Source organism: Meriones unguiculatus, chromosome X (genome assembly GCF_030254825.1).
Source record: "Meriones unguiculatus strain TT.TT164.6M chromosome X, Bangor_MerUng_6.1, whole genome shotgun sequence".
Classification (NCBI taxonomy): domain Eukaryota; kingdom Metazoa; phylum Chordata; class Mammalia; order Rodentia; family Muridae; genus Meriones; species Meriones unguiculatus.
Window position 1 is genome coordinate 12,316,089 of NC_083369.1, and position 72,089 is coordinate 12,388,177.

Sequence of the window (72,089 nt, forward strand, 5' to 3'; positions counted from 1 at the left end):
GTCTTAGATCCACTTGGACTTTAGTTTTGTGCAGGGTGATAAATATGGATCTATTTTCATTTTTCTACATGTAGACATCCAGTTAGCTCAGGGCCATTTGTTGAAGATGCTATCTTTTCTCCATTGTATGTTTTTGGCATCTTTGGCAAAGATCAGGTGTCCATAAGTGTGTGAGTTTATTTCAGCCTTTTTGTCTTTGGTATATAGGAGGGCTTCTGATTTTTTTGAGTTGATTTTGTATCCTGCCACTTTGTTGAAGGTGTTTATCAGCTGAAGGAGTTCTCTGGTTGAATTTTTGGGGTCGCTCATGTATACTATCATATCATCTGCAAATAGTGACACTTTGACCTTTTCCTTTCCGATTTCTATCCCCTTGATCTCCTTTAGTTGTCTTATTGCTCTGGTTAGGACTTCAAGTACTATGTTGAAGAGATATGGGGACAATGGGCAGCCTTGTCTTGTCCCTGATTTCAGTGGGATTGATTTAAGTTTCTCTCCATTGAGTTTGATGTTAGCTATAGGCTTGCTGTATATTGCCTTTACTATCTTTAGGTATGTGCCTTGTATCCCTGATCTCTCCAAGACTTTAAACATGAATGGGTGTTGGACTTTGTCAAATGCTTTTTCGGCATCTAAGGAGATGATCATGTGGTTTTTCTCCTTCAGTTTGTTTACGTAGTGGATTACATTGATGGATTTCTGAATGTTGAACCTACCTTGCATGCCTGGGATGAAGCTTACTTGGTCATGGTGGATGATATCTTTGATATGTTCTTGTATTCAGTTTGCAAGTATTTTATTGAGTATTTTTGCATCAATGTTCATAAGAGAGATAGGTCTGAAGTTCTCTTTTTTTGTTGGGTCTTTGTGTGGTTTAGGTATCAGGGTGTCTGTGGCTTCATGGAATGAGTTTGGTAATGTTCCTTCTGTTTCTGTTTTGTGGAATAGTTTGAGGAGAATTGGTGTTAGCACTTCTTTGAAGGTCTGGTAGAATTCCGCACTGCAGCCACCTGGCCCAGGGCTTTTTTTGGAGGGGAGACTGTTAATGACTGCTTCAATTTCCTTGGGGGATATAGGGCTATTCAGTCTTTCTACCTGATCTTGACTTAATGTTGGAAGATGGAATCTATCAAGAAAATTGTCCATTTCATTTAGGTTTTCAAATTTTGTGGCATATAGGCTTTTGTAGTATGACCTAATGATTGTTTGAATTTCCTCAGTGTCTGTAGTTATGTCACCCTTTTCTTTTCTGATTTTGCTGATTTTGATAGATTCTCTCTGCTTTTTAGTTAGTTTGGCTAAGGGTTTGTCTATCTTGTTGATTTTCTCAAAGAACCAGCTTTTTGTTACATTGATTCTTTGAATAGTTTCATTTGTTTCTAATTGATTGATTTCAGCACTGAGTTTGATTATTTCCAGCCTTCTGCTCCTCTTGGGTGTATCTGCTTCTTTTTTTTTCTAGGGTTTTCAGTTGGGCCATTAAGTTGTTTGTATGTGATGTTACAAATTTCTTCTTGAATGCACTTAGTGCTATAAATTTTCCTCTGAGCACTGCTTTTAATGTGTCCCATAAATTTGGGTATGTTGTGCCTTCATTTTCATTGAATTCTAGGAAGTCTTTAATTTCTTTCTTTATTTCTTCTTTAACCCAGCTGTCATTGAGTAACAAGTTGTTCAGTTTCCATGTGCGTGTAGGCTTTTTGTTATTTCTGTTGTTGTTGAGGTCCAGCTTTAGTCCATGGTGGTCAGATAGAATACAAGGGATTATTTCTATCGTTTTGTATCTGTTGAGGCTTGCTTTATGACCAACTATATGGTCTATTTTGGAGAAGATTCCATGCGATGCTGAAAAGAAGTTATACTCTTTTGAGTTTGGATGAAAAGATCTGTAGACGTCTATTAGATGCATTTGATTTAGGGACTCTGTAAGTGTTTTTATTTCCCTATTTGTTTTCTGTCTAGTTGATCTGTCCCTTGGTGAGAGTGGAGTGTTGAAGTCTCCCTCTATTAAGGTATTAGGATCAATGTGTGATTTAAGCTTTAATATTGTTTCATTTACGAATGTAGGTGCTCTTGTATTTGGGGCATAGATACTCAAGATTGTGATGTCCTCTTGGTGGATTTTTCCTTTGATGAGAATATATTGGCCCTCCTTATCTTTTTTTTTTATTAACTTGAGTTGAAAGTCTATTTTATTAGATATTAGGATGGCTACTCCAGCTTATTTTCTGGAACCATTTGCTTGAAAAACATTTTTCCAGCTCTTTACTCTGAGGTAGTGTTTATCTTTGTTGCATAGGTGTGTTTCTTGGATGCAACCGGATGTTGGATCCTGTTTCCTCAACCATTCTGTTAGTCTGTGTCTTTTTATTGGGGAGTTGAGTCAGTTAATGTTGATAGATACTAGTGACCAACAGTTGTTACTTACTGTTGATGTGGGGTTGGTGGTGTCACTGAGTTTCATTGCTTGTATTCTTTTGGTTTTTGTGTTGTGTAGTTATCTATTTCCTCTGTTTCCTTAGATGTAGTTGTTTTCTTTGGTTTGGAGTTTCCCTTCTAGTAACTTCTGTAGAGCTGGGTTACTATGTAGATATTGTTTAAATTTGGTTTTGTCATGGAATATTTTGAATTTTCCGTCTATGTTGATTGAAAATTTTGCTGGGTATAGTAGTCTGGGTTGGAATCTGTGGTCCCTTACGGACTGCATAATTTCTGTCCAGGCACTTCTGGCTTTCATAGTTTCTGTTGAGAAATCTGGTGTGATTCTGATAGGTCTACCTTCATATGTTACTTGGCCTTTTTCCCTTGCTGCTTTTAGAATTTTTTCTTTTTTCTGTAGGTTCAGTGTTTTGACTATGATGTGACGTGAAGAATTTCTTTTCTGGTCTAGTCTACTTGGTGTTCTGTAGGCCTCTTGTATGTTTACGGCCATCTCTTTCTTTAAGTTGGGAAAGTTTTCCTCTATAATTTTCTTGAAAATATTTTCTGGACCTTTGAGCCTGATGTCTTCTTTTTCTTCTTCTCCTATTATTCTTAGATTTTGTCTTTTCATGGTGTTCTTGATTTCTTGGATGTTTTGTGTTTGGAACTCTTCTGATTTTATTTTTTCTTTGAGAGATGTGTCAATTTCTGCAAGTGTATCTTCGACTCCTGAAATTCTTCTTGTATTATGTTGGTGATGCTTACCTTTGTAGTTCCTGATCTTTTCTCTATGTTCTCCAGCTCCAGGTTTTTCTCTCTTTCTCTTTTCTTTATTGATTCTAATTCTGTTTTCATGTCTTGCACCATTTCTTTCATCTGTTTGAATGTGGAGTCCTGCTTTTCAATGATGGCTTCTGTTTTTTTTTTTTTTTTTTTTTTGTCTGTTTCCTCTCTATATAACACTATTTGTGCCTCTACTTCTTTGGCTGTATTTGCCTGTATTTCTATGAGAGCTTTGTTTATTTCTTCTTTATTTGCCTTTATTTGTGTGGACATTTCTTTGAGGGCTTTGTTCATTTCCTCTTTGTTTGCCTCAATTTTCGTGGTCATTTCTCTGAGAGCTTTATTTATTTCCACTTTGTTTGTCTCGATTTCTTTGGCTATTTCTCTGAGGGTTTTGTTCATTTCATCTTTATGGGCCTCTAATGCTGGAGATTCATAGTTTTGAGGTCATTTTCTTGTATATCTAGTGAATTGAAGTGTCCATTGGTTTGTGGGATTGCTGGTGAGGTCATTATGTCCTGATTTTTGTTGGGAGTGTTCTTACGTCTGCCTCTGGCCATTTGGTCATTTATAACCCTCACTGTTTGTTCTTCGAGTTTGTAGTTCAGGTTATGATCGTCTCTTTCTGTTTTCTGGACTGTTTTTTTTTTTTTTTTTTTTTTTTTTTCAGGAAGGTGAGAGAGGTTCACTGGTTTGGGGGTGTGCGTGGTTTCAATTTTGCCTAAGTAAGGAATGTGAAGCTGGCGCTATTCGCATGCACTTTTAGAGGGCGCAGTGTGCAAGCGCGGATTCTCTGACTATTGCAGTGGCCTTCAGGCCAAACTAGTATGCAGTTCTGAAAGGGATCCAGGGATTGTTTGCCTGGATTACACTGGTGGACCCATAGGGCAGAGGCTTCAGCGTTGGGGTTGCTATCCCAAGAATCCCTATGATGCCCACACTAGGGGTGTGGGTGGCAGGGATCTCGTCTGGTTGCTTCTGTGGAGAGGCCCTGGGTCTGGGGCAAACTCTCTCTAGAAGGCTCACTTACTCCCTTGCAGGACCAGTTGGAATGCACAGGGGTTCCCCTTATTCTCTACTCTCCGATTTGGTCCTGCTGTGGCAAATACATGGGTAGGCTAACAGTCAGCTCTGTGGCACTGTGGCAGCAGGACTCGGTGTCCACCTGTCCTGTGTGCCGCCTCTCTGTCCTTTCCCTCTGCCAGGAGGGGCTATGTTGGCTGGTCCCGGGGTAGCGTAGGAAAGAGTTGGGTTGAGTATTCCCAATCCCAGATCCCGGGCCCAGATCTCTCTGCCAGAAGCAGCCTGGTGCTAGAACCTATGTTTGCTAATTCCAGGAGAGTACCAGTTAGGGTTGAGTGTCCTCAGATCCAGAACTCAGGTTTCTCTGCCAGGGGCCGCTGGATGAGCTGGAAAGGAGGTGCTAGTGTCCTGTGGCAGGCTGCCTCTCTGTCCTTCCCCTCTGACCTTCCCCTCCCGCTAGGGCAAGCTTATGTTGGCACTCTTAGGGGAGTGCCAGGAGGGGTTGGGACTTCTCAGTCCCAATCCTGAGCCAGGGTTTCTCTGCCAGGAGCCGGGGGCAGGACTTGGCACTAGACCTTATTGTGCTGGACCTGGGAGAGTCGCAGGACATGTTGAATGACCACCGTCCCAGATCCCAAGCTGAAGTTTGTTTGCTAGGAGCAGCCAGCAGCACTGGGGTCCAGGCACTGTGAAGCCGCTGTGCGCCTCTCTATCCTTCTGCTTGGCTGGGGCAGGGTTATGGTGGCGTTCTCGTTCTCAGGGGAGTGCCCAAAAGGATTGGGTTTTATCAGCCCCAATCTCGTTTTTTTTTGTTTTTTGTTTTTTTTTTTTTTGTTGTTGTTGTTTTGTTTTGTTTTTGGTGGGAGCTGCAGCTCTCGCTGGGGCTGGGTTACAGACAGTGTGGTCTGTGGCAGATTCTGCTGGACGCCTCCTGCCTCCTCCGAAGAGGGAGTAGGGTGTTGGGTGCAGGGAAGTGCTTGGGGATCACCTCTCGGGGTGTCTCTTCCCGGAGGATTCTGCCGTGACCTGATTCTAGATGGACTCAGATCATGGTTAGTCTCTTTCTTCTTGAAAGTCTAGATTACTCTGTTCTGGGTTGATCAGCCCCTTCACTCACCAATTTCCATGTTGCAGGTCCTCTCCCCTTCAGCTAAGCTGCATACTAGACACCACCATCTCCTGATCCCCAATTATTTTTATTTTTATTACTTACAGTTTATTCACTTTTTATCCCCCCTATACCTCCCTCCCTCCTCCCCTCTATTCCCTCCCTCCTCCTTCTCCCCACCCATGTCCCTCCCCCAGTCCACTGATAAGGGAGGTCCTCTTCCACTTCCCTCTGATCCTAGTCTATCAGGTCTCATCAGGAGTGGCTGCATTGTCTTCCTCTGTGGCCTGTTAAGGATGCTCCACTTTCAGGAGTTGGTGATCAAAGAGCCAGCCACTGAGTTAATATCAGAGACAGTCCTTGTTTCTAATACTATGAACCCATGTGGACACTGAACTTCCATGAGCTACCTCTGTGCTGGGGTTCCAGGCCATCTCCATGAGCGGTCCTTGGCTGGAGTATCAGTCTCAGAAAAGATCCCTGTGCCCAGACTTTTTGGATCTGTTGCTGTCCTTTTGGAGCTACTGTCCTCTCCAGGTCTTACTATCTCCCACTTCTTTCATAAGATTCCCTGCACTCTGCCCCAAAGTTTGGCTATGAGTCTCGGCATCTGCCTTGATACCGTGCTGGGTAGAGCCTTTTAGAGGCCACTATGTAGACTCCTGTCTTGTTCCCTGTTTTCTCCCTCCTCCTATGTCCATTCTCTTTGCCTTTCTGAATAAGGATTGAACATCTTAGCCAGAGTACTCCTCCTTGATTGGCTTCTTTAGGTGTACAGATTTTAGTATGATTATCCTATATTATATGTCTAATATCCACTTATGAGTGAGTATATAACCTGTGTGTCTTTTTGCTTCTGGGATACCTCCCTCAGAATGATCATTTCCAGTTCCCACCATGTACCTGCAAATTTCATGATTTACTTGTTTTTTGTTCTTCATTTTTTTATATTAATCACAGGTTATTTACTTTGTATCCCAGCCGTAGCCCACTCCCTCATTCCCTCCCAATCCTACCCTCCCTCCCTCATTTCCTCCCTGCCCTCTTCCAAGTCCACTGATAATCCATCTGACCCTAGCTTTTCAGGTATCTTCAGGACTGGCTGCAATGTCCTCCTCTGTGGCCTAGCAAGGCTGCTCCTCCCTAGAGGCAGGGGGAAGTCAAAGAGGCAGCCATTGAGTTCATGTCAGAAACAGTCCCTGTTCCTCTTACTAGGGTACCCACTTGGGTACTGAGCTGCCATGGGCTACATCAGAGCAGGAGTTCTAGGTTTTATCCATGCATGGTCCTTGGTGGGAGAAACAGTCTTATAGAAGACCCCTGTGCCCAGATATATTTGGTCTTTGTGGAGCTCCTGTCCTCTCCAGGTCATACTAACTCCCCCTTCTTTCATATGATTCCCTGCACTCTGCCAAAGGTTTGGTTATGAGTCATAGCATATACATTATGGTTGTGAATGCTGGTGCTTTCATGGGACTCTTAGCAGTGGGAGTTGGGGGTCTCTGACTTGTTCACCTGCCATTAGGACCCTTTTCCTTCCACTGGGTGGCCTCACTTAGTCCTAATATGAGGGTTTGTGCCTATTCTTATTGTAACTTGTCCACCATGTTCAGTTGATATCCCTGGGAGGTCTGCTTTTTAATGATGGGAAACAAAGAAAGAGTGGATTTGCAGGAGAGAGGAGGCTAGAGGAAACTGGGAGGAGAGAAGAGAGGAGATACTATGGTCAGAATGTATTGTTTGAAAGAATAAATAAATTAATAAACAAATAAATAATAGAACTATTATTTCAGCTTCTATTTTGAGACAAAGTTGTATAGTGCTCAGGCTTGCCATGAATTACTTGTCTTCTTGCCTCCACTGCCCAAATACTGGGATTATGGATTGCAGGCATTTAGGACAATATCTGCCTCTTTTTTAAAAAAATATACACAACCAAAATTTCCAAGAAATATAGAATATGTTCAAGAGACAAAACCTAAAATCCAAAATTTAGGATGAGGTAAGATAAAGTCTACAAGCACAAGTAATCTGTTCAATGAAATTATAGCAGATATTTTCTCAGCTTTAGAGAAAGAAATGGACATACAGACATAAGAAAAGTTTAGAACCCCAAGTATGTCTAACTAGAGAAGAACCTCTTCAGAATACAACATAACTAAGGGATCAAAGTACAAAGCATAAAAACTAAGTTAAAATGTGTAAGGAAAAATACCAGCTACCATAAAAGAAAAAATTATTAGAATGCCCGACTGTGAGAAACAAAATGTGTGACATGGTTATTATCAGTAAATATGTGAACTAGTTACTAACAGTAATTTTTATAACTCTGGAGGGCATAGGGAATTGTCCTGGTGACCTTTGTGTTGTGGCCTTGGAACATACGAATGCTTGTCTGATTATATTTTATATTTAGGTGTCTGTGAGGCAGGAGACTCTTAGAGTTTGACCTTAAAGTGTGTACTTTTAAATTCCTAGGTCAATAGATTATATTACAGGTATAGATGGAAGCACTTGTTGACCCAGTTACCTTGGGCTAAGAGGCTTGAATACAGTGTCTTCCATAGTCTCATTGTTCATTATAAACGTTCTGGCTGAGTGATGGAAGTAGAAATATTCCATCAAATACCATCACATATTATAGTTGGAATTACCCACTTCTTACTCTGTGAACTTCTTTTATTGTTCCTGTCATTAATCCCATGAATTTTTCTGGTAGTTCCTGTATCAGAGGAAAGAGCACATCATCCACTGCCATAGCACTTGGCAAGGTACTGAAGGCAGGAAGGGTGATCCTGTCATGTAGTTGAAATATATCAGCAGACCTTGGTTCAGTTCCATTGTTGTAAGGATACCTCAATAGCAATCTCAAAATACTTGGGTGCTTTTCTGTGGCCCAAAGCATAATGGCCAGCTGCATATGGAGTGTTATGTACTCAAGGTCTGTGTGAACCTTTCTTGCTGAGAGGGCTTCATAAGCAGCCAGTCAATTTTTGAATGTTGTATGTCATGAGATCAAGAGGGGTGATTTCTTTTATAGGGAGATTTAAATCAAATAATGACCATTATGTATGGTTGAAAAACTTTTGAATACAAGAAGATTACCAATGGCATTACTGTTGAGTTTTACCTGATAGCATGATTCAAACTGATTAATGATCCCTTTACAAAACCTAAGTAAACAGTGTAAAGAAATACACTGCCTTCAGAACTCAGAAGTTTCTGAAATGTCTTAGATTCGAATGTCTATGATGAGTGTGTCAGATGAATTTCCTCAGGAGATGTATTAGTGTAATGTGCAACCTGTGTTCTTTTAGAAAAGTAGATTTTCTTCAAAACTTAGGCACCTACATTTTGTGGTTGCAATACTGCCCCTGTACCTCAAGGAGGGACTGAAAAGCTATGAGGGGTACCTTTGCAGGCTGTGGTGATGTGACTCCAAAAGACTGTTGAAATGAACACTGAACAGATCAGGTTAGCAAAACAAATTAGAACAAATTGTTTGCTGCTTGTTAGTTGAAGAGAACAAGTAACTTTAGGAACGTTGGTCCTGTGTAGTGAGGCTTCAGCATACAAATAAAGCTGCTACAAACATGGTTGAGCAAATGTCCTTTTTGTGTACTTGAGCCTCTTTTGGATATATGCCCAGTAGTGGTATGGCTGGATCTTGAGGAAGCGCTATTCCTAGTTGTCTGAGAAAGCACCAGATTGATTTCCAGAGTGGTTGTACCAGTTTACATTCTCACCAGCAGTGGAGAAGTGTTCCCCTTTCTCCACAACCTCTCCAGCATGTGTTGCCACTTGAATTTTTGATCTTGGCCATTCTGATGGGTGTAAGGTGAAATCTCAGGGTTGTTTTGATTTGCATTTCCCTAATGGCTAATGAGGTTGAGCATTTCTTTAAATGCTTCTCTGCCAGTCGATATTCCTCTACAGAGAGTTCTCTGTTTAGCTCTGTTCCCCATTTTTTAAGTGGATTACTTGGTTTGCTGCTTTTCAGCTTCTTTAGTTCTTTATATATACTGGATATGAGTCCTCTGTCAGATAAAGGTTTGGTGATGATTCTTTCCCAATCTGTAGGCAGTCGCTTTGTTTTGATGACAGTATCCTTTGCTTTACAGAAGCTTTTCAGTTTCAGGAGGTCCCATTTATTGATTGTGGCTCTCAGAGCCTGTGCTATTAGTGTTCTGTTCAGGAAGTTCTCTCCTGTACCAATGAGTTCTAGGATATTCCCCCCTTTTTTTTCTAGCCGATTTAATGTGTCTGGTTTTATGTTGAGGTCTTTGATCCACTTGGACTTTAGTTTTGTGCAGGGTGATAAGTATGGATCTATTTGCATTTTTCTACATGTAGACATCCAGGTAGCTCAGTGCCATTTGTTGAAGATGCTATCTTTTTTCTATTGTATGGTTTTCGCATCTTTGTCAAAGATCAGGTTTCCATAAGTGTGTGAGTTTATTTCTGTGTCTTCTGTTCGGTTCCATTGATCCACCATTCTGTTTCTATGCCAGTACCATGCAGTTTTTATTGCTGCTCTTTAGTAAAGCTTAAGATCAGGGATGGAGATACCTCCAGAAGATCTTTTATTGTAGAGGATTTTTTTTTCAATGCTGGGTTTCTTTTTTCTTTTCTTTTCCATAATTTTATTTTTCTCATTAGTTACATTTTGTAATTCTGTATCCCAGCTGTATCCCTCATTCCCTTCCCAATCCCACCCTCCCTCCCTCATCTCCTCCCTGCCCCTTTCCAAGTCCACTAGTAGGGGAGGACCTCCTCCCCTTTTATATGACTCCCTTTTGTCAGGTATTTTCAAGCCTGGCTGCAAAGTCCTCCTCTGTGGCCTAACAGTACTGCTCCTCCCTTGGGAGGTGGGGAGGTCAAAGAGCCAGTCATTGAGTTCCTGTTAGTAATAGTCCTTGTTCCCCTTACTGTGGGAAACCAATTGATTACTGAGCTATCACGGGTAACATCTGAGCAGAGGTTCTAGTTTTTATCCTCTCATGGACTTTGGTTGAGTGTCCATCTCAGAAAAGACCCTGTGCCCAGATACGTTTGGTCCTTGTGGAGCTCCTATCCTTTCCACATCAAACTCCCCTTCTTTCATATGATTCCCTGCACTCTGCCGAAGGTTTGGTTGTGAGTGTTAGTATCTATTTTGGAGCACTGCTAGGTAGAGCCTTTCAGATGCTTTCTGTGGTAGACTCCTGTCATACGTTCAATGCATATCCCATTTGTCTTTCTAAATGAGGATAGATCATCATACCCCATGTCTGCTTTCTTGATTATCTTCTTTAGGTATGTAGATTTCATTATGTTCATCCTATCTTTTAGGTCTATATAAGTGAGTATATTCCATGTTTGTCTTTCTCCTTCTGGGATACTTCACTCAGAATGATCTTTTCTAGATCCCACCATTTGCCTGCAAATTTCATGATTTCCTCCTTTTTGATTGCTGAGTAGTATTCCATTGTGTAAAAATACCACAGTTTCTGTATCCATTCCTCCGTTGATGGACATCTGGGTTGTTTCCAGATTCTGGCTATTACAAATAAAGCTGCTACAAACATGGTTGAGCAAATGTCCTTATTGTGTACTTGAGCAAATTTTGGGTATATGTCTAGCAGTGGTATAGCTGGGTCTTGAGGAAGCGCTATTCCTAATTGTCTGAGAAAGCGCCAGATTGACTTCCAAAGTGGTTGTACCAGTTTACATTCCCACCAGCAATGGAGGAGGGTTCCCCTTTCTCCACAACCTCTCCAACATGTGTTGTCATTTGTGTTTTTCATCTTGGCCATTCTGATGCGTGTAAGGTGAAATCTTAGGGTCGTTTTGATTTGCATTTCCCTAATGGCTAATGACGTTAAGCATTTCTTTAAGTGTTTCTCTGCCATTCTGGGTTTCTTGTTATTCCATATCAAGTTGAGAATTTTTCTTTCAAGGTCTGTAAAGAATTGTGTTGGTAATATGATGGGAATTGCATTGAATCTGTAGATTGCTTTTGGTAAGATGGCCATTTTTACTATGTTAATCCTGCCAAGCCATGAGCATGGGACATCTTTCCATCTTCAGCAATCTTCTTCTAATTCTTGCTTCAGAGACTTGAAATTTATTTCATAATAGTCTTTGACTTGCTTGGTTAGGTTACACCAAGGTACGTCATGTCTTTTGTGGCTATTGTGAAGAGTGCTGTTTCCCTAATTTCTTTCTCAGCCCTTTTGTCTTTTGTATACAGGAGGGCTACTGATTTTTTAGAATTAATTTTGTATCCTTCCACATTGCTGAAGGTGTTTATCAGCTGTCGGAGTTCCCTGGTGGACTTTTTGGCGTCACTCACGTTATACTATCACATCATCTGCAAATAGTGATAATTTGACTTCTTCCTTTCCAATTTGTGTCCCCTTGATCTCCTTCAATTTTATTATTGCTCTACCAAGGACTTCCAGAGCTATGTTGAAGAGATATGGAGAGCGTGGGCAGCCTTGCCTTGTCCCTGATTTCAGTGGTATTGCTTTAAGTTTCTTTCCATTGAGTTTGATGTTGGCTATAGGCTTGCTGTATATTGCCTTTACTATGTTTAGATATGTGCCTTGTATCCCTGATCTCTCCAATAATTTAAACGTGAAGGGATGTTGGATTTTGTCAAATGCTTTTTCAGCATCTAGGGAGATTATCATGTGTTTTTTTTTCTTTCAGTTTGTTAATATGGTGGATCACATTGATGGATTTCCATATATTGTACCACCCCTTCATACCTAGGATGAAGCCTACTTGGTCATAATGGATGATATCTTTGATGTATTCTTTTATTCAATTTGTAAGTATTTTGTTGAGTATTTTTGCATTAATGTTCATAAGGGAGATTGGCTTGAAATTATCTTTCCTTGTCAGGTCTTTGTGATGTTTAGGTACCAAGGAGACTGTGGCTTCATAGAATGAGTTTGGTAGTGTTCCTTCCGTTTCTATTTTGTGGAATATTTTGAAGAGGATTGGATTTAGCTCTTTTTTGAAAGTCTGGTAGAATTCTGCGCTGATATCATTTAGTCCTGGGCTTTTTTTGGATGGGAGACTTTTGATGACCGCTTCTATTTCCTTAGGGGATAGAGGACTATTTAATTGATTTACCTGGTCTTGATTCAGCTTTGTTAGGTGGAATCGATCCAGAAAATTGTCCATTTCATTTAGATTTTCAAATTTTGTGGTATATAGACTTTTGAAGTAAGTCTTAATGATTGTTTGGATTTACTCAGTGCCTGTTTTTATGTCCCCCTTTTCATTTCTGATTTTGTTGATTTGGATAGTGTCTCTTTATTGTTTAGTTAGTTTGACTAAGGGTTTGTCCATCTTGTTGATTCTCCCAAAGAATCAGCTCTTGGTTTCATTGATTCTTTGAACTGTTTTATTTGTTTATAATTTATTGAGTTCAGCCCTGAGTTTCATTATTTCCAGCTCTCTTCTCCTCTTGGGTGTGTCTGCCTCTTTTTTTTTTCTAGGTCTTTTAGGTGAGCCATTAGGTTGCTGGCATTAGATGTTTCAAGTTTCTTTTTGTAGGCACTTAGTGCTATGAACTTTCTTCTTAGCACTGCTTTCATTGTGTCCCATAAGTTTGGGTATGTTGTGCCTTCATTTTCATTGAGTTCTAGGAATACTTTGATTTCTTTCTTTGTTTTTTCCCTGACCCAATTGTCATTGAGTAGCAAGTTGTTCAGTTTCCATGTGTGTGTAGGCTTTTTGTTATTTCTGTTGTTGTTGAGATCCAGCATTAGTCCATGGTGGTCAGATAGGATACATGAGATTATTTCAATCTTTTTGTGTCTATTGAGACTTGTTTTTTGACCAATTATATGGTCTATTTTGGAGAAGGTTCCATGAGGTGCTGAGATGAAAGTAAATTCATTTGTGTTTGGGTGAAAGGTTCTGCAGATGTCTGATAGGTCCCTTTGATTCATGACCTCTGTTAGAGTCATTTTTCCTTTTTGTAATTTCTGTTTTGTTGACCTGTCCTTTGTTGAGAGTGGGGTGTTGAAGTCTCCCACTATTAATGTGTGGGGATCTTTGTGTGGTTTAAATTTTATTAATGTTTCTTTTAAAAATTTGGGTGCTCTTGTGTTTGGCTCATAGATGTTCAGGATTGTGGTGTCTTCTTGGTGGAGTTTTCTTTGATGGGTATGAAATGACCTTCCCCATCTCTTCTGATTAATTTTGGTTGAAAGTCTATTTTATTATATATTAGAAAGTCTATTTCTGCTTGCTTCTTGGGTCCAATTGCTTGGAAAACCGTCTTCCAGCCCTTTACTCTCAGGTAATGTCTATCTTTGTGACTTAGGTGTGTTTCTTGTATGCAACAAGGTCTTGTTTATGCATCCATTCTGTTAGTCTGTGTATTTTTATTGGAGAGTTGAGTCCATTGATGTTAAGGGAGATTAATGAGCAGTGGCTGTTAGATGCTTTGATTTTGCTGTTGGCTATGGTAGTGTGTTTGTGTGCTTGGCTTCTTTTGGTTTTGCTGTAGTGAGGTTATTTGTTTCCTGTGTTTTCCTGAATATAGTTAAATTTCCTGGGCTCTATTTTTTTCTTCTAGTGTCTTCTGTAATGCTGGATTTGTGGGTAGGTATTGTTTGAATTTGTTTTTGTCACTGAATATTTTGTTTTATCCATCAATGATGACTGAGAGTTTTGCTGGATATATTAGCCTGGGCTGACATCTGTGTTCTCTTAAGGTCTGTATTATATCAGTCCAGGCCCTTCTTGCTTTCATAGTCTCTGTTGAGAAGTCTGGTGTGATTCTGATGGATTTGCCATTATATGTTACTTGGCCTTTTTCCCTTGCAGCTTTCAGCATTTTTTCTTTGTTCTGTATACTTACTGTTTTGATTATTATGTGGCGGGAGGATTTTCTTTTCTGGTCTAATTTATTAGGTGTTCTGTAGGTGTCTTGTATTCTTATAGCCCTCTCTTTTGAGTTGGGAAAATTTTTTTCTACGATTTTTTTGAAGATATTTTCTGGGCTTTGGAGGAAGGAATCTTCTTTTTCTTCTATTATTATTCTTAGGTTTTGTCTTTTCATATTGTCTTGAATTTCTTGGATGGTCTGTGTCAGGAATTTTTTGGATTTAACATTTTCTTTGATGCATACATCAATTTCTTCCATTGTATCTTCTACACCTGAGATTCTTTCTTCCATCTCTTGTAGTCTGTTGGTTATGCTTACCTCTGTAGTTCCTGTTTTCTTCCCTAAGTTCTTTTTCTCCACAATTTCCTCCATTTGTGTTTTCTTTAATTTTTCCTATTCTATCTTCAGATCTTGAGCCTTTTTGTTGATTACCTTCACCTGTCTGACTGTATTTTCCTGTTTTTCTTTCAATTCCTTCAGCTGTTTGTTTGAACAGTCCTTTTTTTTTTTTATTTCTTTCAATGATTTAAGCATTTCCTCTCTAAAGGCCACAAACTGTTTGGACGCAACTTCCTCTATTTCTTTACGGATGGCCATAATCTGTTAGAGTTTATCTTTCTCTAGGTCTTTAAGCATTTTATTTGTTTCCTCTGTTAACCTCTTCAAGAGCATAGATGTTAGGTCATCTTCTTGAGTTTCAATTATGCTGGGGTGTCCAGCGCTACTTGCCCCTCTATAACTGGGTTATGGAGATACCATATTGCTTTGTCTTTTGTTGGTTGAGCTTTTAAGCTGGCCTCTACCCATTGGGCTATCTTAGGTGTTTGTAGTTAGTTTCTGGTGGTTGCTGGAATCCTGTGCTGGAGAGAATCCCCTTGCCAGAAAGATGGTTTTTCCTCAAGGAAGCCTTTTCAGCTTTTTGGGAATAGTTACTGGATGGCCGGTGTTTTTCTGCTCACTTCAGGCATAGAGACCTGAGTGGTAACTGTGGTCCTTGTTAGTCGAGAGGGCTCTCCTCTCACCGGGAGAAGTCCTGAAGACAGCTGCCCTGTTTCTGGGTTTCTTGCTGTAAAATTAGTGATCTGGTGCTGTATCCTGTGTGTCCTGTGGTTTGGTCAGTTTTGTTAGGGATAACTGGTTGCCCCTTGAAGCAATATCTGGGGGTTGATCTTGGGGATTCTGGGCTTCTGTAGGTCTGAAGTTGGGGCTCTGTACCCCAGTAGCCAAATGGTAATCTGTGGTGGGTGGGTACCACTCTCCCGGTAGCAGCAGGTTTCCTGGCACACATCAGGTCCCTGGGTTGGGTAAGTCTGAGGGCCCTTTTCCAGGGATATACTGGGTGGCCTAAGTCAGTCCTTTTTGCTTCGTTTCCTGTAATGATTTCTCCCCACAAGGATTCCCAGTCTCTGGTGTCCTGGGTCTCACAGCTCTATCTGTGCCGAAGAGCTGGCGGGCAGCAGCTGTCTGTGCCTGTGGCTGGAGCCTAGTTCAGTGACGGTGGCTTGTACCTGCCAGTCTGTGAGACTTTTTCCAGGGAAAGACTGGGTGACCCAAGTCAGTACCGTTTTCTTCCTTCCCTGTGGGTTTTTCTCACAACTGGGACTCCCCATCTCTGGTGTTTTTGTGCCCACCCTTCAGCCTGGGAAGGTGATCAGGACATGCAGGCATGTGGCTCTGGTCTGGTGACCTAGTGCCTGCAGGACCTGGGATCTCTTCCGGGTTCTGGCCGGAGGCCTGAGCATGGATCGAACTGATTCCCATGCTGTGAGGGTTTCCTCTCACCTGGGAAACACGATCTCTGTTGTTTTAGGGCCCAAAGTTCAGTCTCTTGGTCACTGTACAGGAAATGTCCTGCTCCTCAGTTGCAGTGTTCTCCTGGCGCTGCCATTTTGTCCTGCCCCCCCTTCCCATATTTCTTCATGGATGGCCCCCATAAACCACTTTTGTTTGTTATTTTGAGGCAGGTTTTCGGTAATCACCTGGGACTTACTATATAACCTAGAATGAACCTTGAACTCATCATCCTTTTTCTTTTTCTACTTCCCAAGTTCTTAAAAGCACATCGGCATAAACACTTTCATCAGTTTTTTTTTTTTATGTAAAAGTTTGTGACCAAAGTTGATCTCAAACTTTCTACAATGCTCCTTCCTCAGTCTCTCAAGTAAAGGTGATTTATGGATGTAGACCCCGGCTAAGCTATTTGTGTTTATATTATACTTAGTTAATGTTTGAATATTACTAGAGCAAATGTCATTAAATTTAGTGGGAATCAGCAGGGCCTGGTGGCACATGCCTGTAATAGGGGAGGCAGAGGCAGGTGGATCTCTGTGAGTTAGAGGCCAAGCCTGGTCTACACAGTGAGTCCAGGACAGCTAAGGCTACACTGAGACACTCTGCCTCCAAAAATAAATAAATAAATAAAAGCAAAACAGAACAAAACACCACCACCAACAATAACAACCAAAACAAATTTAGTGTGAATCCCAGGTATAATAATTTGATACTTCCCATAGTTGTAATGTGCTACAGAGGATCGAAAACCAGTCAGTACTAAAATTATTTTGCTAAATAACATTTTAGTTATACAGTTTGCTTATTTTGAGGTTGGAAATCACGATATCTGGCATTGAGCTCCTGGGTTCAACTGATCTAACTTCAGCCTCTTGAGTAGTTGACCTTACAGACTGGTGTGACCAAACCTATCATAGTACCTAAATTAGTGTTATGATTTTGAATTTGTGATAGCATCTAATTATGGAAAATAGCTTATTTTATTTAGTTACACAAAAGCATAACACCATCTGCAATATATTTAAGTATTATAGGTGTATGTGATTTATTTTATGTAAAGGTGTTTATAAATTAATAAGTAACCTAAGGCTGATTGTGCTTCTTAGACCCAGTGTTTGAAATTAAAGTTCCGTTTCCTCTGCAGTTTGTACATTTCTAGTCACCTGAAACAGCAATAGGGGTGGGGTGGGATTCAGTATCTACCTTCTCTGACAGCCATCACCCTCTGTCCAGTGTCCTAATAGACCTCACCTTTGTCTAGACAGGCACATTAAAACAAGGGCTCATTTAAAGGAGGATGGCATCATTTGTGAGACATCCCTGAGCACTCTGCAAAACCCAGTGTTGTTGGACAGACATTTTTTAAAAATTTCTGTATCTTGCTCACCTCAGCAATCTCCTCCTGAATGTGTCAGGGAATCTCCTTGGAAGAAGTTACCATTAACATAATGTTATAGCTCTGTCCCTGGAGAAAAGCGGATGCCCTCAATATCTTATATGACATAATTGTGTCTGATGACAAAGCTTAAGACCACACATTGTGAACAACCTAGAAAAGTTGTGCTGTTCCTTTGGAGGTATAGCAAGATGCTACAGGATAACTGTTAAAAGAGGCACTGTACAGAGCAGGTTAAGCAAATTTGTAAAAGGGACATATGTATTAGCTTGAATAGAGCCACTACTTCCAATGTAATTGTGCAGTAGGTACAGACTATTTGTTGTATTTATATAGGTAGGCATGAGTGTAGATGATAATCAACCTTTTATTCAAACATTTTATTAGTTTTAAACTAATAAACTAATGAAACATGGCTTCATTTAAATAGAGCACTGTTAACTAATTTAACTGAATAATTATGGGGTTTTAAGTCAGTTTGCAAGTGGCAAAGTCACATTATTTTTCATCCTACTAAAGCACCTTTATCTTTTAAAATTTAATTTTATTTCTATAATAATTACAATTTATTCAGTTTGTATCCCCACTTTAGCCCCTCCCTCTTCTCCTCCCAGTCCCACTCACCCTCCCTCCTCTCCCACCATGCCCCTTCATAGTGCCCTGATAGGGGAGGTCCTCCTCCCATTCTATTTGATCCTAGCCTATCAGGTCTCATCAAGGCTGGCTGTATCCTCTTCCTCTGTGGCCTGGAAATGCTGCATCCCCCAGGGAGAGGTGATCAAAGAGCTAGCCACTGAGTTCATGTCAGAGACAGCCCAAGACCCCCTTACTAAGGAGCCCACTTGGAAACTGAGCAGCCTATGGGCTTCCTCTGAACAGGGAGGGGATTTAGGTCCTCTCTAAGCAAGGTCCTTAGTTGGAGTATCAGTCTCCGAAGGCCCCCCTGGCCCCAGATTTTTTTACTCTGTTATTCTCCTTGTGGAGTTCTTGTCCCATTCAGGTCTTTCAATCTCCCTCTTCTTCCATAAGGTTTCCTGCACTCTTCCCAAAGTTTGGCTATGACTCTCAGAATCTCCTTTGATACCCTGGTGGGTAGAGTCTTTCAGAGGTCCTCCATGGAAGTCTCCTGTCCTGTTCCTTGTCTTCTCCTACTTCTGATTTCTATTCTGTTTGCCCTCCTGAATGAGGATTAATCATCTTCCCTAGGGTCCTTCTTGTTGTTTAGCTTCTTTAGGGCTATATGATATATACTCACTTGAGGGAACATCTCACAACCTTATATAGTAGGACAGTGCACTTTACTCAAGGTAGGCAGGAATATAAATTCTCTGTGTATTATATTTAAGTGTCTAAAATATTAGAGGAAGCATAAGCTTTACATTTTCCTCAGATCTAACTATAATCTGATCCTCAAGAAGACTAACATCCCTGATGATGTAGCTGAATAACTATAGTGTATTTTGTACATTTAGAAAACACAACTGATGCTTTTTACTTTTTCTGCTTCACTAGGTAATTATGATATAAGTTAATATAGAGCTTATTAATTTTCAGTTGAGCCCAAGCATGTAAGTTGTTAAAAATGTATTTCTGTTTTATGGATGTGAGGATAATTTATTTTATGTCAGTATTAAAATTCTGTATGCATATGATATTGGCTTTCCATTTGTCTTCTCTAGAGGTTTGTTTATTGTAAGCAAGGTTCAGTGAAACCTCCTAACTAAACTACTCTGTGGGTAGAAAAAATTTTCTCTCTCTCTCCCTCTGTGTGTGTGTGTGTGTGTGTGTGTGTACTTCTAGGCTGCCTCGTGGGAGTAGAGAGCAGCAGCTTTGTGGGAGAGCACATGAACTTTATATGACAGTCAGTGTGGTGGTGATGGGGGTCTTTGAGCTGATGCAGGCATTTTGGGTCAACCCTGACTATGAGCATTTTGCTTGTGGTAGTTGACTTTTCGGGGAGAGAAGAGTAGCCTTCCTGACAAGCAGAAAACAACATCACTAGATTTCTGAGGAATGCTGAGCTTAGGTTTCTCTTTATCAGATACCAATTTTTCTCTTCACCTGATAAGAATCTGACCTCACATAGCTAAAACAATTCTGTACTATAAAAGATCATCAGGAGGTATCACACCCCTAATTTCAAGTAGCACTACAGAGCAATTGTTATACAAAATATGTAGTATTGGCATAAAAACCAACAGGTTGATCAATGGAATAAAATTGAAGGCCCAGAAGTAAATAAACCTGCACACCTATGGAAACTTATTTTTTTTAACTTTTTTAAACTAAATTTTTATTTTTTTACATTAATTACAGTTTATTCACTTTGTATCCCAGCTGAAGCCCCCTCACTTTCCTCTCCCAATCTCATCCTCCCTCCTTCAGATCCTCCCATGCCCCTCTCCAAGTCCACTGATAGGGGAGGTCTTCCTCCCCTTCCATCTGACCCTAGCTTATCTGGTCTCATCAGGACTGGCTGCAATGTCCTCCTTCTCTAGAAACCAAATTTTTGTCAAAATTATACAATGGGAAAAAGAAAACATCTACAGCAAATGGTGCTGGTCTAATTGAATGTCTGCATGTGGAAGAATACCAACAGATCTGTAACTACCTCCCTTCACAAATCTCAAGTCCAAGTGGATCAAAAATCTCAATATAAAACTGGATACACTATCCGGATGGGGATTGGACATTTTAGTTAGGGTCCTCTCTCTTGCTTAGTTTCTTTAGATGCACAGGTTTTAGTGGGTTTGTCCTATGTTGTATGTCTATATGAGTGAGTATATACCATGTGTGTCTTTTTGCTTCTGGGACAACTCACTCAGGATGATCCTTTCCAGGTCCCACCCTTTACCTGCAAATTTCATGGTTTCCTTATTTTTCATTGCTGAGTAATATTCCCTTGTGTAGATGTACCACAATTTCTGCATCCATTCTTCAGTTGAGGGGCATCTGGGTTGTTTCCAGCTTCTGGCTATTACAAATAAAGCTTCTACAAACATGGTTGAGCAAATGTCCTTTTTGTGTACTTGAGCCTCTTTTGGATATATGCCCAGGAGTGGTATGGCTGGATCTGGAGGAAGCGCTATTCCTTGTTGTCTGAGAAAGCGCCAGATTGATTTCCAGAGTGGTTGTACAAGTTTACATTCCCACCAGCAGTGGAGAAGGGTTCCCCTTTCTCCACAACCTCTCCAGCATGTGTTGTCACTTGAGTTTTTGATCTTGGCCATTCTCATGGGTGTAAGGTGAATCCCCATCTGGAAAGGCAAAGAGGGGGGACATCAGAAGAAGAAGAAAACAGCAAACAACCTAGGAACCTACCACAGAGGGCCTCTGAAAGCCTCTGCCCTACAGACTATCAATGCAGATGCTGAGCCTGATGGGCAACTGTTGGGCAGAGTGAAGGAAATTTTATGTAAGAACTGGGAAATAATAAGAGCTGGAGAGGACAGGGTCTCCACAAGGAGAGCAACAGAACCAGAAAATTTGAACATAGGGAACTTCCCAGAGACTCATACTCCAACCAAGGACTATTCATAGAGATAACCCAGAACCCCTGCACAGATGTAGCCCAGGGCAGTTCAGAGTCCAATTGGGTTACATAGTAATGTGAAGAGGGACTGCCTCTGACATAATCTGATTGGCCTGCTCTTTGATCACCTCCCCCTGGAGGGGAGCAGCCTTACCAGGCCATAGTAGAGGACAATGCATCCACTTTTGATGTGAACTGATAGACTAAGATCAGAAAGGAGAGGAGAACCTCCCCTATCAGTGGACTTGGGGAGTGGCATGCATGCAGAGGGAGGAGGGAGGGTGGTATTGGGAGGGGAGGAGGGAGGGGCTTATGGGGGGATGCAGAATGGATAAAGTAAAATAAAAAAAATAAAAAAAATACTGGATACACTAAACCTAATGGAGGAGAAAGCGAAGAATAATCTTGAGCACATTGGCACAGGAGAGAACTTCCTGAACAGAACACCAATAGCTCAGGCACTAAGAGCAACAATTAATAAATGAGACTTCATGAAAACTTCTGTAAGGCAAAGAACAGTGTCAGAAGAACAAAATGGCAGCTTACAGAATGGGAAAAGATCTTCACCAGTTCTAATTCTAACAGATGCCTAATATACAAAATATATAAAATACTCAAGAAATTAGACATCAAAAAACCAAATAACCTGATTTTAAAAACCGGCTACAGAGCTAAACAGAATTCTCAAGAGAGGATCTCTAATGGCCAACAATTACTTAATGAAATGTTCAGTATCCTTAGTCATCAGGGAAATGCAAATTAAAATGACTCTGAAATTCAATTTTACATGCTTCTTTTTCAGAATGGCTAAGATCAAAATTAAAACTGCATCTCATGATGGTGAGGATGTGGAGCAACGGGAAGACTCCTTCATTGATGGTGGGAGTTAAATCTTTACAGCCACTTTGGAAATCAATCTGGAAGTTTCTCAGAGAACTGAGAATAGTTCTCTCTCAAGACCCATCTATACTACTCCTTGGCATATACCCAAAGGATGCTCCATCATACCACAAAAATATTTACTTAACTATAATCATAGCAACTTTATTTGTAATATCCAGAAATTGGAATCAACTTAGCTGTCCTTCAAACAAAAAATGGATAAAAAATGTGGTACATTTACACAATAGAATATTACTCAGCTATTAAAAACAATGGCATCATGAAATCCTTAGGCAAATGGATGAGACTGGAAAAACTCATATGGAGTGAGGTAAGTCAGACCTAGAAAGACAAACATTGTCTATATTCACTTATAAGTGGATATTAGCCTTAAAGTAAAGGGATAATCATGCTACAATCCACAGACTGAGAGAGGCTAAGTAACAAAGAAAGCTAAAGGGGGAGGTGCGCTGCAATCTCACTGAGAAGGGGCAAGAAAATAGACATCATGAGTGCACTCGGTGAGGGGGCTATTCCAGGCTACAGGTCAGGATGGGAACAAGAGGGATCATGTTGGGGAGGACAGAGGGAGGGAGTACTGGGAGAGCAAACTTGAATGGGCAGAGCATCCCTGGGAGGAGCTAGAAAAGTAGGGCAAAGAAAACTCCCAGGAATCTATGAGGGTGACCCTATCTAAGACTCCTAGCAAGAGGGATGTGGAGGCTAAACTCTCCATCTCCTGTAATTAGGTAAGACTTCCAATGGAGGGATTAAGACACCAACCAGCCATAAAACTTTAGACCCACAATTTCTCCTGCTAATGAGTGGTACAAGGGTAAATATAAATCATAATTTGAGGAAGTGACAAACTAATCACTGGTCTAGTTTGAGACCCATGCCCCCAGAAGGAGCCCACCCTTGACAGTGTTAATGATATTCTGCCATACTTGCAGATAAGACCCTAGCATAACTGTCGTCAGAGAGGCTTCATTCAGCAATTGATAAGAACAGATGCAGAGACCCACAGAAAAACATAAGCGGAACATGGGGAATTCTGTGGAAGAATGGGAGGAAGGATTGCAGGAGCCAGAGAGGTCAAGGACAACACAGGAAAACACACAGAATCCACTAACCTGGGTCTATAGGGGCTCACAAAGATTGAACTGTCAACCAGGGAGCCTGCATGGTGCTGACTTAGGCTCTCTGCATATATTACACTTTTCTAGCTTGGTCTTCAGGTGGGACTCCTAACAGTGGGAGCAGGGGCTGTCTCTGACCTTGTTGCCTGTTTTTTGGGATCCTTTATTCCTGCTGGGCTGCCTTGTCTAGTTTCAGTAGGAAAGGATGTGCCTACTCTTACTGCAATTAGGTATGTAATGGGAGGTGGGGGGCTTCCCTTTTTCCTGAAGAGAAACAGCGGAAAAGTGAATGAGGGGCAGAGAGGAGGTAGGGAGGAAGAACTGGGAGGAGAGGAGGGGAGAAAAATTACATTTAGGATGTAAAATTAATTAATAAATAGAAAGCAAATCCTGACTGGGTTAGTCCAGTTACTTTAAGACATTGTCAGCAGTACTGCCAAAGTTTGGAGACTTTGTGATTTGTCGTGTATAAATTGGCAAGTCATTTAGAGGAACATTGTATTCCCTACATGTGGTGTTCACTCAGTAATTAAAGTTCAAAATTCATAACTTTTGACCATGAACATGAGGCCCCTAGAGCAGCAGACTTTTTTTTTTGGGGGGGGGGTAATTCTTTCCTTTAAGTTCATAGGTGAGATAAGTTGACCTCGTGCCCTCCACTCCCCGGTCTTGACTTTTAGTCTCAAACTTGCAGGTTTTCCTTGATCTTCCTGGTTCCTAAGAGGAAAAAGCAAAAAAGTTATTTACCTGGCTCCCAAAGGTAGGAGCCTTCCTACGACCCTTTCCTGAAAAATGATAGAATCCAAAACAAAACAAAACAAAATAATATTACCTTCCTCCATCCTTTTAAGGCAAAGTATGTTGAGTAAGTTATGTACCTAGGTGGCTTTGAAGACTATTTTCTGAGTGTCATTTGATGGCTGAAGACACCTGGAGACATGCCCATAGTGAACAGGTAGGCAATATTATGATGAGCAAGTATGTGGTGGAGAGCTGGAAGAGAAAGAAGCTGAATGGGTTGTGTAGTACGAAGAGAGAAGGAACTGAAAACACAAGGGTGGAAAGGAACAGGCTGATGTGAACAGTCTTCATTGTCATTTGAAGCCATGGTGAGGTCCTGCCCCATGATCTCGCTGAGTACTATGTCTGGGTCTGTGGCTCTAAAGCAGAAGGGGTCTATGTTGTTGTCTGTGTCCATGTTGCCACCAAAGGACATGTGGATGTCCCTGGTGTGGGTTTTCTTCTGGGGCCATCTTGATATCCAAGGGCTTCAGAGCACTGACCTCATCCCTCACCAGCTACAGCACTCAGAGAGCCAGCCCCTCCCATTGTCTGGGCCACATGGAAGAGCTGGCCTTAGGGTGTGCAAGTGCTATATCTGGCCCTGCTCCTTGCCAGCTGCACCATCCCTGGCACTTAGCCTCAGCAGAGGAGGTTGTGGCACTCTGGAGAGCTGTCTGTTCAAGTCTCCCCACCCCTCGTGTCTGGGAAGCATAGGAGAGCCTCGGTGGTATGGATGTTGGAGAACTGGTCCTACCAATTGCCTATGCCATGGTGATGTGGGAGAACTGGTGGGCTGAATAACAACCAAAACCCAGGCCCAATGCCAGGGCTTTGAGTTGGTCTACCCCAGCACTAACCCCATGTATGAACTGCTGGAGTTTATGAAAGGAACAGTCCTGCAGATCCAAAGCTGCAAGATCTCCATGACACAGGGCTACAGGATGTCTGAGAGAAGTCCCAGTTAGGATTTAGTATTGATAGTACAGCAAAAAACAGAGGCAAAGGGGTATACTGTATGAAACACCGTAACACGCCGCAGCTTGTACAGAGATTTTTTTCTTTTTTTTATTCTTTATTAATTACACTTTATTCACTTTGTATTCCCCCTGTGCTTCTCTCCCTCCTCCCGTCCCAATCCCTCCCTTCCTCCACTCTCTGCATGTATGCCCCTCCCCCAGTCCACTGATAGGAGAGGTCTTCTTTTCCTTCCTTCTGTTCCTAGTCAATTAGGTCTCATCTGGAGTGGCTGCATTGTCATCTTCTGTGGCCTGGTAAGGCTGCTTCCCCCTCAGAGGAAGGTAATTAAAGAGCAGGCCAAACAGTTCATGTCAGGTTCCTATTACAATGGAACCCATTTGGACACTGAACTGCCATGGGCTACATCTGTGCAGGGGTCTTAGGTTATCTCCATGTAATAGAAAAAAAGATCTTTTTAAAGAACATATATAATTATAAGGTATTAGATATGCCAAGCACTCTGCAGAGCCATGGTGCACTGGACAAATATTTTGAGCTCTTCAAAGAGCAAAGAATACTGGATAAATATCCTGTGCACTCTGCAGCAGAGCACAATAACACTCAACTGAAAACTGGAGAGCTCTGCATAGCACGAGGGCACTGGACAAACACCCTGAGCACTCTTCAGCAGAGTACAATGACACTGGACAGACATCCTCTGAGCTCTGGAGAGCACAGGGTCACTGGAAAGACATCCTGAAAGCCCTGCAGAGCTCATGGGAACTAGAGAGTTATCCTGAGCACTCTACTGAGCCCAGGGGAACTAGACAGTCATTGTGAGCACTGCTGAACACAGCGTCACTGTCCAGGCATAGTAAGCAATCTGAAAAACCCAGGACCAGTTCACAGACATCCTGAGTATTCTGAAGAGCCCAGGGGCACTGGAGAGTTATCATGAACACTCAGCAGAACAACGGGTCACTTTACAAAAATAGTGAGCACACTGCAGTGCCCATGGGCAGTGAACAGAAACCCTGATCAGACTTCAGAGCACAGATGCAGTGGCCAGACATCCTGCATACTCTGCAGAACCCATGGGCACTGGACAAATATCCTGAACACTGTGAATCAGAGTACAATGGCACTGGAGAAGCATGCTGGGAACTCTGCAGAACTCAGGGCCTTTAGACAGGCTTAGTGAGCATTCCACAACAGAAACAGGGGAATTTGATAGACATCCTGATCACACTGCACAGAGCAATGGCACTGGACTTGATATCCTGAACAATTTGCAGAGCCATGGTGCACTGCACCGATATTCTGAGCATTGTACAGAACACACGGTAACGGACATACATCGATAGCACACTGCAGCAGAGTATAATTGCACTGAAAACATAGCCTTAGCACTCTGCAGAGCAAAAGAACACTGGAGAAACATCCTGAGCACACTGCAGAGCACACTGACACTGGACTAATGTCCTGAGCACTCCACACTAAGGCACAGGGACATTTGACAAGCATCGTGAACACTCTTTTGAGCCCAGGGGCACTGTACAGACATTCTGATTGCTCTGCAGAGCACAGAGGCACTGGGCAAACATCCTGCACACTCTGCAAAACTCAGGACACTGGACAGGCCTTTTCCATTCTGTCACTTCAGGCTCCCTGGGGAAGGGGTGGAAATTAGATATTTTTGCCTTTTAATTGGAAGCATTAGGCTGTCATTTTGCTCTAGGACCTATAGTGGGATATGTAAGGACATTAAGGCACAAGGAGCAAGCAAAAGTATTGCAACTGTGGCCAGTGAGGGTCCTTATCTCCCTAGTGAATGGGACATTCCTATTTTACTAGGCTGAAAATTCCAGCCTAATCTACTACCTCACTAAGTTAATGGCTGTTCAGAATATTAGTCACTCTGTTGTAATCTACCAGTCCTTTTAGCAGCCCAGTACCTACTTGACAGCCCCTTACTGGAGCTTGCCTTTTGCCCTCTGTCTTTCTGGAAGTAGCGTTGCAGAACAGACAAAACCCTGAGAATAGACTGAAGTTAACTCTACTAGCATCTCCAGTACAAAATGACCAGTAATACATGTGGTCATCTTCACTGGAATATGAACACTGGAAAGTGTTGGTTCTTAGCCCTCCCTTGCTAGAGCTCCAGAATTTTTGCTTGTGGAAGATACCTTTGTGACTCTTGTATGACCTCTGGTTATTATTATTTCTACCAAGATAGCCATTGACTGAGAAGATTTTCACCAGGAGAGCTTGCAGAACTTTACAGAATGCTATCTTACAGTGTGTCAGTCAACCATGACACTAACGAAGAATACATAAAAAATACTGAAAGATATATGTGTGAAACAGCAGAATCTTTTACCTCATGTCTTAGAAAAAAGACAGTAGCAAAGCACACATAATGAACTGCTCAACCAGTGGGCAGGAGACAAGACAAAATAACAACAACAACAAAACTAAGAAGTCATCAACTATGTGGGTTCACATTGTGACTGAGAGGTCCTTTTTGTGGCTTATGTGCACAGTTCATGTCAGGTATGGAGGTCTTCAGGTTAGCCAAATAGCTTGTGAACAGTCCCATAGAGAAGTGGTTACTACAGTGTTGTTGCATAAAGAGGGATGGATTACAATGAAATCTGGAAGAAACAGGGAGGTAAAATTTATATAAGGTTACTAATGCCTGACAGAGACAATTTAGGTTTAAAGCGGGAACTATAACAGCATGCATTTATAATAATTATTCACTAGAATTCACCCATCCATGACTCAGTGTCATTCTAGCTATAAACCTATAAAGTGACTTAGCCTCTGATTATTGCAACAAATAAGTGAAATATTTAATTTAAGAATTCAACGTCCTTGGTCATCAGGGAGATGCAAATCAAAACGGCCCTGAGATTTCACCTTACACCCATCAGAATGTCTAAAACAAACAAACAAACAAACAAACAAACAAACAAACAAACAAAAAACTCAAGTGATAACACATGCTGGAGAGGATGTAGAGAAAGGGGAACACTCCTCCTTTGCTGGTGGGAATGTAAACTTGTACAACCACTTTGGAAATTGATTTGGTGCTTTCTCAGACAATTAGGAATAGCACTTCCTCAAAATCCAGCTATACCACTCCTAGGCATATATCAACTACACGACAAAGACATTTGTTCAACCATGTTCATAGCAGCTTTATTCATAATAACCAGAACCTGTAAATAACCCAGATGTCCCTCAATAGAGGAATGGATACAGAAATTATGGTACTTTTACACAATGGAATACTACTCAGCAATTAAAAACAAGGAAATCATGAAATTTGCAGGCAAATAGTGGGGACTAGAAAAGATCATCCTGAGTGAGGTATCCCAGAAACAGAAAGACACAGATGGTATATACTCACTTATAAGTGGATAATAGACATATAATACAGGATAAATCCACAAAAATCAGTACATCTAAAGGAGAGCTGGAAGGAGGAATCTGGGTAAGATGGTCAATCCTCACTCGGAAAAATAAACAAGATGGACATTGGAAGAAGGAGAAAACAGGAAACAAGACAGGAGAAGGCCTCTAAAAGACTCTACCCAGCATTGTATTAAAACAGATAATGAGACCCTTAAACAAACTGGGCAGCTTGCAAGAAATCTTAGGAAAGAAGGGGGAGACAGTAAGATCTGGAGAGGACAGGAGCTCCACAAGTATAGCAACAGAACTAAAATATCTGGGCACAGGGGTCTTTTCTGAGACTGATTCTCGAACCAAAGACCATGGATGGAGATGAACCCCTCACAAATGCAGCCCATGGCAGCTCAGTCTCCAAGTGGGTTCCCTAGTAAGGGGAAGAGGGACGGTCTCTTACCTGAACTTAGTGCCTAGCTCTTTGAGTGCCTCCCTTCGATGGGGGAGCACCCTTGCCAAGCCAGAGAGGAGAACAATGCAACCAGTTTGGATGAGACCGGATAAAGAACGGTCAGATGGAAGGGGAGGAGGACTTCCCTTATCCACGGACTTGGAGAGGGGCATAGGAGGAGATGACGGAGAGAGGGTGGGATTGGGAAGGGAGGAGGGAGGGTGCTACAGCTGGGATACAAAGCGAATAAACTGTAATTAATATTAAAAACATAAAAAATTAATTAAATTAAATTAATTTATTTAATTAAATAAAATAAATTAAATTAAAAAAATGTCCATTTTGGCTCAGTGTTTCAGATGTTCAAACCCATGGCTTGTTGGTACCTGATTTTGGCATGTGGTTGGATAACAATATAGCATGGGGTATTCAACTCATAGCCAAAAGAATAAGATGTACAATTTCCTTTTAATCACATATTCCCAATAACCTACCTCCTCTCGCAGCACAGAGAAAGCTTAAGTTCTTAGCTCTATATATAGCTGAAGAGGAGTTTGATCTCCTCATCTTCTTCCTTCTTTCCAAAGTGCTGATAGTATAGGCATGTACCACTAGGTCAAGCTCTTTCTCAAATTCTTTACAATTGCCATCCCTTGCCCAAACAATAAAGTTTTTTGTACAGATTAGAATATTTTTCTATTAAACAAACCCTGAAAATATTTTTTAGGAAGCACCCGGTTGTTACATTTGGACAAAATAATGTTTAAATTTTTATTTTTTTTGGCCTTTAAAGGTTTTAATAAAAAACAATCATTACAGTTTTCCAAACACAACTTTCCACTTTAAATGCTATTTTTCGTCAACTGGAATTCTCATCTATATTTTAGCATTACGTCTCCCCTCCCTTCAAACTTCAAGTTTTTAAGTCTTCACTATCAAGACCTAGTGACAGCACCCAGCATTCCCAATAGGAAACTGACTTTACACTGTATGAAGTTTAGACACCAATAGGCACATTAAAACTTAAATTTAATTTCTGATAGGGCATTTCAAATCTCAACAGGAATATAGTGACATCATGATACACATGGACACAACATTTTATTCTATTAGCAGTCATGAGCTATACTTCTTGTAGATGAAGATATTTGGCAACTGACAGTTGTGTTAACTTTAATCAAAACATTTTTATTTTTTATTCTTGAAAATAAGGTAGCTCTGGAAGATGGGCACTTCATACATGCTACAGCTTAGGCACCCATAGGGCAGTTTATCTGTAAGAGTGATGAGCACCCAGGTATTAGTTCAGAGGAATTTCAAATAATTATTTTAAGCTGGTGCAAATATAGTAGAAAAATAGGCTTTAAATATTCAGTCAATGAAGGTGATTCCCCAAAGAGACACTGAGTATATGTTCTGTATCCCTCCACATTCACCTGAATTTTTCTATTCCAGAAGTGGTGTCATTACAAGATATCAACCACCCTCTATGAAAACCTTGCATGATGTCACTACCCCAGTGACACTGATAACAACTCTGGTGTGTATGTTTGTACAGATTACAAAGACACACCTTTTATTTTATGACATTAAAATGTCTTACTACATTGAAGGTTTATGGCTCACGCCATACAACCTACAGGAGACATTCTCTTAATACAAAATAATTCATACTTTTTAGAACTGCATAGGATTTCTTCAGGAGTGTTGTTAATTCCAAAAATGTTAAGTTCAAAATATGAGGAGAACATAATATATCCAATAATTTTGGCCTTTAATAGAGAGCTATTCTGCAATTTAACGAAGACCGATTGTTAATATCCAAGTCAAAGGAAAAGTTAATTTTCCAAAAGAAGACTACCTGATGCCATCCCACAGAGGAAAATCCCAACAACCAACTTGAATGACAAGTTACTTAGCATTCTATGATTGCAAAAAGTAAGTGAAATAATTAACATAAGAATGTCCATTTTGGCTCACTTTTGCAGAGGTTCAAACCCTTGGCTGGTTTGTTCTTGATTTGGACCTGTGATGAGGTAACAATGTAGCAAGGAGCACACAATTCATAGTCAGTTTAAAAGAAGAGAAAATTGTAACCAACTTATCTCAAAGACAGTAAGCAAAAACAAGTTTAAGGTGTTCAGAACCACAAAGAATTTTAAAATTCTACATTTGATTGTTTTTTCAAATTCTGAATGCTTTCTACAGTTTGTGGTGAAACTGGATTCCAACATATTGTTTCAAGCTGTACATAGAAATGCTAAGATTCCTGGTGTGGAAACAAAGGTATGTCAGAAATAGTACAGATGATAATGATTCCATGTTTTCTAGAACTCTACATAAGATTCAGTTCTGTGGAGGACTTTTTACTTTCTGTCCTTTCATAATAACCATAGGAAGTCACTTTGAGAGGAGAAACCACAAGATTGTAATAAAAGGTGGCAGACCAACCTGCATCCCAGCATGCCCTACTGTACAATGGACTTCTTACAGAGTTTGGAAGTCCTTCAGCAACTGACCACCACAGGTGGTTCCAATCTGACAAGCTGCAGGAAGGCCTATTTGAGAAAATGTTCTACATGTTCAATGGTTGCATTTGCTGAGGCAGATAAATTTGGTTTTTAGTGGCTTAACATGCTCAATGTATGCTCAATGTAGTACCCATAGACTCCAGTGCTAGAGACATCAGGTTCACGTGAACTAAGACACTATTCCACAACTCTCTTACTGTTCTCTTCTCTTGAAGGGCCTGGCTGTGAGACAGCAGCAGCTTTTGGTGTTTCTGGACAATTTCCTTTATAGAATTCACTCCTTTGCTTTAATTTTTTTCCTCTGGACCTGCAGTTAATTTGTACTCTATATTTTGTAATTTTTGATCCAGCTTCAGGTTATTATGAGGGTTGGCCTCAAGCACTTTAATGTTGCACTTCAGACATCCATCTGTTGCTATGTTTAAAATGTTTTACGATGCAGCCTTTACAGAAGATATGAAGACATTCTGTAATGGTTGTCACAGTCACATCTATTAAATAGCTTTTGCAAATAGAACAGGAGATGTGTGGGGTCAGGTGCGAGAGAGAAACGAGGTGCTCTTCCTGGTCAGACTCCATAGCTGCCTTCTCCTCTTCTTGCTGAGTAGGCTCAGAAACCAGGTATTTCTGAGTTCCCACCTCCATGCTGGTGGACTGGTCCTCTTCATCAGTTGGAGGTGCTGTTGTGGTTACAAGTCCTGGGATGCAGGCCAAAAGACCTCCTCTGCTTCCTCTGTGCCCTCTGTTTTGGCAGCATCCAGGCTGTCCTCCTGGACCTCTAGGCTGCTCTTCATAGCTGGTCCGGCAGGGAACAAACTGGGCAATGGCATGGCCAGATTTTGCTGCAAGGCAGATATGAGAAGTGAGGCAGAGGTGAGAGATAGTTCGACGTGTTGAGGCAAAAAGATTGAGACCTTGAAGTGTGACCTGAAGAGAATGGAAAACCTGTCCATGAGAGATCATAACGTGAAACCAGACTCTGAGATTAGACCACCGGGTGCAATCCTGAGTTGAATCAAGGCAAGACCAGGAAGCAAAGCAAAATCTGGAGAAGAGACGAGATGAGCCAGTGTTGGAATCAGAGATGAGACAGGCGAGGTGAGACAGAGAGTCAGGTGAGGCCACACCAGACAGTGAGGTCCGTCCAAAGCTGACTGGGATTTAGGAAAGTCCAGACCAGACAGAGGGTCTGGAGAGGCCAGAATCCAGACCCAGGGGCCAGAAGAGGCCAGAACCCAGACCCTCAGTCTGGCGAGAGGAGACCTGGACTTAGGGCAAGACTCGATGTTGAGGCAGTGGAACTGGACCCCAAGATCAGAAAGTGAGGGGAGTAAGGAAGCACCGTAAGATTTAGGAAGCACTTAGAGGCTCGATGTGGCACGGAGGGACGAGACCAGGAAGTTAGGCCAGATCAGAAGGCAAGACTATATCTTGAGGAAAGACCTCCGGGGAAGGTAAGATGACACCAGGAAGGAAGCCAGGTGACATCACAAGATGATGTCAGGGCCACTAGGAAAGGCAAAACCATGAGACGAGGTAAGACCAAGAGGTGGACTGTTTGAAGTGAGATTAGGGTAGGTGAGACCATCTCAGGGAAGGGGATGCTGAGTACAAACAGAAAGCTGAGCACGGACAAGCAATAGGACGGTGAAGTGGCAATAAACAGAGTTCGGCCAGGCCAAGAGGTGATAGTGGAAGAAGCAAATGAAACAGAGTGGGGTGGGGCAACAAGCTGAATCTAGAGAAGTTAGGCAGAGGAACCAATGTTGGGGAACTGCAGAGGTGGCTGGGAAACTGTTCATCTAAGACAATCTGAAATAACAGAGCCAAACTGGGCAGTGGTAGCCCATGGCTTTAATCCCAGCACTTGAGAGGCAGAAGCAGGTGGATCTCTGAATTTGAAACCAGCCTGCTCTACAGAGTGAGTTCCAAAACCAGCCAGGCTATGCAGAGAAACTCTGCTTCAAAAACAAACCAAAACCAAACCAAAACAAAACAAACAAAACAAAACAAACAAAACAAAACAAGGATAATCCCAATGAAACAAAAACGCCTCCCACACCCAGAAAAAAAAGAAAGAAACAAATTGCAGAGTTTACATGGGAGCCAAGATTATTTTTGCTAGAAAATATGACATTTCTGTTTTGAAATGTATATTGAGAAGAACCGTCTATTGACTAAGGATGGGAATCCAAGTACTATTTGAGCTTCTCCTGCTCCCTTTCATCTTTCCCTCTCAGGCTCTCTCACTCCTCCTTTCTCCATTTTGTATCATTTTCCCTCTTTATCTCCCTCTGACCTTCTCTCTCCGTTTCCCCCATTCTTTCCCCCTCTTGTTGGTTGTTATGTATAATTTGTTATATTTTTTTGTGGTAACAGAAATCGAACCTAGGATCTTCTCTATGTTCAGTGATTCCTCAATCACTGAACTATATCTTCATTTTTATTTTTTATTTTTGAGACACCTAACAGAGCACATTAAATTTCTGAATGAGCTGCAGGATATCTTGAATGGGTAAAATTTGGTGGAATTTAGGCAAGATTATATATAATGCCCCCCCCCCCTTTATTAAGCATTCTTGCTGAGTTCCAGGGATTGTAATAGGAACCCTCAGGATTAGAATTTTCTGAAAAATCTAAACTGGGGATGTGACTAGGCACTGGACTACAGGAACCTTGGCACTAGTGGAATTACTCATCATCCAGGAGACTACCTATCAGTTCTAAAAATTTTGTTTTCCTGATGAATCTGCATAATGTATATATCATTTCTTTCATCTTGTCTAAAAATTTTAATGCTTTTACGGGTAAGATGAAAAAAGACTCAGGATTTATCTTTTCTGAGTTCTGGCCAGAACTGTAAATTTTTTTTTTTCCTTTCAGTGGACCATAGTTTGCTGTAACATGACCTTTTCTGTTCCCCACTGTTAAAGAACAGCAACACAGCCAAGGTTACTGATGATTCAGTATGTTATACCCACAGCACCTTCAGAAAAGGTCCATGCCTAGTCTTTTTTTTAATTAAATTTTTATTTTTGTATTAGTTACAGTTTATTTATTTTGTATCCCAGCTGTAGCCCTCTCCCTCATTCCCTCCCAATCCCACCCTCCCTCACTCATCTGCTCCCTGCCCCTCTCTAAGTCCACTGATAGGGGAGGTCCACCTCCCCTTCCATCTGACGCTAGTTTGTCAGGTCTCTTCAGGACTTGCTGCAATGTCTTCCTCTGTGGCCTAGCAAGGCTGCTTCTCCCTAGAGGCAGGGGGAAGTCAGAGAGGCAGCCATTGAGTTCATGTTCCACTTACTAGGGAACCCACTTGGGTACTGAGCTGCCATGGGCTACATCAGAGCAGGGGTTCTAGGTTTTATCCATGCATGGTCCTTGGTGGGAGAAACAGTCTTATAGAAGACCCCTGTGCCCAGCTATATTTGGTCTTTGTGGAGCTCCTGTCCTCTCCAGGTCATACTAACTCCCCCTTCTTTCATATGATTCAGTGCACTCTGCCAAAGGTTTGGTTATGAGTCTCAGCATCTGATTTGATACACTACTATACCTAGTAGTCTTTCACAGGCCCTCTGTCCTGTTACTTGTTTTCTCCTACATCCAATGTTCACCCCATTTGTCTTTCTAAGTATGGATTGATCATGTTACCCCAGGTCCTCTTTCTTGTTTATCTTCTTCAGGTATACAGATTGTAGTATGCTTATCCTATCTTATAGGTCTAGTATGCACTTATAAGTGAGTATATACCATGTGTGTCTTTCTGCTTCTGGGATAACTCACTCAGGATGATCTTTTCTAGATCCCATCATTTGCCTGCAAAGTTCATAATTTACTTGTTTTTAATTGCTGAGTAGTATTCCATTGTGTAAATGTACCAAAATTTCTGTATTCATTCCTCCTTTGGTGGACATTTGTTTCCAGCTTCTGGCTATTACAAATAAAGCTGCTACAAACATGGTTGAGCAAATGTCCTTGTTGTGTACTTGAGCCTCTTTTGGATATATGCCCAGTAGTGGTATGGCTGGATCTTGAGGAAGCGCTATTCCTAGTTGTCTGAGAAAGCGCCAGATTGATTTCCAGAGTGGTTGTAGAAGTTTACATTCCCACCAGCAATGGAGGAGGTTTCCCCTTTTCTCCACAACCTCTCCAGCATGTGTTGTCACTTGAGTTTTTGATCTTGGCCATTCTGATGGGTGTAAGGTGAAATCTCAGGGTTGTTTTGATTTGTATCTCCCTGATGGCTAAGAATGTTGAACATGTATTTAAGTGTTTCTCTGCCATTCTATATTCCTCTACAGAGACCATGCCTACCTAGTCTTGTAGAAACCTCCACAGTGACGTTTGGCTGACCATTAACAAAGGGCTCTGGAGTGTACTATCTTCCTACTGAACAGTGTAGGCCCACCTGGATAGGAAAGCAACAGTGATAGTTGTCTCAACACTCATCAGTGCTGCCCTGTCTATTGAGCAGGCTGTTCCAAAACACTTACAAATAAATTAAACTTCACCTTTTAGAAGGATTTTTTTAACTTAGTCTATCTGCTCAGTGTTAAATGGGGTGCCATCAGAAGGGGACTCTCTGGATTTAAGTGATTAACTCAGATTATGACAGCACTTTTAGAAAAGTCCATTTTCAAGTTGTGAATTTAGGATGGAAATAACAAGCAAAAACAAAGCAACAAAAGCACTAACTGCAACAGTAGCTCTAGTCTACAGTAGAAGTGAGAATGATATTTACTAGGAGAAAGGACCTTGATATTGTGATTGGGCTTTGAAATAATAGAACATTAGAAGCTATATATATATATATATATATATATATGCATAATATTACATAATATATAATATGTTACATATACATGTAAAAACCTGGGCAAAACAGAGTCCTAATGGCAAGAGGCTTTCCTTTGGAAAGGAATCTAAGTAGGAGGATCACTTAAAGTATCCCTTTGGTGCCTACTGGTGCCTTTAAGTATTGCTATGCAAATAAATGAGTGGCATGTTGTCCTAAAGAGAGGCCAGACTACCCTTCTTGTTTTACACTAGAGGTGCAGTTGCTCTTTAGTCATTGTGATTATAAGCAATTAGGAGTTAATTGTCATTCACAAAAACACTTTGTTATATTTATGGATGTCAGGAAGAAAGACTGCGCCACATAATGTAAAATCAAAGGAGGAGGCTCTGTGGTTGATTAGGAGGAAAGGAAAAAGGGAAATGTGGGCAAGGAATTTTATTGGTGTCTCCCAGGAAAGTATTTAATTATCTTTTGACTTTTTGATTATAGAATTCTTATTAGAATGAGAAGGATTTCATTTGTATTTACCTGATGATTAGTAATGTCGAGATCTTTTCCATGTATCTGTTAGCTATATGAATCTCTTAAGAAATGTCTACTTAAGTCTTTTGCAGACTTCTTGATTGGGTATTTTGAGTTGGGATAATATTTTCAAAGATAGTATATTATTCTATAGCCCAGAGTATCCTAGAACTCAATAAATAGACCACTCTGGTTTAAAAATCTTTACAGTCCTGCCCCAGCTTCCTGAGTGCTAGAAGATATAGGGATGAACCACTCTACTTAGTTTTCTGTGCTGTCTAGTCTTGTGTCAACTTTACATTAGCTAGAGTTATATTGAAGGGAGAAAACTTCAGTTGAGAGACTGCTGCCCTAAGATTCAGATGTAAGTTCTTTGTTTTTTGTTTTTTGATTTGTGATTGATGGGGGAGGGTACAGCCCAGGGTGGATGGCATCATCCCTGGGCTGGTGGTCCTGGGTTCTATAAAAAAATAGGCTGAGCAAGCCAAGGGGGGCAAGCCAGTAAGCAGCACTCCTCCATGGCCTCTACATCACCCCTTGCCTCCAGGGTCCCTGCCTTATTTGAATTCTTGTGCTGAATTCCTAAAATAATGATCCATGCTGTGGAAGTGTAATCTAAATAAATCCTTTTCTCCTTAACTTACTTTTTGATCATGGAATTTTGATTCAGCAGTAGAAACACTAAGATATTTGCAGTTCTGAATGTTGTTAGTCTTCTTGAGCTTTAGATATTTACAAATTCTGGATATTTACCTTTGTTAGATACTCTACAAATTTTTCTCCCATTCTGTAGGTTGTCTCTTCTGATGGTTTTTTTTTTTTTTTTGTGTGTGTGTGTGTGTGGTATAGAAGAATTTTAGTTTGAAATAATTCCCATTTATCTATTTTTATTTTGTTTCCTGTGTATTTGGGTCTAGTCTAAAATTCTATATCCATTACAATATCCTCAGCTCTCCCCCTATGTGTTCTTCTGCTACTTCTGTCATTCTAGGCCTTACATTTAAATGTTTTTAATTGATTTAAACTTTAAGTAATTTAAACCTTGTAAGTGAAAGAATTTCAGTTACGTTATTATTTAGGTGGTTCTCTAATATTCCTAGCACCATTTATTATAAACAACTATTTATTCTCTAATGTGTGTTTTTGCTTGTTGGTTTCCTTTTCCATCCTTTTATCTTTCTTTGTTTGTTTTGCAATATAGAGAACTGGACTAAAGGCTTTGTATAGATTAGTCAAGAAGTTTAACAATGAACTATATCCTTCATGTTAGATAAAAACAACAAAAAGCTGACAGCAAATGTCCTTCGAGAAAAAGGGCCTGAGATCACATGTGTCTGTATGTTTGTATGTATGTATGTATATATGTATGTATCAGCATAACAGGGCCTTAAAGAGAAAGAGAACCTTTAGAACTTAGAGAGGAATTTTATTAAGAAGAATAGCTCGCAGTAAGTGTAAGAAAGATAGGCAGAGAAAGAAAGGTAACCTTATTCAGAGGGATGGTGGACTGTGGTAGAGGCCAGAGAAACCATTAGAAGAAAAAGTTCTTTGAAAAATCTTCAGAGAATATCCTCAAACAAAGGAAATACCTGAAATGCCTGGATTTTACCATTTTTTCAGGGGCTGGTAGTTTTATACTACATAATTTATTCTGAGATAGCAGAACTGACAAATAACATGGAGGAACCAGGTACTATAAGTTAAGAGCTGTTAGCCAGAGCTCAGAACATCCTCTGTTCTGCCAGGCCCATGTTCTAACAGCCCTTTAACTGTTTCTTTCTTCATGAGATAGGGTCTTGCTAATGTCAATGGAAGAAGCACAGCTCTCTCATCAAACTGGTAAAAGTTTATTCCAGAGCCAAATATTGTAACCATGTCCCAGAAACAGATTGAGATTTCCATGGATATCATGGTGACAGTTTCATAAATGTTTATATTAACAGGACAAAGAAAGTCATAAAGATAAAGCTAGGCGGCGATTATGAGGTTCTGGACTTGCAACATGCCAACCTTTCTGCAATAATTGACATTTTAATCAGTTAATCAGCTTTGAGGTAATGTATGGTTTCTTTCCAGAGAAATTTCATTGCCTCTTACTGTCCCCCTCCTGAGCAATCACATTTTGTGCATATGGGAGCGAAATCTTCTTTTGAAAATAATTCCATGTCGCTAGGAAGGAGGATTATAATGATGTAATGTGGACGAGGCTATGCAATAGGGAAGGAGAGTAGTCTGCAGAGGAGAGGAATAATTGATTGTTCTACTTTGTGTTGCTCTTGATGTAATTAAACACTAACCAAAACCAGCTTAGGGAAGAAAATGATTGATTTTCACTTTTACATCACAATTCCATCACTGAGGGAGGCCAAGGCAAAAACTCAAGCAAGGCAGTTCCTATGTGGAGGTAGGAACTGAAGCAGAACCCATGGAGGAATGCTGCTTAGTGACTAACTCCCTGTCATACACTAGCTACCTTTGTTATACAACCAGGCCCACTTGCCCACAGATGGCACAGTGTGCTGTGGGCTGGGCCCTCTTATATCAATTAGAAATCAAGAAAATGCCACACTGCCATACTCATGGGCCAATCTGATACAGGCAATTCAAGTGAGGTTTCCTCTTAGGTATGTCAACTTGACAGCCAAAATTAGCCATCATACCAGTAAAGCAATTAAAGAATAAACTCTTGAATCATAACATCAAAATCTATCAACCATTTTGATCTAGCCTTGATTTTTTAAATCCTCTATATTTGACATAATATTTGTATATAATATTTAATATGAGTAGTGCATGTTAAACTATGATGATTAAGAACACAGTATGGGCCTGGAGGTACAGCACAGTGGTTCAGAGCACTTAGTGCCCTTTCAGAGAAACCAGACTCAGTTCCCAGAACCCACATTAGGCAGTTCAGGGTTGGTTATAAATACAGTTCTAGGGAATTTGGATATTACCTTAAAGTCCTGTGGGCAACTGCATACACGGAGTCTCAAACATACACACACCTTAAAATAAAATCTTTAAAGAACACAGTTTGGACTAATAAAGTGAAAATAGCAGATGATGAAAGTAGCATCCTAACCAACCCTTCTACATGTGCCATCATATTCCATCATGTTATATGTTTTCTGAGCACGTGTATGGTCATTTGCATTTAGTGATTTATTTTATATTTGAAATAGTTAAGATAATCTGTTATTGCACAATTTTAGTTTTTCTTTTAGCCACTTTCATTTCATACCTGAATCCTCATGCAGAGTGGCTAGCTCTACTTTTCAGGAAATAGCATTTTTATATCTAAAATATTATTATGAAAATTATTTAAACTCATGTTTGTGGATTTTACCTTGATTGTATTGTCTTGGTGTTATACAATACTTTACTTGGGGGGAGTAAATGGATGGCTATATTACAGAAGAACTCAGATAAAAATATAGTATTTTTTAAATTTCTTTTTAACAAAATTATTGTTTCCCACATACCAAATATTAAACAAGGATAGAAACAAGAGGCTAGACTGGTGAGAATTTAAGATTACTTGGGTCTTGTAAGCATAACGGAGTCTTATTTATCATTTGGGAGCCAGAGAAGAAAATGGGACTGCATTTCAACTAGGACTTGGTTTGTAATATTGCTCACATGCTTCTCATTGGCAGAGTATGAATATTATTCAGTATTTTCTAGTCCTAGCTTACTTTACCATAGGACACCATAAAAACTCAATTAATAAAAAATCATTTCTTAGGTATAAAACATCTTAAATATTGTTATTATTAGAGATTGAAATCTTCTATGATTTTGATAAGAAGTGTTAAACCAAATCTTTGGGTATCTCTAATGAGGAAATGGGGGTAATTTTACCCTCAATTTGAAGTGTTTTTGTTTTCTGTTTGGAAACTTTCATTCATACTAAGTTGCTCAAGGGAGCCTTGCATTTGTGATTCTTCTCACTTAGTGTTCGTAGTAGCTGTGATTATAGGCCAGTGCCTCCAGACACTGTTAGTGAGTGCTTTTAATGCCTTTATTGAAAATCAGTTGGCTGTAGACATGGACATTTATTTGTAGAATCTTCTATTCCATTGGTCTATGTTAGCATATTTTGTGCAAGACCATACTATTTACTATAGTTTTAGTAGTATATTTTGAAATCAGGTAGTGTAATCCCTGCAGTTTTGCTGGTTTGGGCTAATACTTCTTTGATTGTCCCTTTTTTTTAAACGAAAACCTTTTTTTTTTTTTTTTTTTTTTTTAGATTTTTCGACTGCCATTTCCACTCCTTCCATTCCTCTCATTCCCCTCATCCCAAATCCCCTCTTCCCCAATTCCACTCCTCCTCTGTTTTCTGTCAGAGAAGAGAAAAATAAGGCCCATGGAGAATGTTCCTGGCATTTTAGTCTAGATTTCATTACATCTGTAGGTTAGTTTGCCAGTGAGGGCATTTTCATAAACACTGGCTGTCTTTCCAATTTTCTGTTCTTTTTAAGAAAAATTTCAGTTTTTAAGAATTAATTCAATTTACATCTCGGTAATAGGCCCCTACCTTCTCTGCTTGCAGTCCCACCCTCCCTCTCACATCCCATCTCCCCTTTGCTGACACGCCAGCTCATTTATTCACATGAGAACTGAGTAGGGCAGTCCTATCAGGGGAAAGTGATCAAAAAGCAGACAACATATTCCATTTCTGAGATATCTCCCACTTTACTGACTAGTGGGCCAATATAAACCCTAAGATGCCCATCAGCTACTTATAAGTAGAGGACTTAGGTCCAGACCGTGCATTGTTCTTGGTTGGTGCTTCAGACTCCAGAGTCCGTGGAGCTTTTGCCACCTCTACGTCCATTTATCCTTCTACCCCCACTCTCTTATAGTAGACTCCCTATGCTTCACCCAGTGTTTGGCTCTGATTCTTAGTATCTGTTTAGAGCCATTGCTGGCTGGAACTTCTAAGATGGCAACTCTGATAAGCTCCCTTCTGCAAGCATATCATAGTACTGTTAATAGTGATTGGGGTTGGCTTTCTTCCATGAGATGGGTCTTAGGATTGGACATTCCCTCAATCTCTGCTCTATCTGTAATACCTTCCCTGAAGGTCTTGTGGGTAGGGTAAGTTTTGGATTGAGGTTTTTGTGGGTGACTTGGTGACCTCCATCCACTAAGAGTCTTGTCAAGAAAAGGAGTTTCTTCAGGCTCCATGGGCCCTGCTACTAGGAGTATTAGCTAGAGACCCCTTCATATCCTCACAAAGGCCTGTTCTGATTTAGAGCTGCAGTTTGCCTCAGAGATACCCCCACCCACCATTTCTCTTTTCTCTGCAGGCCTTCTGCCCTCCTGCTCTTACTCCCCACAGGTCTGATCTCCACCCTTATTTCCCTGTGTGCTCTCTCTTCTACATTGTTCTCAATCTTCAGCCGCTACCTCTCTCTATTTTGTTTCCCCTTCAGAGTGAGATTTATATGACCTCACTTGGGTCTTCTTTGTTATTTTCTTCTTTTGTTTTGTGGTATGTCTATCCTCTACTATATCAGTAAAATCCACTTATAAGTGAGTATATACCATGTGTGTCTTTCTGGGTCTGGGTTACCTTATTCAAGATGATCTTTTCTAGTTCCATCAATTTGCCTGAAAGTTTCAAGATTTCCTCCTTTTTGATTGCTGAGTAGTATTCCATTGTATAAAAATACCACAATTTCTGTACCCATTCCTCCATTGATGGACATCTGGGTTGCTTTCAGGTTCTGGATATTACTAATAAAGCTGCTACAAACATGGCTGAGCAAATGTATGTTGTACGGTGGAGCAGCTTTCGGGTGTATGCCCAGGAGTGGTATAGCTGGGTCTTAAGGTATGGCTATTCCCAGTTTTCTGAGAGAGCGCCAGATTGCTTTCCAAAGTAGTTGTACAAGTTTGCACTCTCACCAGCAATGGAAAAGTGTTCCTTTTTCTCCAAACCTTTGCCAGCATGTGTTGTCACTTAAGCTTTTAATATTAACTATTCATTTTTTTCTTTCCATTTTTTTATTTTAATTTTACTTAATTATACTTTATTCACTTTGTATCCCTTCATGGCTTCCTTCATCCTCCCCTCCCCCTTCTTCACACATGCCCCTCCCCAAGTCCACTGATAGGGGTGGGCTTCCTCTCCTTCCTTCTGATCCTAGTCTATCAGGTCTCATCAGGAGTAGCTGCACTGTCTGCCTCTGTGGCCTGGCAAGGTTGCTTCCCCCTCAGGGGGAGGTGATCAAAGAGCAGGCCAATCAGTTCATGTCACAGAGAGTCCCTCTTCCCATTACTATGGAACTCACTTGGACACTGAACTGCCATCTGTGCAGGGGTTCTAGTTTATCTCCATCAATGGTCTTTGGTTGGACCTCAGAAAAGACACCTGTGCCCAGATTTTTTGCTTCTGTTGCTCCCCTTGCAGGGCTCCTGTCCTCTCCAGATCTTGCTGTTTCCCACTTCTTTCATAAAATTCCCTGCACTCTGCCCAAAGGTAGGCCAAAAGTCTTAGCATCTGCTTTGATACCCTGCAGGGTAGAGCCTTTCAGAGGCCCTCTGTGGTAGGCTCCTGTACTATTCCCTATTTTCTCCTTCTTCTGATGTTCATCCTCTTTGCCTTGTTGTATGGGGTTTGAGAATTTAACCAGAGTCCTATGCTGGTGGGAATGTAAACTTGTAAACCACTTTGGAAATCAATCTGGCATATTTCTCAGACAATTAGGAATAAAGCTTCCTCAAGATCCAGCTATACCACTCCTAGGCATATATCCAAAACATGCTCAAGTACACAATAAGGACATTTTCTCAACCATGTTTGTAGCAGCTTTATTTGTAATAATCAGAAGCTGGAGATAGCCCAGATGATCCTCAACTGAAGAATGGATGCAGAAATTGTGGTACATCTATACAATGGAATATTACTCAGCAATAAAAACAAGGAAATGATAAAATTTGCAGGTAAATGGTGGGAACTGGAAAAGATCATCCTGAGTGAGGTATCACAGAAGCAAAAAGACTCACAGGGTATATACTCACTTATAAGTGGATATTAGACATGTAAGATAGAATATGCTTACTAAAATCTGATGTTAACTATTCTGGTGGGTATAAGATGGACTCTCAAAATCATTTTGACTTGCATTTCCCAATTAATAAGGACATTAAGCATTTATTTAAATGCTTCTCCACCACTTGAGATTGTTTAGCTCTCTATCTCATTTTTAATTGGATTATTTGGTTTGTTGTTTACTTTCTTGACTTCTTTATATATTCTGGAAACTAGCCATTTGTAGGATGTATGATTGGTGAAGATCTTTTCCCAATCTGTAGACTGCCATTTCATTCTATTCATCATGTCTTTTGCTTTACAGAAGCTTTTTAGTTTCAAGAGTCCTATTTATTAATTGTAGAGCTTAGAGCCTGAGCTATTGGCATTCTTTTCAGGAAGTTGTCTCCTGTTCCAATGAGTTCAAAGCTCTTACATACTTTCTCCTCTAGCAGAGTTAATGTAACTGGTTTTATGTTGAGGTCTTTGATGCACTTGGACTTTAATTTTGTACAGGGTAATAGAGGTGGGCCTATTTGCATTTTTTTTACATGTGGACATCCAGTTAGACTAGCACCATTTTTGAAGATGCTGTCTTTTTTCCATTGTATGGTTTTTGTTCCTTTGTAAAAAATCAGGTGTACATAGGTATGTGGCTTTATTTCTGAGTCTTCAGTTCTATTCCATTAATCAATCAGTCTATTTCTATGCTAGTACCATGCAGTTTTTAATACTATTTCTCTGTAGTATAGCTTGAGTTCAGGTACGCAGATGCCTACATAAGTTCTGTTATTGTATAGAATTTTTAAAGCTATTCTGTTTTTGTTGTTGTTGTTGTTGGTGTTGTTACTGTTTTTCTATATGAAGATTAGAATTACTCTTTCAAGGTCTGTGAAAATTTGTCCTGGTTTTTTGATGGGGATTGCCTTGAATCTGTAAATTGCCTTTGGTAAGATGGCCATTTTTACTACATTAAATCTGTTGATCCATGAGCTTGGAAGAACTTTTGAGCTTTTAGTGTCTTCTTCAATTTCTTTCTTCAGAGACTTGAAGTTCTTATCATACAGATCTTTCACTTGCTTGGTTAGAGTTACACAAAGATACTTTATATTATTTGTGGTGTGTAGTTTCCCTAATTTCTATCTCAGTCTGTTTGTCATTTGTATACAGGGGGGGCTACTGACGTTTTTGAAATCATCTTGTATCCAGCCACTTTGCTGAAGGAGTTTATCAGCTGCAGGAGTTCTCTGGTGGAATTTTTGGAGTCACTAATGTATACTTTCATATCATCTGTGAATAGCAATACTTTAAGTTCTCCTTTTCTGACTTGTACCCCTTTTATCTCCTTTAGTTGTCTTAATGCTCTACTAGAACTTCTAGTACTATATTGAGGAGATATGGAGAGAGTGAGCAACCTTGTCTGGTTCCTGATTTTAGTGGGATTGATTTAAGTTTCTCTCCATTTAGTTTGATGTTGGCTTTCAGCTTGTTGTATATAGCCTTTATTATGTTTAGGTATGGGACTTGTATCCCTGATAGCTCCAAGACTTTTATCATGAAGGGGTGCTGTATTTTGTCAAAATTTTTACTGCATCTAATGAGATGATCATATGATTTTCTGCTTTTAGTTTGTTTACATGGTGGATTACCTTGATGGAATTTTGTATGTCAAACCATTCCTGCATTTCTAAGATGAAACTCAATTGATCATGGTGGATGATATGTTTGATGTGTTCTTGAATTCGGTTTGCAAGTATCTTATTGAATATTTTTTATATCAATGTTCATAAGGGAGATTGGTCTGAAATTTTCCTCCTTTGTTGAGTCTTTGTGTGGTCTCGGTATCAAGGTGACTGTGGCCCGTAAAATGAGTGTGGCAATCCTCCTTCACTTCCTATTTTGTGGAATAGTTCAAAGAGTATTGGCACTAGCTCCTCTTTGAAAGTCTGATAGAATTCCCTCCCCCCCCCAAAAAAAAAACAATCTGGAACTGGGCTCTTTATTTTTTATTTTTTTTATTTTTTATTTTTATTTTTGGTTGGGAGACTTGATGACTGCTTCTATTTCCTTAATGGTTAAAAGGCTGTTTAAACTGTTTACCTGCTCTTGATTTAACTTTGGTAGGTGAAATCTACCAAGAAAATCAAATATTTCTTTAGATTTTTCCAATTTTGTGGAATAGAGGTTTTTGAAGTAAGACCTAATAATTCTTTTTATTTCCTCAGTGTCTGTTATTATGTTTGCCTTCTCATTTCTGATTTTGTTAATTTGGCTATGGGTTTTTCTATCTTTATTTTCCCAATGAACCAAGTCTAAATTTCATTGATTCTTTGTATTGCTCTTTTTGCTTCTAATTTATTGTTCTCAGCTCTGAGTTTTATTATTTCCTGCCCTCTACTCTTCTTGGGTTTGTTTGCTCCTGTATTTGTAAAGCTTTCAGATCATTTGTTAGGTTGGTAATATGGGATCTCACCAATTTTTTTTAATGAAAGCACTTAGTGCTATGAACTTTTGTCTGAACACTACTGTCATGATATGCCATAAGTTTGGGTAAGTTGTGCCCTCATTTTCATTGAATTCTACGAAGTCTTTAATTTATTTCTTTATTTCTTCTGTCACACAGTGATCATTGAGCAGGGAGTTGTTCAGTTTTCATGAGTGTGTAGGCTTTTGTTGTTTCTGTTGTTGTTGACATCTAGGTTTAATCCATCGTAATCTGATAAAAAAAAAACAATGGGTTAATTCACTTTTCATGCATCAGTTGAGGTTTGCATCTTGACTGACTATATGGTCAATTTTGTAGAAGGTTCCATATGGTGCTGAGAAAAAAGTGTGTTCTTTTGTGTTTGGGAGAAAAGTTCTGTAGGTATCTGGTCCATTTGATTCATGACCTCTGTCAGTTTCAATATTTCTCTATTTAGCTTCTGTCTGGATGATCTGTCCCTTGGTGCTAGTGGGGTGTTGAAGTCTCCCACTCTTAATGCGTTGGGATTGATGTGTGATTTAAGCTTTAATAATTTTTCCTTTACTGAATGCAGGTGCCCTTGTATTTGGGGCATAGATGTTCAGGATTGTGATATCCTCTTGGTGGATTTTTTCCATTAATGAGAATGAAATATCCTTCCTCATCTCTTTTGATTAATTTTGGTGGAAAGTCTATTTTATTAGATATTAGGATAGATACTCCAGCTTGCTTCATGGGTCCATTTGCTTGGAAAACTTTTCCCAGCCCTTTACTGTGAGGTAGTGTGTATCTTTGTTGCTGTTCTTTTTTTTTTTTTTCAATGCAGTTTATTCAGGAACCTTGAACAATCATCTGACCCTGGGGAAAGCCAGCCCACAGCTTAAATAGCCTCTGGGTAGCCAACCCAGGCGTGCCACGTGGGTAATGCAGATAGGTCTGGCATACATGGAAGCAAGCCAGATCCTCAGCCTTAGCCAAATGTGGGATTGTTCGTGACAGAGAGCACTCACCATTGGGAAGGTGGACGGCGGAAACCAGCTCCATCTTTAAGGCATAGCATTCCGCAACTCTCTACAGTTCCCCCTTTTTGTTTTAGATGCATCAGGCAAGAGTAGAGGTCTGATCTCTGATATTAGAGATAAATTGGGACTTTGAAGCAGGACATTCTCCCCAAGCATGGTTGGATACCATAAAAAGCTAAAATGTTACGCTCAGGATGCGAGGCTAAGCGCTGCACTCAGGGTCAGCCGCTTTGGACCCAGAGAAGAGCATGTCTGGCTGCATGCGGGTTGATGCCCCAGGTCCCGCCTCTGAGAAAAAGGTATCAGACGTTTCTGATGCTCTTTGGGTGGATGACACCTAAATGAACATCGGTACAAAGTCCCAATTTATCTCTAATATCAGAGATCAGACCTCTACTGTTGCTGTTCTTAAATGCATCAAAATGTTGGATCCTGTTTCCACAACCATTCTGTTAGCCTATGTTTTTGTTGGTGAGATGAGTCCATTAATGTTGACAGGCAGTAGTGAACAATGATTGTTAGTTCCATTTATTGTGGAGTTGGTGGTGATTGTGTGTTTGTGTGCTTGTTTTCCATTTGTTTTGCTGTTTTGGAGTTATCTATATCCTGTGTTTTCTTGGGTGTAGTTGATTTCGTTGGATTAGATTTTTCCTGCTAGTATCTTCTGTAGGACTGAGTTACTGTGTAGATATTGCTTAAGTTTAGTTTTGTCATGGAATATCTTGTTTTCTCCATCTATGTTTTTTGAAAGCTTTGCTGGGGTTAGTAGTGTGGTCTCTTAGAGTCTGTATGACATCTGCCCAGGCCCTTCTGGCTTTCATAGTTTCTGTTGATATCTGGTGTGATTCTGATAGGTCCACCTTCATATGTTACTTGGCATTTTTCCATTCCTGAATTTAATATTTTTATTTGTTCTATAGATTTATTGTTTTGATTATTAAGTGGTGGGAGGAATTTCTTTTCTGGTCTACTTTATTTGGTGTTTTGTAAGCCTCTTGTATGTTTAAGGACATCTCTTTCTTTAGGTTGAGGAAATTTTCTTCTATGATTTTCTTGAAAATGTTTTCTGGATCTTGGAGCCTGGAATCTTCTTTTTTGTCTATTACTATTAATCTTAGGTTTCATCTTTTCATGGTGTCCATGATTTCTTGGAAGTTTTGTGTCATGAACTTTTCCATTTTAATATTTTCTTTGAGATATGTATCAATTTCTTCTATTGTATCTTCAGTGCCTGAGATGCTCTCCTCCATCTCTTATATTCTATTGGTGATGTTTAACTCTTTAGTTCCTGATCTCTTTTCTAAGTTTTCCATTTCCAGTGTTTTCTCAGTTTTTGTTGTCTTTATTGATTCTAATTTCATTTTTCAGGTATTGAAAAGTTTTATTCATTTCCTTCACCAGTTTGATTGTGATTACTGTGTGTCCTTGATGGCCTCCATTTCTTTGGTTGTATTTTCCTGTATTTCTTTGAGAGATTTATTTGTTTCCTTTCTATATGCCTGTAATAACTATATAAGCATAGATTTTAAAAAATATATTTTTTATTAATTACAGTTTATTCATTTTGTATCCCAGCTGTAGCCCCCTCCCTCATCCCCTCTAAATCTCATACTCTCTCCCTCATCTCCTCCCACGCCCCTCCCCAAGTTCACTGATATGGGAGGTCTTCCTTCCCTTCCCTCTGACCCTAGCCTATCAGATTTCATCAGGACTAGCTGAATTGTCTTCCTCTGTAGCCTGGTAAGGCTGTTTCTCCTCATGGGGAGGTAATCAAAGATCCAGCCACTAATTTCATGCCAGCGACTGATGCTCCAACCAAGGACCATGCATGGATAGAACTTAGAACCCTTGCACAGATGTAACTCATGGCAACTCAGTCTCCAAGTGGGTTCCCTAATAATGGGAACAGAGACTGTATCTGATATATGCATAGATTTAAGGTCATTTTCCTGTGTTTCAGCTGCATTAGAATATCCATTGTTTTGGGTGGTACCTGGTGGAGTCATGATTATCCTGGTGTGTTTGTTGCTTGTGTTCGTTTGCTGGCCTTTAGCCATCTGGTTTTCCATAACCTTGGCTGTTTGTTCCTGTAACCTGCTGGGTTTCTAGGGCCTTTATGATCAGATAAGAAGCTACTGGTCTCCTCAACTAGAAGAGCTGAACCAAAGACTGGATCTGTCCATCTCTGGAGGCTGGAGTAATCTTTAGGATGATAATAGAGGTCTAGGGGAACACAAATGGGTACTGGTGTTTTGGATGCAGCCATGTTGGGGTGGGTGTTTTGGAAGACAGGGTGAGGGTGCAGGTGCCTTGAAAGGCCAAGGCATTGGCCTTTGTGCCTCAGAGGGCAGGGGTATAAAAAGGGGTTCTTTGGAGTGCAGGTGTCATGGGCTCAGGCCTGGATTCCTTGATGGGTGTGGTCTGAGCATTTCAGGTGACAACCTCGGTGGACACAGGTGCCTCAGATGTCAGCTGGAGGGTTGAGGGCATGGGCTTCCATCTCAGTTGGCAGCCTTCTTGGGGTCATAAGTGCCTCAGATGGCCACCATAGGTGCTCCTATGCCACAGAAGGCAGTTGAGCTGCAGCTTACAAGCCTAGCAGACACTGTGCTCCTGGGACTCAGATGTATCTGGGCTGTGTCATCTTAGTTCTGGGATTCAGTATGATCTTTTTGTCTACCTGGTCTCCACATGGGTACCAGTAGAACTGTGTTTTGGAGGTTGGGATGCTGTCCCAGCAAACCAGATGCTGCCCTCAGGGGAGCCAGAGGGATTAGATATCTGGCTGTTGGAGTGGAAGATTTTTGGAACTGAGGACCTGCACTTGCTTAAGTTTGTGGAAACGGCAGGGAGCTCACAGTTCATGACTCCTGGACCAGGGAGAATAGGGCCTTGGATTCAATCATCCCCAACTCCAGGGATGTCCCCTCCAGTTTATGAAGCACCAAAGTCAGTATTTTGTATCCAGCTACCTGTTTACTCACTGTTTTCACAGTCTCTAATCTTCTGCTCCTTAGACACACACTGGTCACTGTCATCTTGGAACCTCTAAAATTTTTTCAATAGTTTACATTATAGATATTTTATCTCTGGTTACATTTATTCTTAGATATTTTACCCAGATACTGAAAATGACATTGTGCTTTTGAATTTCATTTCAGATAACACCCTGTTGTCATTGTCATACAGCAACTCAACTCATTTTTTGTGTTGTTTTTTGCTTTAGGCCATAACTTTACTGAATTGGTTTATTATTTCCAGTATTTTTTGTTTCACTTTGTTTATTTTTAAATTATTTTCTTAATTATTTGTTTATGTTACATCCTAATTGCAACCCCACTCCCTCCTCTTCTCCCAGTCCCACCTTCCTACCGACTTCCCCCATACTCCCACCCCCAGGTACCAACCTAGCACATAAACTCACATCAGGACTAAATGCCTCCTCTTTTACTGAGACACAAGGCTGCCATGCTAGGGAAATGGGATACAGGGAGAGGCAACAAAGCCCAAGTGCTCAAAAATGGTGAAGATAATTATTTTATGAAAAAGACTGGTTTAAATATGACTAGTGCCCTTTGACTTTCCTGTGACCTGGATGTTTTCATTCCTCCAAACAAGGCCTTGAACTCTGGTCCTTCTGGCTCCAAAGGAGTGCTAGAATTACTGATGTGTATCGTCAGGCCTGTCATTTAATTTCTTAAAATTGCTTCCATCTTCCTCTTAAATGTCTCTGTTACAGAACTGAATAATTTCTCTATATTTTGTTGAAGTTCATTAAGTTTTCTTGAAACAGCTCCCTGACAATATGTCCATATAGCTTACTACCAGATCTGTTTCTTGTGCCTCTTTTTGACTATCAGGTGAGGATGTTAGTGTTCCCTGAAAGTTCTTGATATTAGTTAGTAGGATTTATTTTCTTCTCACTAAAGGATTAAGTATTTTATGTTCTTAATAATCTGACTTTCATTGTGACTATCCTGTAAGCAGACTGCCTATTTTTTTTTGACTTTATAATCAAATTATGAAATTGGGCCCTAAGAGTATGGTGGTTGTGGCTGGGCTGTTGGTGCATGGTCTCTGCTTTGACACTAGGGTGTGATTCAGGTGAAGGCTGGTTCCAAATTTGCAGTTGATGTGCTTTATACCATAACCTAGAGTGATACAAATGCCAGAAACATTGCAATCAGCCACATTTGTTCCTGGCCACAATACATGTTTGATATGCAGGGTCCAGATGTTCCTACTTAGTGAGGGATCTATTTCGGGTTCCATGTATAGGCAGTTGTCAAGGACTGAGGCCTTGTACAGTGTTAGGTTTTATCAGGCTAACAATAATTTCCAAGGCAATGTGTTGTTCTTTCTATCCTCTTCTGTCCATAGTGAGGGAAGCTTACTCTGAGCTGTATTAAGATTGTGATGCTGTTTCTGAAAGCAGCCACTTGGCCACTCAGGCTGACACTAAATTAGGTCATGTCTAGTCCTTGTAGATGTGTAGTGCTTCTCAGCATGAGGGGTATTCTGAATTCCATATTGCATCTGGAGCTGACACAATCAAAAATACCTTTTCTTGTCCCATGAGATTCAGTATCTGCTTGGTTTTGAGAAAGTTCTGAAAGATTCCACCATGGTGCAGTGATCTTAGGAAAGCTGTGTAGCCTAAGGTTGAAGAAGTCAACAGTTACAGTATGACTTGATTGGCAACCCCAGGACTTTCTCCAGCATTCTCCTTCAACCTTAGCCTTTCTTATCATGAAGCTCAAATGAGGTACTGTTGTTGCATGCTTCCTTACTTTTTTTTCTTTTTTATTATTATTATTATTAATTAAAATTTATTCATTTTGTATCCCCCCATAAGCCCCTCCCTCCTCCCCCTCCTGCTCCCACCCTTTCTGCATGCATGCTCCTCCCCAAGTCCACTGATAGGGGAGGTCCTCCTCTCCTTCCTTCTGATCTTAGTCTATCAGATCACATCAGGAATAGCTGCATTGTCTTCTTCTCTGGCCTGGTAAGGCTGCTCCCCCCTCAGGGGTCAAAGAGCAGGCCAATCAGTTTATGTCAGAGGCAGTTCCTCTTCCCATCGCTATGTAACCCTCTTGGAAACTAAATTGCCATGGGCTACCTCTGTGCAGGGGTTCTAGGTTATCTCCATGAATAGTCCTTGGTTGGAGTATGAGTCTTTGGGAAGTTCCCTGTGTTCAAATTTTCTTATTCTGTTGCTCTCCTTGTGGAGTTTCTGTCCTCTCCAGCTCTTGCTATTTCCCACTTCTTACATAAAATTCCATTCGCTCTGCCTGCCAGTTGGCCATCAGGCTCAGCATCTGTTTTGATAGGCTACAGGGCAGAGGCTTTCAGAGACCCTCTGTGGCAGGTTCCTAGGTTGTTTCCTGTTTTCTTCTTCTGGCTTTCAGAGGCCCTCTGTAGCAGGTTCCTAGGTTGTTTCCTGTTTTCTTCTTCTTCTGATGTCCATCCTCTTTGCCTTTCAGGATGGGGATTGAGCATTTTAGTTAGGGTCCTCTCTTTTGCTTAGTTTGTTTAGATGTACCAATTTTAGTGGGTTTATCCTATGTTGTATGTTTATATGAGTGAGTATATACCGTGTGTGTCTTTTTGCTTCTGGGACAACTCACTCAGGATGATCCTTTCCAGGTCCCACCATTTACCTGCAAATTTCATGATTTCCTTATTTTTCATTGCTGAGTAATACTCCATCATTTTGTGTGTGTGTGTGTGTGTGTGTGTGTGTGTGTTTGCGTGTGTGTGAGAAGTATGTTAAAATTGGCATCCAAGTAGATGATGTGATTCCTTGGAACATCTTTCTGAATCACAGCTTAATCTACATTCTAAAAATGCATTCAAAAGAGTTAATTAACACACTAACTCGGCACACTTTACCTACTATTCTCTCCAACAGATTGATTCCTTTCAGTGCCCTGAATCTAAGCTTTGATTCTTTTGATAGTTAAAACTAATTGAAGGAGTTTCCCTTTATATGAGCTTTGTGCAAATGTGTAAGGAAAAAATATTCTCCATGATTAATTTGAACAAAACTTAGACCTGTGCTTTTCATTGTCTTGAAAGGTCATCTTCAAAGGAACTGATCCTTAGCATGCCATGCAACTCAGAAATACTACTTCCTGGCAACTTTTCCCATGCACTGTTTGCTAGTAATAGTTAAGCTGTCTTTTTCTGTTTTTGTTCTTCTTTTTTTAATTTTTATTTTCTAATTTTTTTTTTAATTTTTAAAAGTCTATTTTATTAGATATTAGGATAGCGATCACAGCTTGTTTTCGGGGTCCATTTGCATGAAAAACATTTTTCCAACCCTTTATTCTGAGGTAGTATTTATCTTTGTTGCAGAGGCATGTTTCTTGGATGCAGCAGAATGTTGGATCCTGTTTCTGGAACCATTCTATTAGTCTGAGTCTTTTTATTGGAGAGTTGAGTCCATTGATGTTGATACATAATAGTGACCAGTGAATGTTAATATCTTTTGTTGTGGGTTGGTGGTGTTGCTGTGTTTCCTTGCTTATATTCTTTTGATTTTTCTGTTGTGAAGTTATCTATATTCTATGTTTTCTTGGGTGTAGTTTTTTTTTTTTTCAATGCAGTTTATTCAGGAACCTTGAACAATCCTTGGACCCTGGGGAAAGCCAGCCCACAGCTTAAATAGCGTCTGGGTAGCCAACCCAGGTGTGCCACGTGGGCAATGCAGATAGGTCCACATACATGGAAGCAAGCCAGATCCTCAGCCTTAGCAAAATGTGGAATTGTTCGTGACAGAGAGCACTCACCATCGGGAAGGTGGAAGGCGGAAACCAGCTCCATCTTTAAGGCATAGCATTCCGCAGCTCTCTACAGTTCCCCCTTTTTTGTTTTAGACGCATCAGGCAAGAGTAGAGGTCTGATCTCTGATATTAGAAATAAATTGGGACTTTGTACCGATGTTCATTTAGGTGTCATCCACCCAAAGAGCATCAGACCCATCTGATAGCTTTTTCTCAGAGGCGGGACCTGGACCATCAACCCGCATGCAACCAGACATGCTCTTCTCTGGGTCCAAAGCGGCTGACCCTGAGTGCAGTGCTTAGCCTCGCATCCTGAGCGTAACATTTTAGCTTTTTATGGTATCCAACCATGCATGGGGAGAATGTCCTGCTTCAATGGCTGTAAAGGCCTGAATGATCATGGCTGCATCACACTGTTGTGAGACTCTAATCTTGCATATATACCACAGGCAAACCAAGGAAACCAACACCAGAAGGCCTGCTAACGCTCCTATGCCCGCCCATTTCTTCAGATGATTCATGGCTGCAGCAATCCATGATGATAATCCTGTGGCTAGTCCTGCGTCCACTCTGGTAGAATTTACTGTGACAATGGCCACTCTCAGCTGCTCCATCGTAGTATCGAATTCTCCAGTCCAATTACCTAAAATATAGCTCGACAATTGTTTAGACAGATTTGCAGCACAGGAAAAATTCTCATGTTATATGCTAGTGACACAAAGTCCAGCATATTTTCATTGACAGCCAAGTTGAGCGATTTGCCATAGGGTATCAATTTGCTCCTGCACGAGGTCAATCCTCTGATTGAACACCATCAAGCTTCCTTTTAGTTGAGCATTAATTCCTTTATGTACAACTAAGGTATGAGCTACATTGGCTAAATGATTGTTCAGGATCTGAGCAGTCTGCCCAGTATGACTCATGGCTAATGCCCCAGTGGTAGCTCCAACAGCCGCCAATGAGATGGTAGTAACAATGGTGGCTGTAGTTCCAAGATCCCTTTTCTGTCTGAAGAGAGTCATAGCATGAGGGGCATCAATGGGCACAGGCATGCAGTGAGGCATGTGAGTAACCAGGGCATACCTAAATTTACTAGCATTCCAGCATTGGGCAAAAAAGCAAGTATCATTACCACAATTACTTGGCTCTATCTGGCTAATAATGAATAAAAATGGGGGATATAAACAAACAGGTGTGGGCTTATAGGAAATATTATGAGAAGCCTTAATCCCCTCGTTGGAACATCCTGCGTCAGTTCTAGAACTAGCAGTGGTGGTGTACGAGGTCTGAGTAGGTTCAGGAAACCATTGCCCCCAGGGGCGAGATGTGCTCCATGCCAATTGACTAACTCCATGTTTTCTTCCACTTTTGAAAGTCATTTAAGGTTCTTAAATTATTTTTTTCCTTTTTTTAAAAAATTTTTCATCAATTACACTTTATTCATTCTGCATCCCCCCATAAGCCCCTCCCTCCTCCCCTCCTAATCCCACCCTCCCTCCTCCCTCTGCTTGCATGCAACTCCCCAAGTCCACTAATAGGGGAGGTTCTCCTCTCCTTTCTGATCTTAGTCTGTCAGTTCACATCAAAAGTGGCTGCATTGTCCTCTACTATGGCCTGGTAAGGCTGCTCCCCCCCAGAGGGAGGTGATCAAAGAGCAGGCCAATCAGATTATGTCAGAGGCAGTCTGTCTTCACATTACTATGTAACCCAATTGGACTCTGAACTGCCCTGGGCTACATCTGTGTAGGGGTTCTGGGTTATCTCCATGAATAGTCCTTGGTTGGAGTATGAGTCTCTGGGAAGTTCCCTTTGTTCAAATTTTCTTGTTCTGTTGCTCTCCTTGTGGAGACCCTGTCCTCTCCAGCTCTTACTATTTCCCAGTTCTTACCTAAAATTCCATTCACTCTGCCCAACAGTTGCCCATCAAGCTCAGCATCTGCTTTGATAGTCTGAAGGGCAGAGGCTTTCAGAGGCCCTCTGTGGTAGGTTCCTAGGTTGTTTCCTGTTTTCTTCTTCTTCTGATGTCCATCCTCTTTGCCTTTCCGGATGGGGATTGGACATTTTAGTTAGGGTCCTCTCTCTTGCTTAGTTTCTTTAGATGCACAGGTTTTAGTGGGTTTGTCCTATGTTGTATGTCTATATGAGTGAGTATACACCATGTGTGTCTTTTTGCTTCTGGGACAACTCACTCAGGATGATCCTTTCCAGATCCCACCATTTACCTGCGAATTTCATGATTTCCTTATTTTTCATTGCTGAGTAATATTCCATTGTGTAGATGTACCACAATTTCTGCATCCATTCTTCAGTTGAGGGACATCTGGGTTGTTTCCAGCTTCTGGCTATTACAAATAAAGCTGCTACAAACATGATTAAGCTAATGTCCTTTTTGTGTACTTGAGCCTCTTTTGGATATATGCCCAGTAGTGGTATGGCTGGATCTTGAGGAAGCACTATTCCTAGTTGTCTGAGAAAGCGCCAGATTGATTTCCAGAGTAGTTGTACAAGTTTACATTCCCACCAGCAGTGGAGAAGGGTTCCCCTTTCTCCACAACCTCTCCAGCATGTGTTGTCACTTGAGTTTTTGATCTTGGCCATTCTCATGGGTGTAAGGTGAAATCTCAGGGTTGTTTTGATTTGCATTTCCCTAATGACTAGTGAGGTTGAGCATTTCTTTAAGTGCTTCTCTGCCATTCGGTATTCCTCTACAGAGAATTCTCTGTTTAGCTCTGTTCCCCATTTTTTAAGTGTATTTTCTAATTTTTTATGCAGTTCCTCTGTGTAGCCCTGGCTGATTTTGGAACTCATTCTGTTTACCAGGCTGGCCTCGAACTGTCTGTCTCTGCTTCCTGAGTGTTGGGAATTTAAGGTTTGCACCACTTTCCAGAGGTAATATCTTACGCTTTCCATAGTTCTTTACAATTGCCAAATGTTTACCTATCTATTTTCTTCAAAACTTACATTCTCTTTTCAAATACTATGAGAAAAGAAAGTTGTTAAGAAGTCAGATGACTTACGTCTTAGTCCAGCTCTTTCTCTATAGTCTCTCTCTATTTCTTAAAGTCTTACAGCAATAATATTTTTACATATGGTGAAAACATTCTCTTATTATTATTATTACTATTAGCAGTATTACAATTTATTCACTTTGTATCCCTGCTGTAGTCCCTGCACTCATCTCTGCCAAATCCCACCCTCCCTCCCTCTTCTTTCCCTATCCCTCTGACATGAACTCAGTTGTCTGCTCCTTGATCACTTGTCCCTAGTGGAACAATCTAGCCATCCCACAGAGGAAGAGTATCCAAGCAGTCCTGATGGGACCTGATAGGCTAAGGTCAGAGTGTATAGGAGGAGGATTTTCTGTATGTATCTCTTGATAAAATGGAATTAATAAAAATTTGGGCAGATATTTTGAGATGCATATTTTTCTTGCTTGAATGCTCTCATAAATGTCTACCTTATTGCTGGAGCCTGCTGGCAGAGTCGAAGAGTTATTGAGTAGAGAGTGAGGACTGAAAGACAAAAAAATAAAAATAAAATAAAATAAACCAAGACACTACATATGGGATCTGTTCGAGAGGGCTTCTAGTAGAAGACTAGGCACTCGGTTCATTCCACAGTCCCTTTTCATAGTCAGAGCAAAGCACTTTGATATAATGAAGTTCATCAAGAAGTCAAACTTGTTTACCTCCACTACCTATCTGTGCGATCCTCACACACAAAAAAGAAGGCAAACTTGACAAAAAACATCCTGTCTGCTGTCACAAACAAAAGGAAACAAACTTGACAACATGTCCTGTCTATCCATATCTCTAGGTGAAGGCCAGGGTGAAAACATGTTTTTCACTGAGAGTTCAATATTAAAGCATCCTGACAAACAAGTGGCTCTCCACACCTTATGTTAGTTATGGCTACACCATCTTATAAAACTCTCACTATTTTGAGAGAAATGAATGTGATTTGATTCCTAAAGCTAAATTTACTTTTTTTCTTTTTCTTTCCCTGCCTTGCCAACATTCCCAGTGATGGGCAGCCACAATGTTTATTCTTTACCTGAACATCTACTGGTTAATCTTAGCTACGGACAACTGAAGGCCAAAGAAAGAAACTTTACAATTTGATTCCTATCGTTCTTCCTAGAAAGATTGCTAGAGGAAGGACCCACCACTCTGCCATGTTGGCCTGATCTCCTCCTTTAATGATACTGTCAGTCTGTCTGTGACATTATTATCTTTTTTTTTAATTTATTGTAAGAAAAAAAAATCTCAGTGTTCCCCTTCTTTTGTACCAACCAAAGCAGGTACTAGAATCTTTGAGTTCAGTCACTGATTTTCTTCTTCCCTATACCGTTATACTTTTTCATGGAGGGGAAGGAAAGAAGGTTTAATAGGAGAGAGAAGCTAGGAGTGGTGGTGCACAATTTTAATCCCCAAACTCAGGAAGGGAGACAGATATCTGTGAGTTTGAGACCAGCCTCATCTACAATAGTGAGTTGTAAGCTAGGCAGAGCTATATAATGAGACCTTGTCTCAATGAAAGAAAGAAAGAAAGAAAGAAAGAAAGAAAGAAAGAAAGAAAGAAAGAAACATCGATAGAAAGGAAGGAAGGAAGGAAGGAAGGAAGGAAGGAAGGAAGAGGTAAACAAACAAATTAAAATCAATAGGGAGAATAGAAAAAAGATGAAGAGAAAACAGACATGTAAATAATCAAAGAATACAGAAAGCCAAGCTCAGTGGTTTAAACCTGTGATTGCAGCAGTTGGAAGGTAGACACAGGAGGATCAGAAGTCCAGGGTCATCACTGGCTAAATATTGAGATCAAAAGACTGATTCAAAAAACAAAAATAAATTTGTAGATAGATAGATAGATAGACCCCCCTAAAATAGGAGAATAATGCAAAGAATAATGAAAAACAACAAGAACAACAATAAAACCTTCTCCAGGGCAAAATGCTTGGATCAGAGAACTTGCCTGTGAATCTTCTAGTAATTGTGATCTGCCAGATATTGGAGGTGTCTGTGGCTTATAGCTAGGATCTGTTTTATTTCTTGTATTTTCAACCAGTCAGGCTGGTGCTGTCAGCAAGTAGAGAGCTATTGCTTCTCTACGTATAAGAGCTCTGAGGGGGAAAGCTTTCTTAAGTTGTTACAGCTCTGAAAAAAAAGGTTTCCCCACTGCAAGTGCTAACATCTCTTGTCAGGCAAGGATTGGAGGGTGGGGTTGGAGGTGTGTTGGGAGACTTTCCCCAGAGTGTTACAGCTCTAAATAGAGCATTATCCTGATAATTGAGAGCCCAGGAACACCACAAAGTTACACTATAGAATAGATCTCATTTAAGAGATTTTTTTTGGGAGCGAAGAAGCCATCAGAATGGCTGCCTCTTTTAAGCAAAAAGCAGCAGAGACTGAACAGAACATATGTGTAGGCTTAGATTTTTCATTAAACATACTTTATTTAGGGTTCTTAAATACTTTTGTCTCCCTTCCAACTCCCAGCCTCAGGTAGGAGATGAGTATCGAAAAGGGCTGCATACCTCTTTTATCTACTTCCTACTGATTAGAAATGATGGGTCCTTAGGGGAATTACCAAACTCAGTCTTCAGGATACCAGCAGTCCAGTCCAAAGTCCAACATCAAGCAGCAACACAATTCAGCACAATTCAGAAGATCGGGACAAGTCAGTAAAAGTCGCAAAACTCAGATTGCTTTGAGAAGTTTTCTGGAATGGCTTTCTCTGTGAAGTCAGGTGTCAAAGCACAAAGATCAGCAGAGTGATTTTGATTCAAAAAGTAATGTCTCACTGTGCATGGGCTTCTGTTTATCTCCTCTCCTCAGCTGGCCAAAGTCATGCCTCTTGCATGAGAGAGCTCACAGCAGAACATCACATGCCCTCTCACAAGCGAACCTACAGCATAACATCACATGCTCAGCTTGCACCACAACATCACATGACAAAACTGAGTCTTCAAAGAAACCAGAAACTTCTACTCTACATAGCGGTGGAGCTTTCCAGGGTGGGGAACGGTGGGTTTTCAAGCCCTGGGCTTATGCTTTTTACTCTATAGGTCAGGTTCTGTGTCCTGCTATTATGGCAGTTAGAGTGTTCTGTGGGTGGAGCCTGGTGATTGGAGTTGCCGGTGGAGGAGCCTGGCCACTTACCTACTTTGAGTGGCTTACAAGGGTATATTGTGAGTCATGGGACCACTTTCTCTGCAGAAGTTTCCCAACTTTGCATTATCAGAGCTGTTTCTGGCTCCCTTGAGAGTCCCTGTCTCAAGATCAGGGAGATCCTTAATGGATCCTGGTGGACACTCACCTGTTTGTGTGGGAAACAGTAAGCCATGGCACAACCCAGAAGTGCACAAGAATGCATGTAGTAGATTAATTAATTGGGCACTAGATGATGTGAGCTCAGGATCTAACCAGTCTTCCTGCCTCATTCTCCACCCTGTCATACCTAGCTTCTTCCAGAATTTCTAGACCACAAAGTATGCTTTTTTTTTTTTAATCTCTAACAAGGTCCTAGACCTTAGTTGGATCCCCAGACCTTAGCACAAATGATTCCATGATGGGAGTGCCATTTAAGCCATAAAACTTAGCATGTAGTAGCACCACTTGGAAAAATGAAAATAAAGGCCTAACCTATTAAAGATCATAGTTCTGTAAAGTCTCTACATATATTAACCTTGGTTTTTGACTTCTGTAGTTCTGTTTCTGACTAACTTATCTCATTAAGTGAAGTATGTCAACCCTGGACATGGTTTTTGTGCTTACAAGCTCACCCTGCAAAATACTTAGTGCTACACTGGAGTCCTGAACAGCTAGTGTAGTCAGTTGCCTGCTGGCTAATAGTTTATATGGGTTTAAATTTAGGTCTGAGCAGTTTTCTCTTATGGATACCTCATGATACCACCTATGCATAGAATGTCAGAGAATTGGCCCTAACTAGCTGGTGTCTTCCTACTCACCTTCTCTGTGTAGGACCCTTTCCTTCTTCCTGGAATAGCTCTTCTAGACATTTCTCACTCAGTCACACTGATAAGATGTCTTAATGGATGCTGAACAGCAATTGTTCTGTGCTTACAGGTTTTTAGAGGCCAACCTGTCATCTCTCCAGATCACTCTTGCCTGTAGCAGGATTCTCTTTCTAGATTTTGTTGGCTACAGCAGCTATGAACTAGTTTATTTTTTTTCCCACAGCAACTTTCCGTTTTATTTCTTTCTTATGTAGGTGGGTTTTATCTTGCTTGTCAGCAGTGGTTTCAATTTTGACACTGTAACTTGGAAATGAAGTGATCCTCTTATTGGGTACTTTCCTAGGATTAACTGGGAAGCCTAGGTTTCCTAAACGTCAGGGATGGCAGGATTCTGACAAACTGTCATTCAGAGATATATTTTTCTTTGAAATTCCTCAGTTGTGCATTTTTCTCTTTCTTTTAAACAGCATGACTGTGAACATCTGGAAAGTGGCTGCCTGCAATGTGCTTTCCTGGAGTACAGATGGTTCCTTTTTATCTCCAAACCAATTTCAGGTCTGTCTTTTTTTGTTTGTTTGTTTCTGTTGTTGCCATTATTTTCTATTGCGGTATTTTGAGGCAGGTTCTTTTCACACGGTCCAGGCTGTCCTGGAACTTATTGTGTAGATGATGAACCTGACCTTGAATCAGCTCTCTGTCAAAAATTTCCGGCTTTCCATGTGAAAAGATCCTGCAGACATTTTAAAAAAGCAAACCTCAAAATCTCCATGCAGAACCTCCTTAAGGATCAGTAATCATCACCATCTGACTATTCCTTGCTATTATCTTCTGTCATCAACTTGTCCCTTTTGCCCTCTTGCTGTGAAATCTGACAGAATTTGCTAAGATAGAGCCTTCATGCACCCAGAATGTACAGCTTGACCTCAGATGATAGTGAATCACAATTTGTAGACAATCCCTAAATTATCTTGTTGTAGATACACATGGTCCAGGCCCATATACTTGGTCGGCCTCTAGTCATCAGGACAGCTGTTTGACCATCAATCCAAGCTTTTCTCAGTGTCTAAGGAGTTGCTAAGGAGTCCAGTACATCTCTGTCCCAGCTTCAGGATGAACAAACCTGGCATACATAAGGAGATCAAAGTTCCCATCGCCTGCAAGGGAGGACCTTTGCCATGTGCCTCTGCTGTGGGGCACAGAGGACTGGACTCCCCTTTGGAGCCACTTGCCATCTGTGAGTGTTCTGGGTACACCCTATAATCCAGGGAGGAACTTCACTCAGGGTTTAGCTTGTGTGGTTCCTTAGCTCCTCAGAAGCAAGAGCTCTGCTTGTCTATGCTGGAGTTTGGTTTGGTTTGAGACAGCCCCTCAGCGTGTAGATCAGGCTGAAGTTGGACTGGAGATCCACCTTCATCATGCCTTCTAGTACCTGGATTGCCAGCATGCACCACCATGTGGAGCTCTAGAGCTGGTCTCAATTAACTGGTTTATAGAGGACATAAGTGTTGTTACTATTTTCTATTCAACGTCTTTGGAAAGGTGCCAATATGCACATTGGTGTCCCTGAGGATGCCCATGCCTTCACTCACCATATTTCTCCCCTCTTTGGTGGTGTTACCTCTTGTGGTTTATGTTTGTATGTTCCTAAGTTATCATTTTTTTTGTAAGAAATAAATTGTTACATTTCATTTTCAATATGAAGTATACTTGCAATTCATTAAAGACTTCCAGATGAGTAAGAAACACTAGTTCTGTTTCTTCCCTGGCTGACTGTTGGCACCTGCTTCTTTTAGAACTATGAGAGTTGAAGAGATGGAGACAGTCTACTAGAGATATAGCCCATAGCAGAAAATGGGGCAGTCTCAAGCTGAAAATTATTCATTCAGTATCATTTTGCACCCTAAAACAATAGGATGGGGAATTTGGGATGAGAACTATGCTACATTGTGAATCTCTAAAGTCTAGTCCTCTGAGAGAAGAGGGCAGAAATTTCTGGAAGTCAGTGCATTATACCAAATAAGCACAATAGCCTTCCCTTCCCCTTTTTGGTCCTTCTATCTTTCCTTCCTTCCTTTCTCCCTCCCTCCCTCCCTCCCTCCCTCCCTCCCTCCCTCCCTCCCTTCCTTCCTTCCTTCCTTCCTTCCTTCCCCTTTCCTTCTCGCATTCCCTTTTCCCCCATGATGATGTTTCTTTGTATGGAATGGCATTAAAAACACCTCATTTTCACTAGTCTCTTGAATTTGTTATTATAGAGGAAGGATTGTATTTCTCAAAACATTAGGTCAGGCAGCAGGGGAGTGGTGATGAGCAGGGCTACAGTGACCAGGGAAGAATCCAAGTGGGCCCAGGCTGCCACCATGTGAGCAATGGCTCTGGCTCTGGCTCATGCTCTGGCTAAGGCTCTGGTAGTCACTGAAGTGGCTCCATTGGTCTTGGTCTCCTTCAGCCTTTATTGAGCTTCTGCATGTGGGAAGCAGGGACAAATGTCTTAGTGCACAGGGTAGACACCTGCACCTACCTCACCTCAGCCAGGTCCTCCTTTCACCACTAGGCTGTGATTTGACTCCAAGATTTGTAGAATGCTGACTATTTCCCCTTCTGACAAGACAGAGGGTCATATTACATCTCTATAATTTTTCTGGTATTGTAAACATACCTAACTTGTGATGACATTTAGAGACTGATAGTCTAAATTATGGATTACTGCTACATTAGAAAAGTAGGAATCCTGGAGCTCATCCCAGACTGGAAAACGTGTGCTGAATGCAGATAATCCAAAAGCCAAGAACTTCAGACATGGAGACAAGAGGAGCTGGAGTTCCACATCATTGACAGATATATATATGGCCACATTAAAAAACATTTTTGGAAAAGAAGAGAGGAAGAAAATGCTGTTTCCATGCTGTCTTCATTTCACTCAAAGATCTCAAATGAAATTGTTAGAGTAAAACTGTATTATTTTTGTTATTTTGTGAGGATTCTTATATTAGTATCTTATTTACATAATTTCCACCCTTCACTTTACCTCCTCCAAGTCTTTCTATGTCTGTATTAATGTTATATACATACATGCATGTATACATACATACATAATACAAACATGTCTATATCTCTTCCTGAGTGAATTCACTGTTACTTATATGTACATGTATTTAGCACTGACTGCTTGCTATTGGGTAAATGTTAGAAAAGTTATCCCTGGATAGGAATAAAATTTCCCTTTTCAGCAGCAGCCATTAATTGCTTATTTCTCTTTCATTCAGGTGTGGAGACTTGTAAGGCTTCCCATGTCCTTGTCATTATACCAGTCTTGTTTAGGCAGCAATACACAACTGCATTTCCATATATATATATATGTACATATATATACATACATATATATCATCAGATGTCTTGGTATTTTGGTTAATAACATCTTTCTATTCCTTCTTCCATGATATCCTAAACTTCAGGTGAAGGGGTCATATCATTAATGCACCAAGTGGAGTTTAGCACCCCATCATCAGTTTCTGCAATTTGACCAGTTGTAAATTTCTGTCATAGTTTCTATCAGCTGCAAAAAGAAGCTGCCTTGACAAATGTTGGGAGCTACTTTATCTGTTGGTATGAGGATATGTATTTAGATTGCAGTTAGAAATTATACTAGTTTATAAGGAGTAGGTTTTCCTCTTTGGTTCACAGCCTCACCAGCTGTGGGTAATTGCCTAGGTTTACAGTACCAGGCATGAATTCTCTTCCATTGAGCAGGCATTAAGTCCGGTTATCTGTTCGTTTCCCCTACGATCTAAGTGCCACTATTGCACGGTTGGATATATGTTGCTGGGATAATCATTGTTGTGATTCATAAGCTTTACTGATATATATGACTTAATTTTTTTTTCTTTCTTGCTAGCATGTATCGTACCTCTGAAAAGTTAGTCCTAAGCATGAATACTTCCAGGTTGGCTCTATTATGATTTCTCCAACATTCTCTGTCTACTGTGAATGGTTTCTTCAATAACAGGTATTCACTTTCAATTCTTAGAGGCAACCAAGGGCAATAGTAATAGCTATATTGTTTTGGGAAACTGCTGACCACCCCCCTCCTAGCCAACAATTCAAAGGGAGATTTCCAATGCTTGGTACTAGAAGTTTTCTTAGACAGATTATGGATCCTGAGGCAAACATTATTCCCTCTTGTGGCAGAGCTCCATCTAAACAACTCACATACACAATTTGTGTATTTTAAAGTAAGATTTTAAAAAAGTGTCATTGCAGGGGTTCTAGGTTATCTCCATGAATAGTCCTTGGTTGGAGTATGAGTCTCTGGGAAGTTCCCTGTGTTCAAATTTTCTTGTTCTGTTTCTCTCCTTGTGGAGTTCCTGTCCTCTCCAGCTCTTGCTATTTCCCAGTTCTTACCTAAAATTCCATTCACTCTGCCCAAGAGTTGCCCATCAGACTCAGCATCTGTTTTGATAGGCTACAGGGCAGAGGCTTTCAGAGGCCCTCTGTGGCAGGTTCCTAGGTTGTTTCCTGTTTTCTTCTTCTGGCTTTCAGAGGCCCTCTGTAGAAGGTCCTAGGTTGTTTCCTGTTTTCTTCTTCTTCTGATGTCCATCCTCTTGGCCTTTCAGGATGGGGATTGAGCGTTTTAGTTAGGGTCCTCTCTTTTGCTTAGTTTGTTTAGATGTACTGATTTTAGTGGGTTTATCCTATGTTGTATGTTTATATGAGTGAGTACATACCATGTGTGTCTTTTTGCTTCTGGGACAACTCACTCAGGATGATCCTTTCCAGGTCCCACCATTTACCTGCAAATTTTATGATTTCCTTATTTTTCATTGCTGAGTAATACTCCATTGGGTAGATGTACCACAATTTCTGCATCTATTCTTCAGTTGAGGGGCATCTGGGCTGTTTCCAGCTTCTGGCTATTACAAATAAAGCTGCTACAAACATGGTTGAGCAAATGTCCTTTTTGTGTACTTGAGCCTCTTTTGGATATATGCCTAGGAGCGGTATGGCTGGATCTTGAGGAAGCGCTATTCCTAGTTGTCTGAGAAAGCGCCAGATTGATTTCCAGAGTGGTTGTACAAGTTTACATTCCCACCAGCAGTGGAGGAGGGTTCCTCTTTCTCCACAACCTCTCCAGCATGTGTGGTCACTTGAGTTTTTCATCTTGGCCATTCTGATGGGTGTAAGGTGAAATCTCAGGGTTGTTTTGATTTGCATTTCCCTAATGGCTAATGAGGTTGAGCATTTCTTTAAAGGCTTCTCTGCCATTCGATATTCCTCTACAGAGAGTTCTTTGTTTAGCTCTGTTCCCCATTTTTTAAGTGGATTACTTGGTTTGCTGATTTTCAGCTTCTTTAGTTCTTTATATATACTGGATATGAGTCTTCTGTCAGATAAAGGGTAGGTGAAGATTCTTTCCCAATCTGTAGGCAGTCACTTTGTTTTGATGACAGTATCCTTTGCTTTACAGAAGTGTTTCAGTTTCAGGAGGTGCCATTTATTGATTGTTGCTCTCAGAGCCTGTGCTGTTGATGTTCTGTTCAGGAAGTTCTCTCCTGTACCAATGAGTTCTAGGGTATTCCCCACTTTTTTTTTTAGCCGATTTAATGTGTCTGGTTTTATGTTGAGGTCTTAGATCCACTTGGACTTCAGTTTTGTGCAGGGTGATAAGTATGGATCTATTTTCATTTTTCTACATGTAGACATCCAGTTAGACCAGCACCATTTGTTGAAGATGCTATCTTTTTTCCATTGTATGGTTTTGGCATCTTTGTCAAAAATCAGGTGTCTATAAGTGTGTGGGATTATTTCTGGGTCTTCTGTTTGGTTCCATTGATCCACCATTCTGTTTCTATGCCAGTACCATGCAGTTTTTATAACTGTTGCTCTATAGTACAGCTTTAGATCAGGGATGGAGATACCTCCAGAAGATCTTTTATTGTAGAGGATAGTTTTAGCAATTCTGGGTTTCTTGTTATTCCATACAAAGTTGAGAATTTTTCTTTCCAGGTCTGTTAAGAATTGTGTTGGCAATTTGATGGGAATTGCATTAAATCTGTAGATTGCTTTTCGTAAGATGGCCATTTTTACTATGCACAGATGTAGCCCATGGCAGTTTAGTGTCCAAGTGGGTTACATAGTGATGGAAAGAGGGACTGCCTCTGACATAAACTGATTGGCCTGCTCTTTGATCACCTCCCCCTGAGGGGAGAGCAGCCTTACCAGGCCACAGAAGAAGACAATGCAGCCATCCCTGATGTGATCTGATAGACTAAGATCAGAAGGAAGGAGAGGAGGACCTCCCCTACGGTGGACTTGGGGAGGAGCATGCATGCAGAAAGAGGAGGAAGGGTGGGATCAGGAGGGGAGGAGGGAGGGACCTATGGGAGATACAAATGAATAAAGTGTAATTAATAATAATAATAAAAAAGATAAAAAAAAGAAAAACAGTGTCATTGCGGTTTTCACAAACGTTCTTAGTGTTATTTATCCTTCCTCTCTCCCTCCTTCTTCCTTTGTATATATGCTACTTCTGACCTCCCCAGTCAACATGATATGTGTCTTCTAGAAATCATAATTCACAATTTGGGTTTAAATTTGATTTTGAGTGTTTTCTCTGCATATATATTTATCTGCACACCAGATGATGGTATGGTATCCCATGGGAGTATGGTTATACGTGGTGTGAACCACCATGTGGGTGTTTGGAATTGAACACAGGACCTCTAGAAGAGCAGCCAATGCTCTAAACCCTTAACAGTCTCTATGGCCCCAGAGCTTAACAGTTAAAAAGCTATCTGTGGTATAGAAGCCTTTATTTAATAAGTGTAAACAATGATCAGCTTGGCAAAATATCTCTCTGGTTCATGGAACATTCAAAATCATATCTATGTGGTAATAAAATGATCTCTTTTTCTAGCCATTATCCTGTAAATGTCAAGGTTTCACTTTCCTTTTTGGCTGAAAAAAATATATAACATTTATCTATCTGTTCATGTGAGTTTAGACACCTAGGGTAATTCTGCTTTCTACCTGTTGAGAATAGTGTAATACTAAACACAGGCATGAAAGTATCACTGGTATGTTGGCTTTGAGTACATCAGGCATGCATCAAAGAATGGTATAGCTAGGTCATATGCTACTTTTAGTTTTAATTTTTTCATAGATTTTTCTGTATTGTCTATAGCAGTTTACATTCCTGCCTGCAATGTATAAAGATTACCTTTCCTTCTTTAGTTCCTTATATATTCTGGATATCAACCCTCTGTCAGATATAGGGTTGGTGAAGATCCTTTCCCAGTCTGTAGGATGTCGTTTTGTTCTGACGACAGTAACTTTTGCTTTGCAGAAGCTTTTCAATTTCATGAGGTCCCATTTATTGATTGTTGCTCTTAAAGCCTGTGCTGTTGGTGTACTATTCGGGTAGTGGTCTCCTGTGCCAACGAGTTCTAGGCTTTTCCCCACTTTTTCTTCTAACCAATTTAGTGTGTCTGGTTTCATGTTGAGTTCTTTGATCCACTTGGACTTTAGTTTTGTGCATGGTGATTAATATGGATCTCTTTTTGTTTTTCTGCATGTAGACATCCAGTTGGACCAGCACCAATTGTTGAAGATGATATCTTTTTTTCCCCCATTGTGTTGTTTTGGCTTCTCTGTCAAAAATCAAGTATTCATAGGTGTGTGGGTTTATTTCTGGGTCTTCAATTTGGTTCCATGGATCCATCATTCTGTTTCTATGCCAATACCATGGAGTTTTTATTACTATTGCTCTGTAGTACAGCTTGAGATCAGGGAAGGAGATGCCTCCAGATCATCTGTTGTTGTACAGGATTGTTTTGGAAATTCTGGACTTTTTGTTTCTCCATATGAAGTTGAGAATTTTTCTCTCAAGGTCTGTAAAGAATTGTGTTGGTATTTTGAATGGGAATTGCATTGAATTTGTAGACTGCTTTTGGCAAAACAGCCATTTTCAACATGTTAATCTTATCGATCCATGAGCAGGGGAGAGCTTTCCATCTTCTGATATCTTCTTCAATTTCTTTCTTCAGAGACTTGAAGTTTTTTTTCAAACAGGTCTTGCACTTACTTTGTTAGAGTCACACCAAGGTACTTTAAGTTATTAGTGGCCAAAATATACAAAGAACTAAAGAAGCTAAAAAGCAACAAATCAAGCAATCCAATTAAAAAATTGGGTATGGAGCTAAACAGAATTCTCTGTAGAGGAATATAGAATGGCAGAGAAACACTTAAAGAAATGCTCAACGTCCTTAGCCATCTGAAAAATGCAAATCAAAATGACTCTGAGATTTCACCTTACACCCATCAGAATGGCTAAAATAAAATACTCAAATGACAACACATGCTGGAGAGGTTGTGGAGAAAAGGGAACCCTCCTTCATTGCTGGTGGGAATGTAAACTTGTACAACCACTCTGGAAATCAATCTGGCGCTTTCTTAGACAACTAGGAATAGTGCTTCCTCAAGATCCAGCCATACCACTCCTAGGTATATATCGAAAAGAGGCTCAAGTACACAAAAAGGACATTTGCTCAACCATGTTTGTAGCAGCTTTATTTGTAATAGCCAGAAGCTGGAAACAGCCCAGATGCCCCTCAACTGAAGAATGAATGCAGAAATTGTGTATATCTCCCCAATGAAGTAGTACTCTGCAATGAAAAATGAGGAAATCATGAAATTTGCAGGTAAATGGTGGGACCTGGAAAGGATCATCCTGAGTGAGGTATCCCAGAAGCAGAAACACACACACGATATATACTCACTCATATAGACATATAACATAGGATAAACCTATTAAAATCTGTACATCTAAAGAAACTAATCAAGAGAGAGGACCCTAACTAAAACGCTCAATCTCCAACCCAAAAGGTAAAGAGGATGGACATCAGAAGAAGAAGAAAACAAGAAACAACCTGGAAACCTACCACAGAGAGCCTCTGAAAGGCTCTGCCTTGCAGACTATCAAAGCAGATGCTGAGACTTATGGCTAACAGTTGGTCAGAGTGCATGGAATCTTATGAAAGAAGTGGGAAATAGTAAGATCTGGAGAGGAGAGAAGCTGCACAAGGAGAGCAACAGAAGGAGAAAAGTTGAACACAGGATTATTCCCAGAGACTCATACTCCAACCAAGCACCAGGCATGGAAATAACCTAGAACCCCTGCACAGATGTAGCCCATGGCAGTTTAGTGTCCAAGAGGGTTACATAGTAATAGGAAGAGGGACTACCTCTGCCATAATCTGATTGGCCTGCTCTTTGATCACCTCCCCATGAGGGGGGAGCAGCCTTACCAGGCCACAGAAGATGACAATGCAACCACTCCTGATGTGAACTAATAGACTAATATCAGAAGGAAGGAGAGGAGGACCTCCCTTATCAGTGGACTTCGGTTGGAGCATGCTTATAGAAGGGGGAGGGGAGGGTGAGACTGGGAGGGGAAGAGGGAGGTACTTATGGGGGGGATACAAAGTGAAAAAAGTGTAATCAATAAAATAAAATTTAAAAAGTAATTACAAAAATAAGAAAAAAGAAAATTAATTTTATCAATAAAATTTAATCATTTTTTAATTTAAGATAACTGTGTGGAGAATGTTGTCTTTATATAGATATTTTACTGCAGTATATTGCAATATGATTCAGCACATTTTGGGGGATCTGCATATTAATTTTTAATTACATTTTTAACAAAACACTGAGTTCATCAAAAACAATGCAAAAATGAGGTGATTATATTTTCCTGCCACATCAGCCTCTACTCCACAAATATGTTAATGACTAATTACTGGCATCCAAATGTAATACTTTTAAATGGGGAATGGGAGAACAGCATTTCTGCTCCTAGCCTGTAACAAATCATTTAGTAGTAGATAAAGTAATCTAGTGAGACCTGGAAACACACTTTAGAGCCTGTTCTAGAAAACAAAATCCTCTGAAGAGCTTTTGTAGCTATTCTGAAGCTACAAAAAGCTATTCTTTGCAGTGAACTCCTCAGTATACTGTCACTCTGATCTCACAGGAAAACTATGGGCACAGCAGGGTAGTTGTCAGCTATAGAAACTTATCAAGAATAATGATTTTCCAAAATGTGCAAGGCAGAACAATGATGATTTCAAGATCACAAGACTAAAACCCAAGAGGTTTTTCCACTATTTGAATTTGAGCAATTATTAAATACTGCTTGCTGAGTCTGGGTGGAAATAGGGCAGGTTATCCTGGAAAACATCTTAAATATCTGTCTTTATAAATGGTAGGCAATCAGGAAAAGACTTGAAACAGAACATGTCAGATCTACACAAGAGCACTCACTCATTTAAATTAGCCATATGAATTTAAGTGGATTGTTTATCTGCTCTGCATATTCATATTATTAAACACAGAGTAACACAATACTTAAATCACATTTATTTTACAAGGTGGAAATGATCTGATAGCAGCTTCCCCTCCCTCCTCTTTTCCAGGTCTCTCCCACTCCCCTCCCCATCCTCCCTTTCTCCTCAGAAAATGAGAGGCCTCCCATGGATATCACCCTGCCTTGGCATATCAACTTGCAGTAGGACTAGGTTCATCTTCCTCAATTGTGGCTAGACAAGGCAGCCAGTTAGGGGAAAGGGATCTAAAGTCAGGCAACAGAGTCAGACACAGACCCTGTCCCTGCTGTTAGGAGTCCCACATGAAGACCAAGCTGAACAACTGTTAAATATTTGAACAGGGCCTAATTCTTTCCCATGCATGTTGTCTGTTTGGTAGTTCAGTAGCTGTGAGACACTATGGGCTCAGGTTAGTTGGCTCTGTATGTTTTCTTGTGACGTCCTTGACCTGTTTCTTAGAATCCTTCTTCCACCTCTTCCTCTGGATTCCCCAACTTCTTCAAATGTTTGCCTCTTGGTCTCTTATGTTTTCATCAGCTACTGAGTGAAATCTCTCAGATGATAGTTATGCTAGGCTCCTATCTGCAAGTATAACAGAATATTATTAATAGTGTCAGAGGTGGGGTTTTTCTCGTTGCATGGGTCTCAAGCTCAGCCAGTATTTGTTTGGCCATTATCTCAATTTGTGCTCCTTTTTTTTTAACCCCTGCACATCTTGTACACAGGGCAAACCGTGGTTCAAATGTTTTGTGGCTGGGATGGTGTCCCAGTCCCTCCTTTAGACCTCTTTTCTGGTTACAGGAAACAGCCTTTTCAGGTTCTACATACCCCCATTGCTTAGAGTCATAGCTAGTGTCACTTTCATAGATTTTTGAGTTTCTATTGTCTTTAGGCTGTAGCTTTACCCAGAGATGGCTTTCCACCCACCAATTCCAGTTCTCTCTCCCAGTACTCTCTTACCCAGTCCTCCCCACCACTTGATCCCTCCTGCTTACCTCCC

The 72,089-nt window shown here is 40.6% G+C and overlaps 1 pseudogene; it reads right to left on the reverse strand.

Annotated features, from left to right (window-relative positions):
* Window positions 1-31,278: 31,278 nt before the first annotated feature.
* LOC110543270 (polycomb group RING finger protein 6-like) lies at window positions 31,279-31,931 on the reverse strand (annotated as a pseudogene).
* Between the last annotated feature and the right edge of the window lie 40,158 nt (window positions 31,932-72,089).